Consider the following 72,089-nt stretch of genomic DNA (forward strand, 5'->3'; position numbering starts at 1 on the left):
GGAATTTAAAAGGGGAGAAAGTGTTTATAGAGGGAGTTGAGAAAACTTATCTGTACAGTTACATGTTCTTTCTTTGTAAAGTGAATATAGGCAATATCGAACGAGTATAACTGACTTGTGTATTTTTTTCATTTCCTTCTCCCTTTTCTTGATTTGAAGCTGTGAGTGATCGAACGCCATATTTCCTTATATGTGATCGAGATTAGTAGAAGAGAGAGGCATGATTTGAGAGAAAACGATAGATTAGTTTTTGGTAAAGTCATTATAATATGTGGCAATTTTTTTGCTTCACACATTACTGACATGCTAAAGCAGTAAGTAGATTTATCATCTAAATTTTGGCCAAGTAGTTTTTAGAACATCGATCTATTCTGTTATTTTATTGATAAATCAAATGTTGAATACATGGATAAATATACACGGCAAGTGAGGAAAATCCAAGTCTAGTCTCTAAATTAGCCTAAATTAGGGATAATTTACAACTCATAACATTCGCATATGGTAACATATTCCAATAAAAAAAAACTTTAGATTTTAGCATAGAGAGTATTTGTGTATTGTTCAAGTTGATGTAATATTTTCATTTATATGACTGGATGGAGTTTTTATATCAACCCCTAAACTTGCTTTACTAATTAATTATGCTTAAGTCCTCTTAATAATGTGTTTAAGCTTTTGGAAGCATGAATTTATGATCTTTATATTAGTTGAAATAATATGGAAAATATAACGAGTGTATATGTACATGTTAAGAATAAGGAAAATTTTCTAAGTGTTGAAATGTGATGCTCTCGAATACTTATAGGACGAGAAAAATATGATAAATGTGGAATGGTAAGCTCTCAGGTGAAGTAGAGATGAGTTAACACTTAGAGGAAAGTAAAGGCTTTTATGCGATGGAGTTACGACACGTCATGCGACCAGTTTTGCTTAACTATGCAGCCAAAAGTCCAAGAAGGGGAAATTTGGCTAAGTATAGCTATGTGGTATGTGGGGGGTTGTGGAAGAAGTAAGATGGCTCGTGGATGAGGAAGAATATCTTAGGCTAGTATAGGGGAAGTATGCGACCAGTCTTGTATGCAAATGGTGAAGGCTAAGTTGGCAAACCGAGGCGGCTGTGGATCAATGCGTTGAAAATAGTGTTCAGAAGATGCGATGGTGAACAGAAGTATACAATGACCAGGAAAGGACTTAAGTGACCACAAGTCCATGCGATGAAGTTGAGCAAAAGAGTTCAGCTTAATCAGTTAATAAATAAACTACATGGCACTCTTAGAAACGTTAATTGTGGATTAGCATTCGAGATGGTATTTAATTAAGTTAGATGATTTATGCAAGCTTAAATATAAATAGGCCTTATAAAGAAGGAGATTGTTTTGCCAAAAATTTTCTATACCTAAGTGGAGGTGTTGCTGCCATCTGAAGCTCAAAACTGTTGAAGAACCCTCGGGCAATCTTGGGAGGGGGAGTTGAGGGTTTCCAATCAATCCAAAGGGATTTGGCACTCAAATTCTAAGGTAAGAGAGTTAAGATATTTATGGGCAAATTCACTAAAGAAAATCTAGTTAGTTAATGGCTGGAATTAGAGTTATGGAATCTGGAAGATTGAAATCTGAAATGATATTATGGATGAATAAGTAGGCAACTGCATCTAAAGAATAAGCAAGCAGCTAGCAGCCAATGATATGCGATGATGCGCATAAGCATTGACAATATGCACAAGACGCTTTAAGTGTGATGCATAGTGGATACTCATCACATAGCCTTGAAAGTATGTTCCAATGCCTAACCGAGCATCATGAGTGAGGGATTGCCACCATTCAGCCAAGTTGTAAGGTAAAATGCTCAAGCTTAGATGATGTGATGAGATGGTTTAGGATGCGATGAACTTGGTCATGGTGCGATGAAATTACTAGTATGCGATGAAGTTAAGTTTATGTGTTAAGCTCAAAATGGAGTTAATGACTAGTATGCAATGAACTTGGTCAGTGAGTGACAAGTTTTTATAAATGTTTTCTAATTATTAGTTTTGCATATGATTTTCAACGCCTATCCAATGCAACATGATGTTTAAAGCCATAATTTCTACAGTGCATGCTTTACTCATATGTTGGTCGCATGATCCATGTGTTCAAATCAATTGGATTTCATATGTGAATTTGGCATGCGATTTTAGTAAGCTTGTGTCTATGATTTATTCCTACTGTTTACAAGGCACTATGTGATAACATGAAACTATGAGGTATGACTAACTCACATGAATATTCTATTATTATATTTGTAGCTTGTTTTAAATGTTTTGTACCTTGTATAAGCCCTTCTCCTATGTTGGTACCGAAGGTATGGTGAGGTACCCAGATTTCAGTTACACTAGGGATCCTCGACACCAGACGTATGGTAAGGTGATCAGGACCCAATCCAGTTTTACGTGCACGTATGACCCATGTTATCGACGTTGATGAAATCGAGCAAAAGGGATCTCTCTCAACTAAGGTTATTAGGGATTAAACAAAATGACTCTCCCATATGTTCTGACAGAGGAGTAGAGGTGCTTACAAATATAATAATGAGCCTCATTTCAGGGTTTAAACCTGAAGGATCTCATACCGAGAGTTTCATGAGTGGATTTAGATCGCTCCGATTTCACAGTGACCGAAACACAAATGCCATACATTCAACACATACAGTTATGCTTCTAAAACTCATTATCGGCATGCTCAGAATACAATAATTAACAAGGAAAAAGGTTCACACCAAATGAAGACTCTCTTCATATGTCTGAACCTTAAGAAATGGAAAACCTCCCACCGATCTACTAGCACCCGGCGAGTATGTCGACTGCAACAACACGATCTGAACGTACACGAACAATGCAATGGGGACGACATCACCACAAGAGAAACTCGGGTATCCTCGACATCAAAAACCCAAAGAGTGGCCTCTGGTGAGTTTAGTAGAGGACGGAGGAGAACACGTCGTGTAGACGATAAGCAAGTGACAGATGAAACTCTGCTATCGTATAGCGGAAATGCTTATCGTATAGTAGAGCTACACAATCGTGTAGGAAAAACTGAACGATCATTTAGGAAAAATGTATGTGATCGTTTAGAGAAAGCGTGAGGCAGACAAACGACGAACGAGCTTCTATCGTATAGGCTCTCGCGATCACTTTCACGAATTTTTTTAAGCGCGCGATAATACGAATGCACGATTGAATAAAAATGAAAACAATTTTCATTGTTTTAATCCGCCGGTTACCATAACAATCGCAGTCCCAATTCCCACGTCCGAACGTGGATAAATTCGTTAATTATCAAATAATTAATCAATTAATTTAATTAATAAATATAATCATATTATATTTATATCCTATAGTTTGATATCATATATCTACCATATTATTGTCTCCTATACTTGATATAAATCATATTTATATCTAATTTCCTCCAAAACAACGTATCTCATACATTTAGCCAATTATATCATATATAATTAACCAGTCCAATTATATCATATATAATTGAACTTCCTCTTGTCAATTTGAACATTTCAAATTAACCCAAACACTGGTTCTCGACTTTATTCAAGCTACCCAGATGACCTAATGGACCTGTGGCTCGAAGCTCGAATCGTACTTGAATAGCTGACTAAACTCTTTAGCCACAAGATCCACCATCCATTAACCGTCAGTGATTCCACTAAAGACCAACAGCTGAACTCTTCTTACCATAGATATATTTCTGTGTCCATCGGATATAACTAATCATGAGTACGATGACCCTTCACAGATGCTCGTAAGTACAGTTGGGTCAATTTACCATTTGCCCCTGTAGTTACATCTCACTCCTTAAGTACCTTTGATTCCTCTAATGAATCATACAACATAGTCCAACTATGTGTGAACACCTCTTGGGCCAAGAGAAGGTGTGTGGCACCACATCGTTCAAGCCCCGGAATCAGCCCTTCAGGGAGCCATCTATCTATTTACCCCTACCTTAGGGAATGAGTGAATTCCATCTTGTGTAGCTGATTCCCAACTCCCAAATCAGACGAATCCCCAAAATGGTAGGTTTGAATCGACAACCTGGCCATTCGTACCCATACAAATCAAAGGACCGCCCTCAATGGCAGGAGTTCCCAACTCACTCAGGATTGAGGTCATGTTACCTATGGTCATCTTAGTGAAGTGAAGTCTCTATCATGAACAGTGTTATATAACGAGACGTTAACACTTCGTGGTCAGGTCTTATACAAACTCTTTATATAGGATGCCCCCGCTCGCATGTTCCCAACACGAATGATCAGGACCAGACCATCTGTAACAAGTCATAACACTTGTGACCATTCCACGAAGCGGGTCGCGTCCGTAGCGTTACCAGGATAAGGTTTCCCTCCTTTATCCATTTACTACAGACTATTTTGGTTGTCACTCAAGACATGATCCGCTTGTATGTCACCACATACATGCTTAAGTCGCATACAGATAACCAGGGATTTTATATTTATTGGTTTGTAGTAAAGTAAATAAAACAAATAACCGAGCAAAACAACAAGATGTGAAGTAAATATCATATATTAACAATCACAAGTGTTCGTATATACTATTTACAAACTACAGGACACGAGACTTTAGGACATCAACCCCAACAAAACCGATGATATATTTTCATGTTCCTAGTTTTACTTCCAAACCCTGGAAGTGAACATGTAAATGTTTTATGATAAACCATGTCTATGTTATTTCTGTTAAAAGTGTGTTTTATTTTAAATAGTCACCCACTGGGCATTTTAAGCTTATTCTTTTAAACTCCAGCTGCGTCGTCCTTTGACCTCCACCAGCCGCCAGATCTGCCTTCTTTCAGATATGTTGGTGAAGCCAATCGCGCGTCGCGCATTCTCTCCCGCTTTTAGCCATCTACCCATATCTGAACCAGATCTAAAACTGCCTTAGCCACCCGGTCGTCGGTCGCACTTTGATGTCATGCCCAACCACCGTCCTTCGACGCCTCTGGTCGTCTTTGTTAACATGGGTTGGGTGTTAGGTCACGTTTCAACTTTGTGGTTTAGGTTTTTTTTTTTTTTAATGATTATGGATGACCTATTAAATTTTGGCCTAATTTTTTTATTATTCATGGTGTTCTGTTGGATATACACAAGCATGCAGTGAAAGGGAACATGATCTATAAGCATTCTAATTCATTAATTTTGGTTGAAAAGAAACATGCTAAAACAGAGTATAATGGGTTTCAATAACATACTTTGGCCGAACCAACGAAATCTCCATTTCCAGCTGCAAAATCCTCTGAATCCTTATATAGACCACCACAAGATCTTTTCTACTATCCTCTTGGTGCTCTAGATTGAGTTGTGGGACTCAAAATAAGCTGGAATCAAAGGGAATATGGAGAAAGCTCACTGAACAGAACCCATTGAAGAACACCTTCTTCATCCAAATTTTCCAGCAAAAATTCAGTCGGTTCTACCTACCTTTCTTCACTCTAATCTCTTCAATATATTGCAGACTATCATGCAAAGAGATGTGTTGCATGGGATGCAACTCATGCTTGGAGTAAACCAAAGGAGAAGGTGGGTTCTTTGTAAGCTACTTTGAATATGAACTTTGAAAAACCTATTTTCAAGTTCGTGTGATTTTTCAATTTTCAAAAATCCATTTTGATTTTAAAATCATATTTATTTCTAAAATCAAAATTTATTAATTTTACAAATTAATTTTCTAATAAAATTAATAAATAATTATTTAAACAATTTAAATAATTCTAATTAATTTAATATCCAATATTAAATTAATTTTTACACAAATTCATCTTCATATATTCAAATCATATTTAAATATATTTTCTCCCATTTCGTTTGATTCTAATTTGAACGTTTCAAATTAACTTATCACGCTACTCTAGAGCTAATCCATTTCTGAACTAGTAGGGGGACCTCATGGACCTACAGATCATGGGCTCCAATGATCCGAGATTAATTGGCTAAACTCATTAAATCGATCTAACCCTCATTCGTTAACTAATGGGTCACTCCACTAAATCCCATAGTTGAACTCCTCTAACTGTAGATATATTATGTCCACTCGATATAATCATGATTAGTAAGTTAACCCTTCACAGGTTGCTTGCAATAACGGCTGGATCAAATCTCTGTTTTACCCCCGAAATTACCTCTTGTTCTTTAAGTCCCTGCTGATCCTCTAATGAACAATTGTTTTATGATCCAATCACAAAACCAAGTCCCTCTCATACCAAATGAGAGGGCATGATCCCTTGTTCAAACCCCAGAATCAGAACTTAAAGAAACAACCTCTCTACTATCCCTAAAGCGGGTATGAGTGAATTCCCTCTTGCACCCTATGTCCCTAGCTATCTATCCATCTTACCCCTGAAATGATAATCATATTGAGCCGGGACTTTTGAGCCAACATTCACCTATGTAAATCTAAGGGCAATCCCAGATAAACAGGAGTTCATAATTAACTCAGGATTAAGGTCAAGTTACCTAGGTCATCGTTTTGAAATAGTCAGTCTTAAACAGTAAACAACGTTATAAAGTAAGAGTGACTCATTTTGTGGTCTGATCTTGTACAAACTCTTTTGCCCAAGGAAACCCCCACTCCTCATGTCCAACATGAACAAATTAGAATCACTTCGTTTGTAGCACTTTACAACTCTTGTAACAACTACAGAGCAGGTCGTATCCAATAGTATTACCAGAATAAGGTACCCAACCTTATCCATATACTATAGATCATTTTGACTATTTACTCGAACCCGGTCCACCTTTATGGCTCCACATAAAGTTCAAGTACTCATCCAATAGTCAAGGGACTTTTAGGTTTATTGGATTTCTATTCAATCAATAGATCTATTCAATAAAGCCTTTATTGAATTTTCAGAATAAGCTCCATTGTTTATATACCACGAATTTTAGGACATAAAATCCAACATGTTCTAGTGTAGATTAAAAGTTTGAGTGTATCCAAGCCACTTTTAGCAGAGTTAGAACTTGAAATTGGCAGTTATGGGTAAATATATAAGATTTTATATATTCTCAAGGATCGTTGGGTTGATTATCGATGTGTTCATTTGGGTTATAACTTTCAGATTTTGTGTTTAGTTTTTTAGTCATGTTGATTTTGAAGTTTTGAAGTAGTTTTGGGTTAAGCCATAAGTTGAATAAGTTAATCGGAAGCTTTTTGTGATAAATTGTGGATTGGAGTTTGGCCCAATATTAAATTAAATTTGATTTATAAATTGTAGGACTTTTTCAAGATTTTATTAGGCAAAGAAGAGATAGGCTTGCTAGAACATATCTAGACTTGAGTTCAAGGTAAGTAATCTTAGTACCGGAATCTTCTTTGTGTCAGCCGATAAAAATTGAGAACAATTTGAGGATTTTAAAATTGTTAGCATCGAGATGCATGACGATAAATAAGCTTATATTAATTATCTTTAAAGCATATTAGTGAATGAACTCGTATTGAGGAGATTCTTGAGTGGAAACGGGTCATTCAAATTCCATTAATTATTGAAACATAATTTACTGTATACAGACAATAGATATGCATGTACAATAAACTACAACATGCTTTTTATAAGAAAAAAGGGTTCAAGATACATTACCCTTAAAGAACCTTTCTTTGTGAAACTCCCTCGGATGGTCACGGGCCTCAAATAGAAACAACAACTCTTGAAGACCTTTTTCAAGTTCTCTCGAATAGTAATAGGGAAACTACCACAAAGAGCCTTTGGTATTCTTGGGGTGAGAACCCAGGAGTGGTAGGCTCTGACTATTTTAGTTAGTAGGGAGAGTTTGGGTGTGAAGGAAGAAGATTGAGGAAGCTTTTAAGAACAAGCACACAGAACTTTTTTGTCACTCGATCGTTCAGCAATAGCAATGTTCTATCGTAGAGGAAAAAGAAGAAAACAACTTTTCTTTTATTCCTCTTGTCACAAAATCAATAACCACCCACTAAGGTGGTTGAAGAGAAAATAGGAAAGTTATTATTCAAATAATAATAAAATATATAAATAAATATGATAACTAACTTATCATATTATATTTATATTAAATTATATGTTATATCAAATATAACATATAACCTATAGTTTTAATATTGTATCACATACAGTATAAACTATAGTTTCTTGTCTCTATTTTATGACATTTAATATGCATCATGTTTATATTAAATTTAACAACTATGAATCACATTCACAGAAAATATATTTGAATCTCATTCAAATATTTATTTCCTCCCATTAAACTATAATGTATCAAATATATTATGATAATTATATTATATATAATTGAAATAATTTTATTATATTATATATAATTAAAATCTCTCTTTATTATTCGAAACAATTCAAATTAGCCCAAAAATTGATTCTCAACTAAATCCTTTTTGAGCTAACCAAGGGACCTTATGGACCTGTAGCTTGAAGCTTCAAACGGTACATGAATAATTAATTAAACTCTTTAATTTCATTATTCACCATACGTTAAACTGTCAGGCACTCCCACAAGACCGAGCATTCTTCACACTACAGATGTATTTGTCCAATTGGATATAACTAATCAATAGTACGATGACCTTTCACAAATTGCTTATAAGTACAGTTGGGTCAAAATTAACCATTTTACCTTTGTAGTTCTTCAACTCCTTAGTACTATTTTTGAAAATTTTTTCCTCTAATGACAATATATCATAGTCCCCACTATGACTAAACCTCTCTCGGGCTAGGAAAGGTGTGACGCCCACATTGTTCAAGATCCGGGAATCATCCCTTAAGAGAGCAATTTATCTACTTACCCCTGCTTCGAGGAATGAGTGAATTCCATCTTGTGTAGTTGTGTTCCCAACTCCTCAATCAGACGAATCCTTAAAATGGTAGGCTTGTTGAGTTAGTGATCTAGTCACTCTCACCCATACAAATCGAAGGACCACCCTCATAGGCATGTTAGGATTGGTGTCCTAATTCTCCCGGTGGTCTCGTAGTTTTTAAATATATTGTACACACATTATTATTAATAAAATAAATTTTATTTTATATGCATTTACTCATATCCAATAAACTAAGATCCATGGTTATTTCATGTAACTTAAGCATGTATGTGAGACATACAAATAGATTATACCTTAAGTAATAACCTAAATGATCTGTAGTATAAAGATAAAGAAGGGATACCTTATCTTGGTAACACTACGGATACAACCTGCATTGTAGATGTTTACAAGTGTTGTAAAGTGCTACAAATGGTCTGATCCTGACTATTCATGTGGAGACACGCAAGTGGAGGTATCCTAAACAAAGAGTTAAGACCAGACCACGAGATGATTAGTCTCTTTATATAACGTCGTTGACCATAGGTGACATGACCTTAATCCCGAGTGAGTTAGAAGCTCCTACCTATGAGGGCGGTCCTTTGATTAGTATGGGTGAGAGTGGCCAGATTGCCAACTCAACAAGCCTACCTTTTTGGGGATTCGTCTGATTGGGGAGTTGGGAACTCAGCTACGCAAGATGAAATTTACTCATTCCCCAAAGCAGGGGTAAATAGGTAAATTGCTCCCTTAAGGACTGATTCTGGGTCTTGAACATAGTGGCCACACCCTCTCTTTGGAAGAGATGACTCAGTCATAGTAGGACTATTGTAACAACCCCACCTCCTAAGACTACTAAAAAAGGGATTGCTACTGCATGCATGCATAGATATTCTCATTGAGGAAAGATAAAGTAAATTAAAATAGAATAATCATGATCTTGAACTGCTTTAAGTATATAAGAAAATGTTCTGACATATCTCAAAATCTTAAATCGTTCAACCCGGGCATCCTTTTTAACAAGAAACAAATTATATATAAAAAAATAAAATAAATTATAATAAATCCATTAATGAATTAAAAAACCAAAACATGCGAAAATATAAAAGTTCAAATGTGGAAGCGAATTCTGGTTCCTTTGGCACTGTCACGGATTCCTCTTGTCAGTCGCCCAAGTGTCCTTGCCCTTACCTGGAAAAAAAAATAAAGATAAAGGTTGAGTATAAAATACTCAGTAAGTGATCCCATTACCGGGATCAGACTATGCATCCACGAGCAAAGAAAGATAGCCCGTGGCTCATACAGCTACATCGATTTTTTATGATGAAAGGAAAACCAAAAGACGTATATTTGCCTTGAAACGCGATGTCTAGCGGTCGTAATGCCATACCGTCAAAATATAATAACATAAACATGAAACCCGTCGACCCACGCAATGTCTTAGCGGCCGTAGGCCACACCGTCAAACTAATAATTAACATGAACGGTGAAAACCATCGGGACTCACGCATGTCCTAAGGGCCGTAGGCACCACTCGACATTGATAATAACATGGACGTAAACCTATATCGTTCACCGCATGTCTGCGGCCCGTAGGCACACACTCAAAACATGAAACATTGAGAAATAAAAGTAATATGAACGTAAACCTGTCGGCTCACGCATGTCTAGCGGCCCATAAGTACACCGTCAAACATGATATATACATGAAAGTAAACCTATGGGTCCACGCATGCCTAGTGGCCCGTAGGCACACTGTTCAAACATAAATAACAATGCGTCAAAGGTGAGACAATACCGCTCTACTGGTCTATTCATGCATCACATATCAGTACTTATTGGAAAATTTTAACATGCTCATAATACTTGTAATGCCATGCAACTAGAAACATAATGTAAACAAAATCATGCTCTAGAGTCCACCAAGTAACTTAATAGGTCTAATCTAGGTGCCTGGCACGAAGGCACCGGTAATGTATCACTTCCTCAACGTGGTCTCAAAAGTCTGACAAATACTTCTTAATAGCCCTTGGATAAACTCAAATCAACCCTAAGACATTAACCACAAGTTTAGTTTAGCAACTATGGCCTAGGAAGTGAGTCAAAAATTAAGTTCCTCGGGGTCCAAGTCCAAAGGATAACCAACCAACTATCAAAACTTACCCAAACTAAAGCTTCCTTGAATGAAAAGAATGGTCCTCTTATTTGATAATAACGCCCCAGAATCTTCAAAATCCAAATCCTGAAAGTCGATACAATGGATAAAAACTAAATGGTTTCAACACAAGTGACACTTCAAAAGACTCAAACACCAACCTGCCCAAAGTAATCCAATCTCTTACCCAATCTCAAAAAGGAAGTGGAGAGTGAACGGCGTCGACTTGCTGGGCACGGCGGGAGAAGCAAAACTGGACGACGGGCTGACGTCGGCGAGGCGAGCGATGGACGACTGCGGCGGCGGCAAGACAGCGACGCTGGCGCTGGCGCTGCTTCGGCTGATGTCGGCGAGGTGAGGCTAGCGCGATGGCTAGGGTTGGAAGGAACGGAAAGAAGAATGGAGAGAAAGGGGGGGGGGGGGTCGCACGCGTGGGGAAGAGAGAGGGAAAAAAAAAGAAAACTTATTTTTTTTTCTTTTCTTTAACCTTTCCATAAATATATATATAAGAACTAAACTTCCTCCTTTTCCTTTTAAAAAAACAAATTCCTTAATTATTTCACAAAATATATATACTTATATATATTTTCCTTTAAAAAATCCAATAAGCACATTTAATTATCTCCATAGATAATCAAATCTCTTAAATACAAGCCAAAATAAAACTCAATTAATTCCAAACAATTAAATCATATTTTAGCTTAGCCAAAAACATAAATCTCATATAATTTATCAAAGTAGCCAACATAAAAAAATTAATTAATTAATTAATTACAAAATAAATCAGGATGTTACAACTATGACTTATTTTTCATTAGAGAAATCAATGGTACTTAAGGTGTTAAATGTAACTATAGGGGCAAAACGGTAAATTGACCCAGCTATACTTACAAGCGATTTGTGAAGGGTCATCACACTGTTGATTGGTTATATGAGCACAAAAATATATTTACAGTGCGAAGGGTGCAGTTGTCGGTATTTAATGGAGTGTCCGGCAGTTAATGGATGGTGGATCTTGTGACTAAAGAGTTTAGTCAGTTACTCACGTACCATTGGAGCTTCAAACTACAGATCCATAAGGTCCCCTTAGTAGCTCAATGGATTAAAGTTGAGAATCAGTTTTAGGGTTAGTTTAAAGTATTCAAATTAACAAGAGGGAATATGATTATATATGATATAATTAAATTGGTTCAATTATAGGTGATATAAGTGATTTGATATATGAGATACATTAATTGGAGGAAATTAATATAAATATGATTTATATTAAATAAAGGAGAAAAGGACTACGGTTATTACATATGATGTGATATTAAAACTATAGGTTATAAATATAATATGATAAGTTAGTTATTATATTTATTTATAATTAAACAAATATGTGATAATTGTGGTTGGTTATTTTCTCCATTAACTGTACAAGTGGGAGGCTAATTTTAGTTTTTTTATAACTGAAGAATAAAATGAAAAGAGTTTTCATTTTTGCTAATCAAACGCTTCATTTAGTGAATTGTTAATCGTTTACTCACGAGAGATTACACGATGGCTCTCAGCGAGAGGCTAAACGATCGTGTAAGTGATCAAACGAGTTTTGCTAAACGATTGTGTAAGTGAGATTTGCTAAACAATCGTGTAAGTGAAATTTTAAGCGATCAAGCGAGATTTACTAAATGATCATGTAAACGATTAAGCGAGAGTCTAAACGATTGTGTAAATGATTGAGCGAGAGACTAAACGATCGACTAGACGATTCTCACGAGAGCGGGATTTACTAGACGATCAAGTACTTTCAGTCTATGCGATAGACAGATCTTTTCTCCCACTTACTTGATCGTGTAGTTTGATCCGTTCCTTCGTTCTTCCCTCTATCAAATTCACACAGAGCCTACACCTCATGGATTCTCACTCTGAGAATACCAAGGTTGTCGAGTGGTAGTGCCTAAGGGTGCTTGTTCAAGGAGCAGACTGTTCGTGATTTGCAAGCGACAACGAGAGATTGCTTGCTAGACGGTTGCAACGAGATCGAGATATTGTTGTGCAATTATTGTTGTGCAATTATAACTTTAGTAGAATTCTTCAAGGGTATGTCTCTCAATTCTTTTGTATTTAATTACTAAAACATGTTGTAATTTCCTTAAAGATGCATAACTATTCTTGTATGTTTGTGAATGCATTTATTCTTGCACAATAGGCTTGGAAAGATCTTGCTTCCGCTCATGGAGATCTCTGTTTAGATTTTCTTTAAGGTAGAAGTTCACAACTCACTCAAGATTTAGGTCATGTTACCTATGGTCATCCTAGTGAAATGAAAGTTTCTATTATGAACGGTGTTATAAAATAAGACTAAACATTTCGTGGTTCGGTCTTATACAAACTTCTTTGTATAGAATATCCTCGCTTGCATGTCTAATACATGAATGATCAGGATTAGATCATTTGTAGCACTTTACAACAATTGTAACACTACAAAGCGGGCCATACTCGTACTGTCACCAGGATAAGGTACCCAGCCTTATCCATCTACTACAGACCATTTAGGTTATCACTTAAACATGATCCATCTGTATGTCTCCACATACATGTTTAAGTTACAACGATAATCTTGGATGTTAGTTTATTAGTTTGTGGTTAATGAAACTAAAATATCACATATTTTATAGACAAAGTGAATAAAATATCATATATTATTAATCACATAAAGAGTTTGTTCATACAATGTTTACAAACTATAGAACCCTACGAGATTTAGGGCATCAACCCCAACAGTTATGAGTACGAGCATGAATTAAATTCTTATATGTTTTGCTGAGAGGTTGTATGTGTATGATTTTATTACATGTTTGTGGGACTATGTTTTATGATGCATGTTATGTTTAATAGTGATAATTACCCCTTACTCGTAGTTATGTACCTACCAAAGGTTTGTATTTCCTTTGGGATTCACCAAATGTGATGATCTCTTTTGGGATTTCACCAGAGGTTTGTGTTTCTTTTGAAATTCACCAAAGATGGTATCTCCTTTGGGATTTCATCCCAGGTTTGTATTTCCTTGGGTCACCAGAGATTAGTGATCTCCTTCGGATTTCACTAGAGGTTATGATTTCCTTTGATATTCACCAGGGGTGGTGATCTCCTTCGAAATTTCACCAGAGATTTGTGTTTCCTTCGGGATTCACCAGAGGTTAATGATCTCCTTCAGGATTTCACCAAAGGTTGTGATTTCCTTCGGGACTTCACCAAATGTTTGTGATCTCATAGGTGATTTCACCAGAGATTTATGGGTACATCTAACTTATGATTGGGCGGGTTCAATTATCCACTAGTGACCATCCCATGGAAAGTAGAGGTTTATGCATGTCCCACTAAAGAGTGGCATCTAGAGGTCATAGATGTTTAGCCTGACCCCGATAGTGGGGTTACTTATTGAGTATTTTATACTCGGGTTACTTAATGAGTATTTTATACTCATTCTTTCTCATGTTTCTTTTCAGATAAAGGGAGAAATACGCTAGCGAATGACAAGCGGAATCCGTGATCGAGCCACTAGGACCATCGATGCTTCCGCTAATGTCTTTCTTTGTTTACATGTTTTTTCTTAAAAAAATGTTTTGGATGATGTTTTTATTTTCTTCTACTTTTTTAAGGGTTGCTCACCTAAATGGAATTCATTTATTTGTTTTTAGTAAATTTATTAAAATTTATGATATTTATTTGGTTTTACTAAATCATGAAAAGAAGTCATTTTGAAAAGTATGCATGCATGTATATAGTAACGGCCTAGTTTAAGCTCTAGGGAGTTGAGTTGTTACACTTAAATTATGAAATAAATAATTAATAGATATTAAACATTAAAATATTAAAAATATCCAACAGAAAATCAAGTCTTCAAGGTCGACCCTGGTCAATAGCCGAGCTCATGAAGTTTCACAAAGAGAAATCACCGAACTGAACTTGCCACTGACACTCTGCACAACTTCGAGGGCCACACTTATTGTAATATTGTCAACATTGCACACATCCCAAATGAGAGAAAGCAATTCTGACTATATACTCCCGATACTAACCTAGTCATCATATTATATTTGGTTCGACATGACATTGATGCAAAAACTTGACCACATTTAAAACGAGTTTATTAAACAATTTTATAAATAAATAAGACAACTATATTTAATTTCATATTCACAATCACTGTTTTGAGAAACCAAAATAATAATAATAATAACAACTCAATAATTATTGTTTAATAATAATTATTTTTAAGCAACAAATTATAGATACCGTAATAATGTGACTTAAATATTCGATATTCCAAAGTCCAAAATCTCTTCACGTGACTTTATTTTATTGTTACAAAAGGATAGAAACCGTTAATTGACGGCGTTGGGGGTAGTTGGAGAAAGAAAAAAATGCAAGACTTTTCTTTTTTGTTTGACAAGGAAAAATGCATGACTTAACCACTATGCGAAAGGAATAAAAGAAAACAGAATATGCTAATTCAAACAAAGAAGATGCGATGACCGTGAAGAAACGGAAGCCACGTGTACCAATAGAAAACGAAAAGGAAATTCCGTACGCGAAATGAAAATAGGTGCGGACGGACGGAGAAGGCAATTTGCGTTGCGGATGAGACGAGTTTTGTCGCCTTTTTGGCTAGGATATAATACGACGCCGTATTAGCACACTATAAATTAGAATTAATCGTTAACGATTAGACTCAAAAGCAATTAATCGCTGTTTTCTTCTTCTTCATCATCGTCTTTCTCTCAGTGTTTCTGGTTCTTCGTTTTTCCTCCCTCTCTATCTTTAAGCCTGAATTGTATGGCCGCTAATTCGAGGAGCGCAGGAGTGATCGCCGGCTTGGGGAAACGAATCACTGACCAGATCTGGACCAGCGATCCACTTCGCAACTCTGTGATCTCTTCCTCTGCTCCGAAGATCAGGTTCTTCTTCTTTTTCTTTTTCTTCGATTTCTTTCTGCGCGAATGTTCATGAAGTTGTAGTGCTGTGCTGTTACTTCGATTTGTTCTGTTATTCTATGTTAGATAGCTTTATTGCATTCTTGTTGCGAAACTTTCTCTGAAAAGTCGTTCTGAATGTTGTTGCATTTCTTCTTCTTCACGCTGATTGTCGCTTTTGAACAACTTCACTCTGACGCACACTTCAGATGAACGTCTTCACAACGTAACTTTTAAGTCATCTCTACTTTCGCTCTATTCTCATTGATCATATACTGATACTCGGTTCCTTCTGATTTTGGTTGTTTTTCTACAAAAGAAGGTATTAGGATTCTAATTCGCTTTCAAATTTCCCGCCATATGCAATATTACGCCTAACTCTCCCAGAAAATTGGAAATTATGCTTTCCTTCACTCTAAGCCTTTCTTCCCTTCTTCCTCGTCGTTTCTGCTTCGATTTTGTGTAGTCTTATCAAATTTGTGTGGCTTTTTTTCCCGTTGTTTATTAGTTGATACTGCTAGTTCTTGCTAAGAAGACTTGAAATTAGAGAGTGCCAGTTCTTATTCCTTTAAATCTTTGATGAAATTTGGGGAAGAGGCGCAGGCAGAGTAAATCCGGTGTACGAAAATTACTCCTTAACCATTGTTTCATTGAGAACCGAAGGTCGTCAATAAGCCCAGTTAGATTGGTATACAAATGTGTTAGAAACTATGAGATCTATCGTGGAAACCGTTCTACAACCCCAATTTATTAAAAAAATAATATAAAAATTAAATATCTACTCATTTTTTAAAAGCAAATAACTAATTTATGGTATAATATAAACAACTCATTAATTATAAGTTTGTAAAATAAAAACAAAAGTAAAAGTAAAACAAAAAAACTCATTTATTGTAGGATAATTATTCTAAATGATAAAATATAATAAAATATCATATCTATCGGTGATAAATACATTTATCTATCTCTATTGATAAAATATTTTACTATAGGATAATTATTCTAAATTATAGAGAGTAATATTTTATTGTAGGATAATTATTCTAAATTATAGAGAGTAATATTTTACTGTATTTATAAATAAATTAACTAATTTTCGACTTATAAGATTTATTAATTGTTTTTTCAATGAAAAAAAGAGAAGGGTTTATATTCTTTTCAAAAGAAAGGATGTGGATATGTGAACTGTTTTATATTTTATTTGTTGGTACTATTTTCAGAATTTAACCTATTTACTAATAACACACTTGATAAATAACGTTTTTCAAAAATCTCATTTTTATTCAAATTCTTTTGATAAAAACTGTTTGAAATATATTTCAAAAACTATTTTGAATAGTTATTAAACATTTCAATTTTTTTAAAAAATAACTTGCCTTTTAAATTAATCACTTGAAAATATATTTCAAACGCATCCTAATTTGCTACAATATATCTATATTGCGATAATCCATGAAGAATTAAATATAGTAATTTTAATCTTAATTATCTCCCCTTCAAGAAATTTTCAGCCTTGTGCAAATCTTGAAATTACATAAGGCGTCAGACATAGTAAATTTGTGGTGATATGACTTTATTGGTGCTATACCTATCGTATATTTAATATTTGTAGCGTTACAATTATTTTAGTTTAATTATAGGAAAAAACTACATTATGAAGATTTTAACACTTCATTAATTATATTGTCAAAAGAAACACTTAATTAATTATAATTAAGTATGGTTTGAAATAATATCTAATCTCAAAGTTAACATAGTTTTTAAAAATTTGCATTTAATTTTAGAGTAATAAGAATTCAGCTCTTTTACTATATGAAAAAAGAAGAGTAGAAAATAGGGATTACAATAAATAAATAAATAAAAATTAAATAGTAATTAACGGATCTAAACTTTTTTAAATCTTTAATACAATATCGAAACTTATCTCCTTATGCCGAATTTATAAATTTATACTTCCAGACGATCACAAAGGACTTAATAAATATATTGATCAGGTGTAAAAAATATAAATATATAGATTAGTTGACTTCAGGCTAAAACTAGTTCTATTCCACATATCCTTAATAAATGTTTTAAAATTTCTCGTTGAGTAGAAAATTAACAAGAATTTTGAATGGAAAAATATGGCATATTTGACTCAATTTTCGTTTCAAGTTGTCCACGCTATTCTATTTTAAAAAGTTATCCCCTCTCGAGAAAAGTAAAGCAAATAATCACACCCTGAAAGGATTTCAATGCCCATAAATTAAAAGAATTTCATTTTTTTTAAAGAAATATTCTTAATTATATATAGAAGTGAAAATTACATTGATGCTATCCAGGTTGAATTTCTGTTTAGTCTCTACTTTTCAAAATGTAGTTTTGATTTCGATTTTAATTTTAAAATGTTGTAATTTTATCATTGTGATTAAAATTTTGTTTCATTTTGATCATAGATTTATACTTTTAATCTTGATTTTTACTAAATATTCATTTATGGCTTTTAATGTAGATGTATATTATTGAATTTAAGAGAATTATAATGATTAATTAAATTTCACCAATTTCATCACTATTAAAATTAAATTAAAAATTTTATTTTATAATTATTTTAAATTAGTTAATAGGCATTAACACCAATGATTAAAAGTAAGAATTTGGTGAAAAATCTAGGTTTAAAGTGAAATCTATAGATCAAGTTGACACAAAATTCAAAATTTAAGAATAATATTGTAATACTTAAAAATTTATTGACTAAATTTAAATCAAACTCAAAATTTATAGATGTGATGAAATTTAAAAATCAAACAAAAATTAGATTAAAAGCTTAAAAATTAAAAATATGTCTTCTCCCCCACAATATGGAAAGATTGAAGAGAAGTGTAGGGTGTGGTATGGTGTGGATGTAAACCAGGATGAAAATATCCGTTGATTATCATGTATTTATAATTTGGAAAGTTTGATATCGATATTAAATATTCACAAATATTTTTATATCTTTTATAAATATTTATAAAATATAAAAATATCATATATTAAATTTAATATTAATGACAATATTAATAATTTAGTTTGGGAGTAAAATAACTTAATTATGAATCTAAATAATTTTCTTAAATTTTCTGACTTATAAAAATATATATGATATCGATGATTTGTCGATATATCTATTAATCGTAAAATTTCAATTTCAATCTCGAGTGCCCCAAACAAACTCCCAACTCTATGGCCTACAGATGGTAGGGCGAGTGGCTCCACAATTAATGCTGGGCGTCTGTGATATGATTTGGCCTATGTTCATCCACTCGTTTTTTTAGCTGACATTTTTATTCACTCTTTTTTCAATTCTTTCCACACTCTGTTTCCTGTCTCAATCCCACTCTTCTTTTCAGGCCGTGGATTGGGACGGAATGACATCAATAATAAATAGAATAGAATAATTATTCAAAAAACAAAAAGAATGAAAAAAAAAAAAAGAAAGGAAAAAAAAAAGAGAATAGGGGTTCGGTAAGGAGAAGTAGGGATTTTCCACGTCCATGTCCATGGGAGGAGATGAGATTGAAAATGTCATTCACCATCCTCATCCTTGCTCTCTATTTTATTTTCCATTTCTGTAAATTTTCACGGAGATCGGAGTGAGATTCTCTGCGAAAAATTTGGGGATTAGGTTCTTTGTGGAGAATTTTTCTCCGTTACTTTTTTTTTATATAAAAAGTCAATTAATTTAAATCACTAATGCGAGCTAATTTTAATTAAATAATTAACTTTATCATTAAATTATTTATTATAATTAGTTTTACATGCAAATTTGACTTAAGATAAATTACTTAAATTTTGGTCTAAAAAATTAATTAATTTTTTTTAGTAGAAATAAATAAATATAAATCAAATCATTCACATTTATAATCTAAATTTAAATATTCAATTTAAACATATTCATTATCTTTCTCAATAATTAATCAAATTTAAAATTTAAATGTAATATTTATATAATAACATAACATTAAATAACTATACTAATAAATATGTAGAAGTTAATCAAGGTGAGGACAGGGATGGGGAATGCATTCCCTGTCCCTGTTTAGCTCACGGGAAATTTTTTTTCCCCATTCTCCTTCCCCGTTCGGAGTTGGGTCTTGTCCTGTGAGATAATAAGACATCTCTATGTCCATCTCATACCACGTGTCTCTTCAAAATCCACATTTAGTCAAATTAACGACCATTTTTATTTGCTTATTAGTTACTATATTTTATTAACGTTGAAGATTTACAAGGTCGATATTGGTTTAGATATTAAAGCCTTAATTTTACGAAATTTAAATTAAACCTTTTGTGATTTTTAATCAAGTTATTAGTTGTTTGTATATTATTTTATATAATATTTACCTTATATTTTTTATAATATTTTACAGATTTTTTTATGATATAATGACAATTTTGATTCTTGTCTCATGTGGATATTGAATTTATGAAAATGTAGAATTATCGATGTATGGACAGATTTTTCTTTCTTAAAATGATATTAATATAAAAATGTTTAAATTAATCAATTAAATATTAAAATATTTTTCAGAATAAGTTTGTAGATCTTTTTATAAAAAATTATCGACCTTGACGTGTTTCTCGAACAATTTCTCCTCCTTTGTATCTTTCTTTCAAAATATCTCTGTATTGCGTTTTGCTCCACGGATCAGACAAGCACGATTCCCTTTCACGTTAGCTTTGTTTTGATGAACTTGACTTTGAATCTTATCATCTTTTATACGACCTTGGGTCAAGTGGGAAGGGATGATGTGATGTGTCTTCAATTATATATTGCCACTCATTGTTACTATTCTTGGCTTCTTCTGCTACTTCTTTATTCTTATAGTGTCGATTGTTTTCAATCAAAAACCATTTAAAAATGTTTCAATAATACCATTTTCTTTGAGTTCTTTTCTTTTTTTTCTTTTTCTTTTTTTTTTTTTTTTTAACAAATCGCTCAAATCACTCTTCAAGTATGACGGTAATTGTAACTTGTAATTACATCCTCAAACATTCAATTTTAAAAAATAGACCCTCAAACTTCTACAAATATCAAAATTAGACTAAACTTACAATAGTCGTAGAAATTGGATATTCAAATTTATATAATTTTATAATTTCTTTAATTAAGGATTCAATTTAACACTTGTAAAAGTTTGAGAACTCAATTTTTATAATGGAATGTTTGAAAGTATAATTACAACTATCACTCTATTTTAGGGGTGTTCTTTGCAACTTGCTCTTTTTTTTTCCCTTGTTTGTACTATTCTCTTTGAGTTATTGTTCATTTGATTCTAATTGTTTATCATCCACTATTAGAATAAAGAGGTCCATTCATCCTATCGGATTCAAAAGTTCAAATGAAATTAATGTTTTCTTTTAACAAATGGGTATCAGAGCAGGTAAGATTGGATTCTTACCACTTAAATAACATTTGCTGATGAATTTCTCATCGCCATTTCTTTATTTTATCCTTGACTGAATTATTAAACAAATATTTGATCTCAACCTTTTCTTTTATAATTCAAAGTGAATATTCTTTTAAATAATGACACCTTTTAAATTTATCACTTGATCGGAGTGAGCTTAAGTGCTTAAACCTTATATCATCAATCATAAGAACATATGTTGGAATTTCCGTAGTATATAAAATTATTAGATACCAAATTCAAGAAAATTATAACCTTGGAAAATATATACTACAAATATCAGAAGTTAAATTATAAGTGGAAAGAAAAGCACCATGTGGTGGGACTGTGTTCTTATCATTTATGTTTGTTATTCTTGCACGTCAATCATAAACTTGATTGCATGCTGTTGGTGTTGGGTTCATCTTTTTATTCTTCTTAAGATAACTGTTTCCCATGATGGTAATCCATTCATGCGGTCGGTTTAAACATCATTAATTAAATAATGGCAAAAATATTTTTTTTATCTAAGTTTTGACTATAATTTTTAGTTAGCTTCTATGTTTTAGATGGTTAAGCTGTTACATCTAAATTTTAAATTTAATTTTTATTTGATTCGTAGATTTCAAACTCTTACATTTTTTTACTATTAAGTTTTGAGTCTAGACTATGTGTACTATCTTCCGAGTAATCCGTCGATGATAATTTAAAAATTGAGTTATCTACTCGTGTTTGTTGTTTACCAGTGTTCTATAATCATTATGAAATATATACCTACTATGAAATCTGTAATTAGCAAATGTAATTATATTGTGGAGGAGAGTCATCAATCTAATTACATTTGATCATTACGTGTGACTCTCACCTTACTAATTTTTTATCATTTACCATTTTTATTACGATTTTCTTTGTAGGTAAACAACACCAATGAAGTTTTTATTATGATTGAATTAGTGTGTAGTAAACATAATCAAAATAATCTCATTTCTTTTGCAATTGAGGTTCGTTCCAATTGATTCCTGAATGTAAAACATTATGCATTGTGTGAATTTTGATTTCGAATTAGCAAATGTAGGCTTAATTTTTATTTGCTTCATATGCTTAACGACTTCACACTTTGACCCTTGAAATAGGAGGGCAGCTCACACCTCAGCGTATGACAAGAACCCCGACGAGCAAGTTCGACCAAGCGTAGTCCCTGATGATGTGATTCAGTCTCAGGCTGCTGATAAGTACTGGGCTCCTCATCCGCAAACCGGCGTTTTCGGGCCGGCCTCTGACAATCCTGCTGCAGCAGCAGCCAACCGTGCAGCAGATGGTGGCAACTACTCTGCCGTGGAGGAGGAAAAGGCTTGGTTCCGACCAACAAGTCTCGAGGATTCCGAGAAGCCCCACGGGTTGTAGAGTGCTCAGACATTGGGCATCAGATACTAGACAACAAGTAGCGACTATATTACGTTACTAAATAAAGAAGATGGTTGCTTTTGTTGTACTAAATGGTTGGAGTTTTGTGTTAGACGCAATCTGCCTGAGGAATCGGGATATGCTTATTATACGGTGTTGTACAAACTCTATTACGTTGGATGTTTTTGTGCTCTCGTTTGACTATTCAAAATAGTGTGGTTTTATAGCTATATTTCTCTATCCAACAAAAGGTAATGGCTCTTTAGATTTAATTTTAAAAATGATGATAAATAATAAAATTTAATTAATTTTAATAATTTAAAATTTAGTAACCTACACTAACAATTAAGATAGAAAACGAATATTTAGTGAAAAATTGAAGTTAAAAGTTTTCATAAAATCTAAAGATCAAATTGAAACATTATTCAAACATCAAAGGTAAAATTTTAATATTTTTAAATTTAGGAACTAAATTGAAACGAAACCTAAAATTTAAAGGTTACATATCTAATATTTTAAAATTTATGGGCCAAATAAAAATTAGACTAATACCTAGGAACCAAAAAGATATTTGTACCTAATAATTTTGTACAAATTTCTGGGTTTTAGAAATAGGAGAAACCGAAAGGATCGTTCTAGTGTATGTTTTAAAGATTGTTTCTACTAATTACTTTATAAGACTTTTACATTTCATTTTTTATTTAACAAATTTTATTAGAAAGATATTAGGTTATGTTTTGAAGTAATTCTGAAATCATTAAATTCTAATATGCTTTTAATTATTTAAAGTTAATTTTGATAGTATTAAAAAAATCAAATTCTGATATATGAAAATTTCATTTAAAATTGAAAATTAAATATTAAAGTGATTTTAAATGTGATAAAAATGATTTTAATAATTTCAAAATCACTTTGAAATTTGGACTTTTTTATTAATTTTTTACATATTTAATTTGAAAACAATACATTTAGAAGTAAATTGTATAAAAAAAAAATTAAGTAACAATAATAATTGACAAGTATTAAAATATTATTAAAGTAGAAATGAGCACAGGAAATGTGTGGTACTGTTTTGTTTTTTTGTTTTTTTGTTTTTTTGTTTTTAATTATTTTCGCAAATTGTTTTACACATATCCATTGTGTGTTCGGAAGGATATTAAATCCCCAAGAGAGATTTCCAGTTTTAAACCTTCAATGAAAGCAAGAAATTCTGCAATTGGAGGGGATAAATGGATCTCCTGATTAAGAGATAAAAGCGCAATTATAAAGCCATTTGATTTTGAATCCCTTACTGCAGCAACCAACCCAGTTGAAGAAGAAGAACCCCTTTCTGCATCTACATTGAGATTAAACCCTTTCGAAGTTATTTTAAATCGCTTCATCTTTTGGAAACAAAAATAGTTATGAAAGGGAATTTAAACAAACTCCAACTACCCTTATAAAGAAAAAGGGCAAATTTCAATTTATACCTCTTGTATCAATTTAAATCTCAAATTAATAATTGTATCAATGTAACCCTTAACTTTTGGAGATGTATCAATTTAAATCCTCGATTTTGGAGTTATATAAATTTAAACCCCAAATTAATAATTGTAACAATTTAACCCTATATCAATTTAAACCTTAAACTTTCATAATTGTATCAATTTACACATTTTTCAAATTTAATTTGAAAAATATTAGACAAAATATTTAATTTTTTTTTTCAATCAAACATAATGTAAGTTTAGAGGTTTAATTGATAAAATTACAAGTCTTACACTTAGAGATGTTCATTTACCCCGCGGGATCCGGACCTCGTAGGGACTCACCCCGAAAAAGGCAGAAATCCCCGATTGGATCGAGAATGGGGGAAGGAGTAGGGAAAAATTTCTCCATGTTGACGGACGAGGACAGGAAATACATTCCCATCTCCGACCCCGTCCCGATTCCCTGCCCCCACCACGATAGGAACTTATTTTTATTTCTCATTTATAGTGTATATACATATATATTATTTTCTTATATATGTATATTTTGTTATAATGAAATATATACACACATATATAAACTCACATTATTTGAGTTCACACTCACTGAATTTTATTTTAATTAACTTTTTTTTTAATTAGTTTTAATTAGTTTATTTTAGAATGCTTCGACCATTATTTTCTAATTTTCATCTCAATGTTTTTATACTTCAATATATGTGTATATTTTCTAATAATTAAGACTTTATTACTCTTAAGGTCTAAATATTGTAATATTTAAGTAGAAAATTTCAAATTAAAATATTTGAATTTTATTTTTTTTTAATTATAGGATTAGATATTTTAATTATATTTTTGCATATAAAATGTTATTATTTTATTAAGAAATTTTATAGTGCTTATTTTTTATTAAAAAAAAAAAAAGTGTATTGAAAAGGACCGATTTAATATACAAAATTTTATAAGGCTAAGAATAAAATTTTACAAAATTAATAAATTTAAAAATACAAATGGAGATTTTTTTTTTCCGCGGGGATGAGGATTGAAATAAGGGGGCGGGGCTGGAGACGAAGAAGACTTCCCCGTCCCCGCCCTGCCACGTGGACATTTTTATTTACACTATGTTTATCCATATAAAACATAATGAATGGTTTAAATTGATACATTTATGAAAGATCATGATTGAAATTCATACAACTCTTAAAGTTCATGATTTAAATTAAAATAATTATTAACTTGGAGTTTAACTTGATACAATTATTAGTTTATGATTTAAATTGATATAATCCCTAGAGTTTATGGTATAAATTGATATTTACCCTAAAAAAGGAGAAAGATTATTTTTTTAAAAAAAATACTTTTTGGTAAGTAAAGTTTCATTTCAAAATGTCACACTTTTAGCTTTAAAACCTTTTTGTTTCAAATTTTACATTTTGGATTTGACTTTTGTTTCAATTTAATCCCCATAATTTCAAGACTTACACTTCTAAACATCGATTTTTCAATAACTCACTTCAATCTTTGATAGTAATGTCGGTCTAGTAATTAATTAAAAATAATTATGATATGAAATTCTAAAATTAATTTTAATAGTCATAAAAAATAGTAGAACATAATTAATCATAACTCATTCTTTTAAATTAATCCACATAAATTAATACTAAATATTAAAATTTAGGAACTAAATTGAAACAAAATTCAAATTTTGAAAGTAAAACTGTATCATTTTAAAGAATCCACATAAATTAATACTAAATATTAAAATTTAGGAACTAAATTGAAACAAAATTCAAATTTTGAAAGTAAAACTGTATCATTTTGAAACTTGAGAGTAAAGTTCAATCAAATACAAAATATAAGAATTAAAAATGTAATATTTTAAAATTTAAAAATAAAAAAGGTCTTTTCTTCCCATGAAAAATAATCTCATAGAGATAAGACAGGGTTTTGGTACCTTTCGTGTTATGTCACCAGCTGTCCTATAAAGTTTGTAGACACAGATTGTTATGGTTGGTAATCATTCCTCAAATGCTTACCTAATTGATATTAAATTGATGAAAGCTTGCTAATGAAAGGGTATGTTTAAGAGTGATTCTTAAATTATTAAAATTATTTTAGTTATTTTAAAAATTTATTCTAAAATATATTTTGTTTATCATTCAAAACTAATTTTAATAACATGAAAATTGAGTTTAAAAATCTAAAACAAAACATTATATTATATTTGAGTGTAGAGTGATTTTAACTACTTCAAACTTGGAGATATGGAGTGAGTTTTTTTCGATATTATACCTGAACGATTGAAGTTTGTTGTTCCCCGTTTTTACCTTTGGCAGTCAGCTTTAATACTTCTAAATACAATGCGACAGCTTCCTACTGATCTACACAAACATACTCGTATATATATTTCAAAGCAACCAGTCATAGTTCATTATATAAACATGCATATCAGATATTTTTTTTTTGAAGCGGCAAAGGTAAGAGCAATGGTATTTTCAAAAATAAAAACAAAACAAACAAATGATCGACGGCAAACGAACAAGGTTAGAGTCTTTAATGTTACATATCCCTAAAGAAGTAACCCATCTTCTTTTATGAGATTTCTAGAGCAATTGATTTTTTTCAAAAGGAAAAAACACTTTTCATCGAAGAAAATGAAAAAGATTAATTCTCAAATTATAAAGATATAACGAAAACCAGAACTAGAACTAGGATAAACAGATGCACCTAACTAAAGCAATTGAATTTCATAATAGTTCTAAGAGAAGTTCAATCCTATTGTATTTTATTTTGGAGTAGAAATGTTAACAAAGTGAACTTGGATTATTCTTCCTTTACTTTCCGTATTTTTCTTCTTTGCAAAAGCCTTGTCCGGATCTGTTGTTTATCAATAAAATATGGTTTTTATTTTTTTTTCAATTAAAAAATGATAGAAGTATAAATTTCACTTGAGATGAAAAATGGAGGAACTAACAAACTACTTCTCAATTGTTATCAGTAGCCTCTAATTTTCCCCCTGGTTTTGAGAATAAGATTCTCATCCTCAAACAACATCAAGAAAAATAAATGAATTTATGCTATCGTTATCAACTATCGTAATGGTTAACTTACAAGATCAACCTCATTGGATGTTCAAACTTATTGCTAGAAACTGTTTATTCTTGTAGTTCCCCAGGGTCCATTGAAGGTTGGCCTGTCATTGATGTCATCATAAACTGTTGAGACATATAATAGATACTGCTTCATCAGAATGTCCAGAAATACACATCAAATCTAAGGCAATAGGGTCACCTTTTACCTGGCATTGTGATCTACTTTCTTGGTGTGCATCAATTCCTTAATCAATATTTTAGAAGGCTGCTAATTTTTTATCTGTCTGTTTTTCAATGAAAAAGATCCAAACATTCAAGAATTCGACACTAGCAAGTATCAATTTCTGTCTTTCTCTAATTTAAAGAAAAAACACACACGCACACAAGGAAATGTGACCCTAGGCATAAGAAAATAATTTTTTTTAACCGATGGTTTTATTTTGAAAGCATGAGTTAATCAGAAGGCTGGCAGAGGGCATATAATATGAACTCCTAGGGTTTTGATTGGTTCTTACTGCATAATCTATATATTAGTATTCGTCATTTGCAAAATGAAGGAAGTAGAAGATTTACTCCAACTTTAGACTTAATAGTTAAGTCACTAGTAAGACCACCGATTTAGGCTAGGTTTGAAATGACCTACTAAGTGCTTGAAAAAGTATTTTTAAGTGGTAAAAAAAGGTTTTTAAGCATTTAGAAAGTCAACACAAAAAAGTCCTGGCCCCTAGGATCATATTTTTGGTGTCCATTTAGAAACAGGACTCCGATGAGCATTTACCATTTTGAATATGCCGTCCCTCCCCATACCTCCAATTGTGGCCAGAATTAAAAATACCCGTTCTTTTACTCCGTTAGTTAATCCTTCTTCATTAGTGTCATCAAGAAAAAAAATCGGATGTCTTTAGAGGTTGGCATAACTTGACTTGACGAATGACATTAATTATCTTCGGAAGTCAGATTATGGGATAGCTAGCAATATACTTGTCAGTAAAATATGTACCCTGACGACGCAATATTTTTCAAGAAGAATCCTTCTATCTGACGCATAATGCACCACTCCCCAAATATGAACTTTTCAAATTATGACTTGACATTCTAAATTTACCGTCCCCTAAAGGGTGAAGAATTATACAACAATCCAGCAAGGACTGCTCTGGCTGAGAAACTACGAAATACAAGTACAAAAAGGGTGGAACTTACAATGCCTCTGTTCAAGAACCACTGTTACGGACTTCAACATCTCTCTGGCCTTCCTATCTGGCGTGCAACCAGCACTTTCCATTTCTTTATATATTTCAGGGACCTAGCCGAATATGGTTAAACTCAGAAGGTATCAGCAGGGTTTCTCAGAGAATAATTGAATAAACTTCATACAAAAACGTTAGAAAACTCATCAGAACAGAAACAACGTTAATAAGGACGCGTGGCTAGTAAACTAAAGGTTTGGATCAAGCCCAAAAATTAACTCGGTCAACGAATAAGCACCTTAGCAAACTTCTTTGCACGAATAAATGCCTTCATAAGGGTGGTGTAGGTTATAACATCAGGACTGATACCCTTCTCAGAAAAACATGACAAAATTAAAAATAATAAAGGATGAATTATAGAATTATCTTGATAACACCAAAAAAGGAAGAAATTTGATTGCATGCAGCTTTAACTTACAACTTCAATTATATGATGATAAATGGCTAATGCCTCCGAATGCCTACCAGCAACAGCAAACGCATTGATCAGTACATTCAGCATTACAAGATTTGGTTCGATTCCATCTGCCTCCATAAGCTGAAGCACTTTTACCGTCTCTTCACTCAACCCCTGTATTGAATTACCAAAATACAATAAAAGTACTTATCATAAATTAGTAATCACGATAAACATTATTTCTTTTTCTATTTAAAACATCCAGCATCTCTCTGCACATCAAACAACTAACTGAAAACAAATCTTGGCCATAAAAAATCAGTTAACCTTTGTAGCTAGAGAACTTACATGATACAAAAAAGAAACGTAAAGATGGGCATCAAACCTGTTGAGCAAAAGCATTTGCTATAATGCAAAAATTACTAGCGGATGGTAGAAGCCCTGCAGACTTTAGAGCAGATATACACTTCTCAGCATCCTGAAATTGACCATACTGCCCATAAATATCTACTAAGATTTCATAAACTAGGCCACTATCCTTATGCCCTCTGAGCTTCATACTATCAAGATTCTGCTTTATCACATCCCACTTTCCCTGCTCGCCCAAGGAGCTTATTAGAGTAACGAAAATCTTAGGATCTGGATGCATCCCCTGTTCTTGCATGTCAGTGAATAACTCAAGGGCAGTAGCAAGGTTCCCAGCTTTACAATTCCATTGTATCAGTGAATTCCAAGTTGTTATATCAGGCATTACACCATCCTGTTGCATTCTTTTGAACACTTCTAAGGCCTCAGACAATTGACCATATTTCCCAAATGTATCTACGATGCTGTTGTAAATGCATTTGTCCACAGAAATCCCTGATTTTCTTATCTCATCAACAATTCCCACTGCTTTCTTCCACATGCCATTGTTTTGATATATAACGATGACCTTACTATACACAAATGAGTTCAGCTCAAAACCTTTTTGTTTCATCTCATTAATAATAGACCAAGTATCTTCCAACCGTCCAGCATTGGCATGATAATCCAAGAGAATTTCATAAGTTTCTTGATTTTTTTTAATATCTAAATCACTCATTAACACAAGAACCCCAGACGCAAGATCTAAAAGCCCTTTTCTTAAAAACCCTCTTAGTAGTGCATTGCAGACAATTGTTCTCGGCTTACAGCCAAAACTAAGCATTTCTTGAAATAGGATATCAGCTTCCAAAGTCCTGCCTAAGTTTCCAAGAGCTTCAATCAAATATGTGTAAGATGCTACAGAGGCATGGAGACCTACGGATTCCATATGAGCAAGAAGAGACATGGCAGAATCAACATTACCTACCTTACAATAGTCACGAATCAAACAGTTGCATAAGTCACTCGATAGTTCCGCTTCATCTCGACATCCATGCCATCTCGAGCTAATAATATGATTATCATCTAACGCTTCTTTACTGCCCTTTTTTAGGGCATTATTCCTAAACAACTTCAATGCGGCATCATCAAACATGTACCTTCCAACACATTTAATAGAACGTGGATTCAACAAAAGGTCAGAAAATACTCCACCAAATGAGGAAACGATTAATGATTTTGGCAAGAAAGTAGATTGCATCTTCATGCCGCAAACAAAAAAGATGAAGTTGAGAAGGACAAAGAACGTGGCCAGAAGTTATAATCCAAATGAAACATCAAGCACTTGACATATGCAAAGACATTGAAGCTGATTAAAGCGACTAATAGCTTCTTTTACTTCAAGCAATACTGTAACAAGAATCCAAATCATTTCAACACATACATCTCAGTCCTGCAACAAAAATACTGCGGCCCATGTAAATCAAATCCCAATTCCTCTGTCGGGGAGGGATAAGCTAGAGGCGGCGGTATTGTGTTTAGAAGGTGAAGCGTTGGACTGGTACCAGTGGGAGGAGGATGGCGCCGCCGTGGTAGCCGGAGTAGACTCCGAGAGTTGCCGTTGGGTTGTTCTCAAATTGATGAGGCTGCAATTGACGAAAATTTCACCAAATAACCCAAATCTCGGAAAATTTTGTACAAATGACCCCTACCTAAAAATTTATACCTTTTGCCAATGTGAAATACCAATTTTATCCCAATTTAAAAAAGTCTTCATGCAAACATTTCACCTCATTTATTTTTAACTAATATTCTACCAATAGATGAATAATATTGATATCAAGAATGGAAGGTCACTCTCAGTTATTCATTTTTCGTCGAACTCACCACGAAGTTCTCCCATTGTTCTCTCAGAGTTCTGGTACAACATTCTCATTGTCGATCGCTTTCATCTTTGTTCATTTCATTGTGTCTTTGGGTATAAAGTGAGATTATTTTTTCCTTTTTACTACTTTTATTAGAGTTATTTTAATATTAAAATATAAAGATTATTTTTTTGGTGCGTCCAACTAAAAATCTCTCTAGAATTTCCTTTTGTACGACTATTTTAAAATTGATTAATAAAATATTTTTAGTAATCAAAAGAATGATAATGTTTGGTTGCCACACACAATTTCAAAACGTTGCAAGTGTCTATAATTAGTAAATGAATCGATGAAGTTATGTTTTGTTTGGGAGTCATTCTCATTTTTAAAATCATCCAGAAACAAATTAACTTGATGATATAAAAATTATATTTAAAAGTATAAAATTAAATATTGAATTGATTTTGTGTGATTAAATGTATGTTTTGGAGTGCATTGATACATGACAAAAATGATTTTAACCATTTCAAAATCACTCCCAAACATGCACTACTTTGAGTTCGATAGTAGATAAAAACAAGACGTGGCCGCTAACAAAGACAATTAAAAATGGTAAAGTAGAAAACTATATTTAACATAATAACGTCGTAATAATATGACTTTCGGTCACTGAATAATTATTATGTAAACAATAAACTTATTATGTAAATGATAAAATTGTTATGAAATATAGAATTGCTTATTTTATTTTAAAAATAAGTCCAATAGATTTATGACTATTACATGAGTACTTGAATTTTATGTAAAGACATAAGAGTAGATCAGGTTCGAGTAAATAGTCAAAATAATTTATAATATATGAATAAGATTGGGTGCCTTATTCTGGTAAGGCTATTGGATGCGACCCACTCCGTAGTTGACTGACTATTTCGATAATTCAAGTAACTGACCTAACTATGAACTCCTGTTTATTCGAGAGTATCCTTATATTTGACGCCGGCGTTGTTCCTTAAGTTCGTTGGATCTCATATGAGGATCTGCAGGTCCATAAGGTCCCCCTATGAACCGTTCCTAAGGTCCCCCTATGAACTGTTCATGAGGAGATTGGAGCTGATATGAAGAAAATTCAGAGTCTACAAAAGTTGTATTCTTTTTCTAATTAACTTAATTAGAGTACTTTAGATCAGTTTTTCTTCCGACATGTGTTTGAAGAGTTGGGTTGAGTTCATTTATCAGAGATATCTCGCGCAAAAAAAAATTCACACAAATAATTTTATTTTGTGGTGATTATTTTTATTTGAAATCTTCTTTTTGGAGGTGTTTGAAATCCTTTTTATTCAAGAAGTCTACAACTTATTTTTAACAACGATGGATTTTACACTTTAATTTATTGTTTTTATTAAAGTACACATATTACTGCGACTTTTGAGAAACTGAGTTAATTTTGCATCATTCATTTCATTAAAAAATAATAATAATAATAAATTTTAAAAAAAATAGCATCATTTTACAATTGGTGCATGTAACATCTTGATTCATGATTGGCATAAAATTATATTAGATTCATTGGACAAAACAAATTTAAATTTACATCGTAAGTAGAATATCATGAAAATATCATGTTACATGATTGCTACGAATATCATGAAAATATCATGTTACATGATTGCCACAAAAACTATGTAACAAAAGCCATATTCTCGAGGCAATTACATGATACCAAAATTATATACAATAGATAGGTACACAAGAAGTTATTGTTTCCACTGTATAGAGTTGTTATAGAGTTGTTATATGCTAAAAGTATTTTTATTAATGTCAAATTATAATAAAATACTGTGAAGCAATTAATTTAAAAATAAACATTGATGGAGTTGGTGAAAGCGGTCACTGTTAGAGATTGCCAAATTTAACCATTGACAATGATGATTATAGATACAGTCAAAGTTAGCTAACAATGATCGTCAGAGTTGGTCGATGACCGAAGTGAGCAAAAACATTAATAGTGATGACTTAGAGCATAGTACTTGTATATCTCAACACTACAAACACCCCTAAAAGACGAGAAGACTTTCTAGTCCACCGTTATCAATTAAGCACAATTTGGAAGTGATTTTAAATTCAGATTTAAAAGTAAACAACTCTTTCTTCACTCTAGTGTTTGATTTTAAACTTCTAAATTTGATTTTCATCCCACCAAAATATAATATTTATTTGAAAACCGGCCCTTGTCCAACACCCAAAACTGTGTTCAAACTTAGAGCTAATACCAGTTATATAGTACAGGTTTCGACCCACTGCCCAAGAATACAGGACTTAGAATCAACCATCAAACCAGATGCAAAGATCGCAAACAGCTATTTTCGATGCAATAAACCACAACGAAGTGACGATACTACAACACCAAAAGTAAAGGTCAATAACCCTTGAATCCATGAACTCATAACTTTCATCTACCAAATTAAGTCCAGAAGATATGTAAAATCCAAAATGTTGTAAAAATAAATACCAAAATTCGGAAAATAAAACCACCTCTAAGCAGTTGTTCTGGCAATCTACTTCTTATCTTCCTTCTCGGCCTCTGCAGCCTTCTTCAATCTAGCTCCGACATGTCGTGCATTCATCCTCTCAACACGTAGCTTGTCATATGCCTTAAACGATTTCATGTCCTCGGTGACCTTCACAAGCTCAACTGATGCCTTCTCACGCCCAATAGGTAGGTATTGTCCTTGGACTTGGGTGGCATTTGCGAGCTCCTCCGGGGTAGAGTCACCAGCCTACATCATTCATACAGCCAAAACGTTGAAATGAATCCTCAAGTACACAAAAAGTAGTTGATAACATTCAACCAAGTCCTATTATTTTCAACAAACTGACCTTAAATTTGCGAGCACGTCTTGGGAAGACGACCACCTTGGCCTTGTATGTCTTCAGCCTTTGCACATTAGCTTGTAGACTTTCAAGAGAGCGATTCCTGCGGCGATGGTCAACTGCTATTCCAATTGTCCGTGCTAGTTTCTTGGGAATACCTGCAGCCTGTGCAGCAGATACTAGATAATTAAGATGCTGTATAGATGATCATAACCTAAAGTTCTTAAATACAATGAAACTTCCCAACTGACCAATAACAGAATCTAGATGCATAAAATATTCAGCTATGTAGAAGATTAAGTTTCATTTCATGTAGGCTGAGAGCCAAACTGAACAAACTGATGTGAGTGATCTTACTAAAATATGAATCAAGAAACTAATTGATATTTATACACAACTATAAAACTCCGACCCTAAATGGACCAGGAAGACAGCCAAAATAGCACGAAACTAAAAATAGAGAAAACTGGATACCTTCAACTCCTCAAGAGAAAAGCCCCTACCAGCCCTCACTTTCATGTTGTACTTCAATGTCTGCCCATGAACAATGGGACGGAGTGGTCCAGCAGTTGGGCGGGGAAAGTTCTTAACAGCTTTCTCCTGACGAGCTGATTGTAGAATCATCAAGTCCATAGTTAGAGTTCCATATCTCAAACAAAATCTAAGTTACAGTGATGAACAGACACCAACTAGAGCACAAGAAAGATATAAAATACAAAACAAAGACAGCACGAACCATTTCTTCTTCGAGTTTTCCGGGCAGGTTGGTTGAACCAGGTCCTGACATAGTTCTGCCAGTGCTTCCTGAAGTGACCGCTAGGGATAACATTGTTGTGCTTCATTTTTTACCTCTAACAAACAAGAAGTAAACAGACTCAATTAGAAGGAAACAAAGAGAAGAACAAGAAATATAAGCGATCCCATCCCACCAACTATGTTGACTCAATAAATTCAGAAGAAAAAAAAATACCATAATATAAGGTCATCTTCTCTAGGTAGTAGTCCAACCCAATTCTTCAATAGACAAAATTATTAAGAGATATGAGAATTAACATATTAAATTCCTATCAATAATTACCAGCAACTCAACTTAAACTTCGATTAACCTTATTGTAAGTAACTTAAAAATGAGTTTTTCTTCAACTTCGTAATGTTTGGAGTAAACATATCAATTAAAACAGCCACTAAAGAGGAAACCCAACAGCTAAATAAGGATGCATGATAAGTCTTTTTCTTTAAAAAATAACAGAACAAAAAAAATTAAAGACAAACAAATGGAGGCTTGCAGCTTTGAATATACATGCAGATCAAGTATAAAACCCATAATAGTCACTATAAATGCATTTTCAAACCAAAATCGTTAGGCCACAACAATCAAATATCCTTAATCCGATCAACTGCGACACAAAAACCAACCATTTGCCCGTTAGGAAGGGAGAGGACAAAAGAATCGCAATTATATCAAACGTATTATTATAAGAAAGAACCGGCCGCCTTATCTACTCCAGCCAATCAAAGATAAAACCGATTGAGAAACAGTGGTAGAGAGAAGTAAGAAACTTCGGAAAAGTAGACAAGTAGTAATCCAAAAGCTCAAACAGAAACCCAGAAAAAAGAATTAAGAAGAAAAACAAAGGCAGAATCGATTCAATTACTGAAGCAAAAATACTCAAAAAGAACATTACAGAAACCATCCACTAGTATAAAACATTTCGATAAACACAACCGAATATAGAATAAAACTTTCAGATTGTAAATTGTAACCAAAATACAATGATGAGAAGCCATTGGTATCACAACCTTCAATCAAAAAGAGATGAGTACAAACTGATTCGAGATCGGAAGATATGAAATACGGTGAAAACTTACAACGCGGCGGAGTGACCTTTCTCTCTCAGACTTCCAGCCACTGGATCCTCGTTAGCCGGAACCCTAATTTATTTGTAGAAAAACCCTAGGTTAATATCTAATTTGGGCTGGCCCAACAGTTATCTGTTTGGGCTGGGCTGATGATATTTTTATCTCTTTTATTTATAATATTTTTTTCTTTTTTAAGAGAATAATATATTTTAGGAAAATTTCCACTCATAGAAAAAATATCAAACTATTTATAGAAATAATAAAAAATATATATATATTAATAGATATAGATTTTTATCCACGTCTATCACATAGTATCAACGATACAGTTTCTATCATCTGATAGACATTGATAACTTCTATCGACCTTTATCAAAATAAGATTAAATTTTGTTATTTTGAGTAACTAGTTTTACTTATTTTTTATTTTTAAAAATCCCCCTCTATTTAACTATTTGTGACATGACGGCTTTTTAGAGAAATTGTAAAAATATTGGTTAAAAAACAACTTTCGGCCTTGAAGTTTTATAGAACTACCACCTTTGACATTTAAACATGTTTTTAGTACGTAGATTATAAGTATACAACATATATGTGAAATTGAGCTTAATTCATTAATAATTGATATCAGTTGAAAATTTGATATTTCATCTTTGTAATTCTTATACGCAAAAAAGAAAAAAGTATAAAACGTTTTGGGTTTGTTTTATAAACAATTTGGTTCCGACTTATCCCAACGATTTATACAACAATTGTGCATGTGTGTTTTTAATTAAAATATGTGTTTTTTAGTACAACAAGTAGAGATATGAAGATGACCTTAGAGAAAAATGTCAATGCTACATTTGAGTTTAAATTGTATTAGGGTCATGTGGCATCAGCTCACCCATATTGTAAGTAGGGGTGATCATCGGCTGGTCGGAGTCGGTTTTCCGACCAGACCGACCCCGAACCGACCAGAATCGGTTTGGAATATGTTCAAACCAGTCCTGATTGATCGGTCGGTCGGTCGGTTTTTTCGGATTAGGGTTTTTTTTTTTTTTGACTTTTTTTCTTCCTTTAAAAGAAATTATTTATTTATTAAAATTCTAAGAAAATTTGCTATTAGGTAGAAGTTATATTTAATTATAAATCATTATCGTTATAAGTAGCAATTTTTAATTTAAAAAAATCAACTATTTATTAACTTCCTTATCAATCATGTTTAGTTTTTTCTTTTAATTTGTGATTGTGAATCAGAATTCAATATATTATTTCACATTTTATTATTTTAATACTTATGGAAAAGAGTTAGCCTAGAGGTATTAAAAATAAGATATTAATATGATTTGATTTGACAACCCTTAATATTTAAGGATTAACATGTCAATTATTTGAGATTGTGTTACTGCTCACTTCGCTTAATTGTTTAAAGAACCTTTAATACATATTACATATATATTTGAAAACAAAACTAATATGAGAATCGAGAGTGTAGGCCACAAATAGAAATGTCACATGACACATAGTCACACTCACATACAATCAATCAAACTAGAAATTACAACATAAAGTCGATTGTCAAATACAACCAATTACAATAAAACATAAAGTCAATTGTTAAATACAACCCAATTACAATAAAACATAAAGTCAATTGCTAAATACAACTAAATTATAATAAAATCAAATGATAAATGCTTAATCGTTAACGGACAACTTTGCAAAATCTGGAAGGTCTTAAATGTCTTTTTCATTGTCCATAACCGCTCTGAATCCTATATAGTTAAAATTAAGAATAGAAAGACAACCTCAATAAGATTTTAATCTAACAAGTTACAACTACAAAATACAAATGATGAATAAATACCTTCTTCAAATAATGAAGTTTCTTCCATGTCAAGGTAAACTTCAAGATCTGTTGGACCAGAATTTAGCCAATTTTGAGTACAAATCAGAGCCTCAACTGTTTTTGGAGCCAATGAACAACGTGATGAATCAATAACACGTCCTCCTGTACTAAAAGCCGACTCAGACGCTACAGTAGATACTGTAATTGTCAAAATATCTCTAGCCATACGACTAAGAACTTCAAACCGATGACTGTTCCTCTTCCACCATCGAAGTATGTCAAAATTACCTTCATTCTTAACATTCGCTTCCAACAAATAAATATCAATCTCTGACCCCTGTTCGAAAGGTGTAGTCTCATCGCCTTCAAAATCAAGATCAATTGTATCATAGACAAAGTTTTCACCCACCTTTTTCAGTTGGATCATAATCAATCATGGTCTCCGAGGCTGAGACAATTGGTGTATTAGTAGTAGTACTCTCACTCCCACTTTCATTCCCACTCTGAGTATGAGTAATATTGTACTCGTGAAAGAGACGTCTACAACATTGTTCTACTACATTTCCCATAGATTTGGCAACCTTTGGCCCAACAAATTTTTTAAGGCAAAAAGATACAAACCTTAGCTTTTTTTTCCAGGATCTAGCACGATAGCAATATACAACAACAGGTTATTTTTTTCATTATTCCCCCAGTATTTCTCAAACTTTGCTTTCATGCTATTGACCATTCCAACTAGCATTGCATTTACACTACCAGCATTCAAACGTATACAATTATAAACCATGAAATGGACAGTTAGTACCATGTAATTTATATTTTGTCCCGATGTCCAACAATCCGTAGTGAGAGAAACTCTATACTTTTTGTTCACAAACATTTCTTTCAAATGCTTTTTCTCATTAACATACAACTTAAGCACATCTTTAGCCACAATAAACCAAGACGGAACAACAATTCTAGGTTGATTTGCACATGTTAAACTATCGACAAATTTCTTAAATCCTTTACCCTCTACAAACTTAAATGGCAATTCATCAACAATTACCATTTCAACCAACACTTCCCGACAGCTCTCTAAACTATATGACTCACATACAAGTTGTGACGTATTATCCCTAATATTGTCTTTGGTTTTAGTTTTGAAATATAATGTCATTTGGGTTGGATCTCTCTTTTTCTGGTAAGGGTATTTTTTACAATTTTCCAAATGATTCTTTATAGTCCTAGTACCATTACGTTTGGAATGACATGCATAGATAACTCCACGATACTTACATTGAGCACGAGAGTATTTAGGATCACCTTTTAGCCTCTCAAAATAATCCTAAACCATGGATTTTTTCACTGCATTCCTTCTTTTTTGTGGATTTAGAACATTTGATGTCTCATTTGTTGAATCAACGTCAACATATTGGCATCCATTTCTTCTACATCTCGTTCATTTTTTGAAGCATCAGTTGCAGTTCTATCAAACTCCATATCCGTTGAATCCATGTAGCTGAACCACAACATGACAGACGTCGTCAGTATCACATAATTCACAAAAACTCAAAGGATTTTAGCTTTACATAAACTCAGTAAGATTGTTAAGTCAATCACTAACCACACATCCATAAATCAAAGTCAAACTAATTTCCATTGTTTTCAAACTAATTTCCATTTAGAATACATTACAATCAGTCAATCACTACCCACCACATCCATAAATCAAACTAATTTCCATTGAAACGGCTAGAATCTACACTCTACAATGCATTAACAGTTGGAATAGAAGATATACGGACCTGCGGCTGAAAATCGAAAGGAACAGCAGAACGAACTACGAAGACGAATGAAGCGGAAGGAACGGTTGAGACTGAGAATCAAAAGGAAGGAAGGAAACAGAAGGAAGCGGCATGCGGTTGAGAATCAAAAGGAACGACGGAACGGCGACGAATTGAAAGGAACGACTAAAAATTGAAAACGAACAATGTAATGTAACAAAAAGAACGACTGAAAATTGAAAGGAACCAACGAAGACGAACGAAGGAACAAAACCCTAACAAGTCGTGCGGGTGCGGCGTGCGGATCGAAAGAAGGAAAATCGAAGACTGAAGAGTATTATATTATATTTTATATAATTTTTTAAATATTTTGGTCAGACCCGACTCCTTGTGCGCTCGACCGACAACTTATTTGATGGGTGATTTTGAAACCGACCCTCGACCGAAATATTTAAATTTTCGACCAGCCAACCCTATTTCGGCCGGTTTAGGTCGGTCGTATCGGTTTTTCGGTCTAACATACTCACTCCTAATTGTAAGCATACTTTATGATTTTTTTAAAATCAAATTTTAATAATAATAATAATAAATTGATGTCAAAAGCGAGCATTGCTCAACGATAAAACAAAATGGATAGTCAATTCTATGACTTACATTTAAATATAAATAACATCCAATAACCATTGTTATTATTTCAATTCTTGACATTCATCGATTATCTGACTTACTTTTTAGGAAAAAAAATATTTTTGATATTAGGTTTTAGGCTTAGTTTCCATTTGATCCTTATTTTTCAAAACGTTACCACATTTAATCCCTAAATTTTGAGATTTGTTTCATTTTATTCCACATGTTTTAAAAATGTTACAATTTTACATATGAGATTCGTGTTTCGATCTCAATCTTTGGTAACTATTTCACTTTTAAAAATTAAGTTTATAGACACTACTTCCACCTCCAAATTTCTTCATTTGTTATCTATTTTCACTAATAGTTTAAAAACAAAGTCAAATTTTGAGAACTAAAAAAAGTAGCATTCGAAAAGTTCTTTTTGTTTTTTGGATTTGGCTAAAAATTGAATAATTGTACTAAAAAAAATACAAATCATTGTAAGAAATGTAAATGATATAAACTCTATTTTAAAAAACAAAAACAAAAAAAGTAAAATGATTACAAAATGGAGCCTAAGTTTCAAAATTTATATTTTTTACTTCAATTTTTCGTTAAATACTTACATTAATGAATTCTGAATAATCATGAAATTAAATTTTAAATTGAAATAGTGAATTTATTAATTATATTTTTAATTTTTTAAAAAAAATTAATTAATAGACATTAACACTACAAATAAAAAACGAGTACGTACTAAAAAATTGAGATTAAAGGTGTGAATCTTGAAATTCAACGAACAAATTAAAACCAATTTCAAATTTCAAAAGTAAAATTGTAACATTTTGAATCTCTCAATAAACGGACTAAATGTGTAACCTCTTTTGGGTAAAAAATAACATCTCTCGAGGAAAGTTATAACGAGAATGGCTTGCTATATACATCGAATGTTGAATGGGCAGTTAGCTGGGGTTCCTGCAGGAAAATAAATAAATAAAATCAGTAATTTACGTTTCTGCACTATAATCTACTAAATTTAATTGTAAAAAAAACTAAATTTAAATTAAGAATTACATAATTACATAAAACGTTACATTTATTTTAAAAAGAAATCAACTTATATCTTGTATAACTTTTACGACAGTTGAAATATGTTCATCATATCTGAATCAATTTTGATCCTCTATTATAATTTTATTTTGAAAATCTTACTGCATTTTTACGTGTGTATAAGACTTATCTAAAAGCAATCATTAATGTGGATGAGAGGTAAATGCGAGAATAAACTATATAATATCGACTTTTCATAAAATTTGAGCAATTTTTTTCATTTGCTTGTCACTCCAGATTTTTCTCCATCTTTTTTAGAAGGAAAAAAGAAAACCCATGTTATAATTTGTTTTCATATTTTGATAGATTTATTGGAGAATAAATATGCTTGATCAAGTAAAAATAGCTACAAATCACTAACGAATGGCATCAATAATAAAAGTCTAAGATTTTAATTGATACAATAATCCATTTGAAGTTTAATTGATATAATCTCCAAAGTTTAAGAGTAAAAATTGATATTTGATGCTAGCATGACCACTACTCAGATCAAAGGTTTGAATTCTCAATCCCTCACGTTATTCGAGTAATTACTAATTAATTTTAAGAAGAGCACCAAAGTGAGCACACCAAGGATAAAAATAATTGATTTAATAACAAAATTGATAACGAAAGAACTTCTCGAATAAGTTTTAGATCTTGTCATTTGTATTAATATTCATATTGAAATTATAGAGAGATTTTTTTATTCGTATTTTTAAAACATATTAGAGACATTGACCCGTTCTTACTATCAATGTTAAACCTGATCTTCCACGTAACTCGACAGTAATTAATATGTTTTACATTTTTGAGATCGGAAGTCTAAATTTCTAAAAATTAGGGGGGGAAAAGAAAGAAAAAGAAAATGTATTACCTGTTGAAGTCGGGTAGAAAAGCTTCCTCCGGATAAAAGCATGGTGATTAGGTTTGTAACGATATCACCTCCGGGATTAAGGTCAGTGTTTCGAATGGTTGATCTCATTGAACTTAACATATTACCATAAGTAGTTGCTTGCCCACTCTCAATGGCCTTAATGAAAGAAAAAGTCATGGCTCCTGTGGCTGTAACCTTTGACATAGCCTGTTTGTTCATATCAACACTTCATCTTTTAGTTTATAGATAACGTCACGTTTACCAACTCATAATCAAAATTGGTTTAATCGTAATGAGTTTTCATACGTGTCAATCGTAATGAGTCTTAATCCCAAATGAAATTAGATTGTTTTGGATCTGTTTACATAGACAGTTTGTAATAGTAATTTGATTTTTATTGAGGTCATTTATATTGGTTCTCGTAATGGAATGGAACAAGTGTGATTACTATAATGCCTTCGAGATTGAGAAGAAAAAAAAATGTATCTCAACACATATTGACCATATCAAAACAATACTTCTATGCAAAATAATAGAATGTACATGAATATCACAAATTTAACGTATATAGATTGATTTCGGTAGAATAAAGGAACATAACATAATGGACAAAAAAAGAGGGGGAAAAGAAGGGAAAAAAATGAATAGTTATGCTCATATGTATCAGTATCATCGGTATCGATACTCGATATCATCTTACTGATAAAGGTACATGATAATTTATATACCTATGTACCTATACCAATGTAAATGAAACCAAAACCGTATAAACGATATTTGATGACGTGTGGGGACAAAATCTGAAAATTCCACAAAGGTTTACATATTAAAAAAAAAAGTAATGGGTCTTATGTAATAATCAATTGTAATTGGATTGATAAACGTTTCCTTTTCAATTCGATTACGTATCAGGATTACGAATTTCGTTCTGGGACATTTCAAAGCTTGGGGACTAAATTAAGACAAGTCCTAGAGTGTGAGGAACCAAAATAGTACCTTAACCTAAAATATATTTTTATTGAATCTATTTTCATCAATTGAATCGATGTCGTGATAGATTTCATCTAATTTCCATTGGATTGGAAGGTAGAATTTAGTCAAAAACCGATTTATGGTTTTTTTTTTTTTTTTTTTTTTTTAATTTTATAACCGTAAGTGTTCGGACCAGCTTACGCACACCTCGACTAATCTCACAGAACAATCCGCTTGATCCTACAACATTTGGATGTAAGAAAACCCGTAGGATATTAAATCCTAGTACCTATGACCCCGGGGCCCTTTGACCTTTTTTTTATGTTTTCACTACCACTAGACCAATCCAAGATGAATAAACCAATTTAGGGTTTGATTTTACACTTTTAAATACGATTTTCATACCATCAAAATTGATTTTTAAATTATTAAAAACATGATTCAAGGTACTTTTGAATATAACAAAACTGATTTTGACCTCTACAAAATCACTTCCAAAACATGCCTTAATATCTTTTCAACTTATAAACCATATGGCCACAAAAAAAGAGAGAAAGCATTTGGATTAATGAAGAGATAAACAAAGAGCAAAAGAGTTTTGAGAGTTTTTACCTGAGTGTCTGCAGCAGTTTGATCATCATCACAACCACTGAAAGAGATCACTTCTCCACCATTTGTTCCTTTATATATACCTGATGGAGGCCTATGGTCCTCCCACATGTAGCTTCCATTCCTGCCCAAAAGTTTTTCAAAATAGATTCAATATACGTTGGAGATGATTTTAAAATAGTTAAAATCATTTTTTTTTTCATGTTTAAAACACTCGAAAACATGTCTCTCATCACTCAGAATCAATTCAATATTTATTTTCACACATTTAAACTCATTTTTTATAGTATTCAAATGGATTTGGAAAGAATAAAAGCATTTTTTTTAGTAGTTTTGCTTGCCCTTAAAATGAAATCAACTTCAAGTAAAACACAGTGAATCATCAAACATTTTCAAATCACTATTCACAAGCTTATGATTTCGAGTAGGGAATGGCAAGTTGATATGTTATAGAAAACTGATCACGTGTGATATATAACTTTTAAGAAACAATCGATCACATATGTTTTTACAGAATATAATAAGTTTCTTTGAATAACGAAGTATTAAATCACCGATTGACTCAAAAACTTACGATGATGGGTTGTTGTAAATTTAATTATATCAATATTTTAACACTCATTTTGTATAAGAGTCGATCCTAGAATATCTCAACAAATGGAAATCAATATTAGTTAGGGAGGAAATGACATTAGAGGCATTTGAGCGTAGAATTTCGTGCTCTCCCACCATATTAAATTGACCTAAAAGCTTAAATTGATGGGTTATGATAAATTTAATTATATCAACACTTTAACATGAAGAAAAAAGAAACCTAAAGAGTTCTAATGTGAGTACGAGAAAGGTGAAAACATACCAAAAATTGTGTAAAGAAGACAACATGACTAAAAAAGAAAAATGAAATCGTAATCAAATGGAGTCCTACCTGTTCATCCGACATAGGAATGGCAAGTCCAACATAGTTCCACTGTGGCATGAATCTATGATGGCATGGAGCTTAGCACCATAAGGGAGAGGCCTAACTATGGTTGCATTGATCTCGTCGTCGATGATCGTTCCCGCCGTCTCGTAGTCCAGTGGGCAGAGCGTTTCGTCATAGCCATCGATCTCGTCACCGGTATAGTTCTGCTGCTGCAAACCATGGCCAGAGAAATGGAACACCAAAGAGTCCCCTGCTTGAACACCCTGCACAAGCCAATGCAGTGCCATTCTGATGTTTTGCTTTGTTGGACGCTTGTAAATATCAGTTTCTTCATCTACAATAGGATCAATTCAAGTGTCAAAAGTTTTGAACTTCTAAGCCAAAAGGTCTGGTTTGATTTGATTTGATTCACTTTATGAGCGTTTAAAAAAATATTTTTAAGCATTTAAAAAGTCAATTCAAAAAGCATAATGCTCTAATTCCTTAAAAAAACCAAACCAAACCAAACCACAAAACATTATTTTTTTTTAATTAAAACTTAGCAGTTTTTAATTGGAGAGCTGTCTTGTTTTCCATTTTCCACTTTTAAACCTTTCTTCTATCAATTTCATCTATGAACCAATCATAAACTCCATTAATGGTCATTTAGAAAATATCACAAACTATATTTGATTATTTGAATTGATTAAAGAAAAAAATATTTTTTTATTAAATTTTTTTTATAAAAAAAAAAGTTTAAAATATACTTTAAAATGTATCAAAAGCTATTTTGAAAGATTACCAAATACTTCAATTTTTTATTTATTTTTAAAATTAAATACTTAAAAAGTTAAATCAAATATAAGCTTAGGCCAAAAAAAGAAATACTAATTCAAGTATCTAAAAAAAGCAAGAAATCTTTTTTTTTTTTTTTTTTAAAAAAAAGACTAAATTTTATCGTGAAATCAAGCTAAATAAATAAAAAAATCGTTATCTATTATAAAGCTAATTTTAAAATTAAGATCCAACTTGATAAGTATTTGATTTAATTTAATTTAAACTAAGCTTACAATCCAACGGATAAGCTCAGCTCATGAATTCAGACCATTTCAATACCTAAAACGAAAAAGAAAGATGTTAATTTGATGGAGGAAATATGAAGAAAGAAATTACCAGTGAGCATAAGAATGGAGGAATCAGGGAAGTAAAAACGGTTGACCAGCAAATACTTCATACACTTGGCATCATTAATACACCCCTCCAGCTCGTGCAGGGTATTTTTATACGATATACCGCAAATCACCGCCCGTTTAGGGCTGCGGACGCCACCGGCAGGGTACATCGGCGGCGTCGGAGAGGGGTACTGATACTGATGGTAGCCGGGAAAGTAACTCTGCTGCTGCTGCGGCGGCGGAGGAAAGCCTCGGGGGTCGGCGACGAATGTGACGGCGCGGCAGATGGCGCATCGGACGGAGGCGGCGCCTGTGGGGAGCTGTAGCGGCGTCCGGCAGTGGGAGCAGTTGATGAGAATCATCTTGGGCGTTGAAACGGGGCTTGGGCTGCCTGAAAATTGCCGGAAGTGAAAAAGTTAAAAATGGGGGATTCGTTTATTAACAAATAAAGACGTAAAGAGAAGAGAGAAGGAGGAGGGAAAGAGGAAGAGAGAGTTGACCTTGACTTAGTTACATTTTTAGAAGCGTGTAGGCTCCTTCCTTTAGTTTGCCAAATATACGATTTTTTTTAAAAAATTAAAACTAAAATTAATATGTTGGAGTTAGTAAATTTATGTTTAGAATGTAGAGTTATAAGATGACGTTTTTATGATAATTGTGAAAAAGTAGAGATCGAGAGAAACATGAAATTTCTCGATAAAGATAAAAAATAGAAAAATACAGGAAGACAAATTGAGTTATTCGATAAATGTACGAATTTCAATAATATTTACCATTGAAGTTGAGTTGTTTCAAATAACCCTTAAGATTACATTTGAAAATTACTCATTCATTCAATTCTTACACTATGTGTTAATTTTTTCAAATGTTGAATTAATAGAATTGATGCACTAGCAATTTTCAAATATAAGATTGAGTGTATAAACTAATTTGGTCATGAAGGTTCATGGGTTCAATTAATAAAACTATAAGTCTCTTTTGATGTTTATCTAAACAAAACGTAATTGAGGGTGTAAGTTGATGCATTTATGAATGTTCAATTTAAAGTGATACACTTAACTAATTCATGATTTAAATTGATATAACTCCAATGTATTAGAGATGTAAATTGATATAATAATAATAATGGCCTCATATTTTTGTTAATATTCAACGGGGGGAATTACATAAAAACTTTTGAATTTTGTCATTTATTTAAAAAAATATATTGATTCTTTTCAAAGTTGTAATATTATCGACCTTTTATAAATGTTTCAACATTATCATTTGTGTAGAAAATCCATCGAAATTTGAATGGAAATTGGGTCATGGTTGAGTGTGACGATGTTCGAATTCTGATTTTTATTTCAGATAATTATCACACTATTTCAAGTCTCAATTTTTGTCTAACGATCTAATAGATTTCTACTCTAATGGTAGTTTTAAAACATTTATGAAGAGTCAAAAATATTATTCTAACTTTTGAAGGAATATGGGTGACCCCAAATAGATGAGATGTACTTGAATGAGCTATGTTTGAATGAGACAATTACCGAAGATATGAGAGTAATATAAAAAATGATTAAAATAATTGATAATTTTTTACCTATAGAAAAAGATATATCTTCTATTCAATTATAGAATTTTCAAAGTTAATCATGACTTTAGTCAATCTTATAATCCCGCTATATTATTGGAAGTAAATGTTTTTTTTTTTTTTACTAGAAAGACACTATAAAAATATTTATATTCAACTCAGCCAGTGGCCTTTCTTTTCTTGGTGACGCCATTAGTTGGGTTAGGTTCCGGATTTAATTGGAAATGTTTTTCGCATGACCAATTATTAAAAAAAAAAAAAAAAAAAAAAAAACGAGTCCAATAATGTATACTTTATTATTTGGAACTATTCAATGTCTCATTTGGTAAATTTCTTGCCCCTTTCCCTTTAGAATCGAACTTTGAAATATAGGTAATATTAGACACTTTTTTATACATAAATTGTTTGTACTTTATGATTAAACCAATATAATTGTCTATATTTATTGACTATATACTCATCATTTTAGTTCCCATCATTCATTATCACAAATTATTTAACAAAACCTTCTTATAGATCAAGGGTGCACATTAAAAAAAAAAAATGTTTGAAACCATATAGGAATGTTTGGGGCAAGATCTATCATAAGATAATACTATTTCAAAATCCACTAACCTTACAGTATTTACTATTTGCTATATATATATATATATATATATACTGTCTCTTATACACATCTAGATGTGTATAAGACCTCAAACATATACTATTATAACTCAAACTAAAATAATCTACGTCTCAAACACAAACTATTATAACTCAATTATAATAACTTAGGACTATAATAATCAACTCCTTGCCCCAAACGTTCCTATATAGATCAAGAGTTTCGTTAAATGATTAATGGAAAATATAACTAGATTATAGAACATAGCTCATATATTGTTAAAATACTCTTTCTTTTTTCAAAAAGTACGATACTACCCTTGATATTTTATAATTATTTCAAAACTAGAGTAGAATTCCTTAAAAAATGTGGACAAAATTTGAGACGTAGACCAATATGACGGTAACCTAAAACAAGTATGGTGATCCAAATTTTCATTTTATGTCACCATCACACCATTCCAAGTCTTGAATTTCATTAGAAATTCTATGACAACATTTAAAAGGAGTGATTTGTACTTTAAATTTTTTTTTTTTTTAAAAAAAAACTATAAATAGGAAAATAAGTAAAGCTGAAGATTTGAATGCTAAAGGCCAAAACATAATACATGAAAATCTAAACACTAAAATAGAATATATTTATTAAACACTTTTCCCAAAAGGACCATAACATTATACATGCAGAAAGGTGGAAGTAAAAGTCCCTACTCCCTATGTTCTAGTAACAGTTCTATTACAATGCATTCTCTCAAAGCTACAAAATTACACACTCCATCCTCACTTTACAGCCAATGACTCAAAGTCTACAAACTGATCACAGCAACAAACCACATGATTTAGAGTACAGAAATAAAATATGGTGTGCACCCTTATGAGTTATGTAAACCAAAGAAGCAATTTTTAGTCAGAATCTGAATCCGACTCGCTTGAACTGCTGTCAACGTAGACATCTTCGTCGCTTCCTTCCGCCTTTTTCTTCTCCTTTTTCTTTTCTTTTTCCTTTGCTCTTTCAGCAGCTTCAACCTTGGCTTTCTGCAGCCTCAAGTCTGCTGCTTCCCATGATATTAGGTTTGAAACAAAGGTTGATATATAATCAGGTCGCCGATTCTACAAGAAAAACGGTTTTACCGAGTAACGACGTTATAAGAACAGACGAGTCGAGAATTGAGAAACGAAGAACAAAATAATTCAAGTCATAAGACATGAGGCCAAGTCTAACCTGGAAGTCTAGGTAATAAGCATGCTGTTGAGATCAAATCAAAAAAAGAAAAGCACAACATTAGCAATGACGAAAAGTCATTCCTCTTTTTTCTTGAAAGAAAACATAACCCTACATCCCACCCCAGAAACCCGACAGGGAAAAAAATTAAGGAAACAAAATCGATTACCTCCCAGACGTCGATAGTAAGAAGTGGCTGCAAAAAAAGGAAAAGTAAAAATAAGGTTCAATTACTATTCCACCATCAGAAGTTCTTTGGACTCCATTAAATAACAATTTTGTTTTTAGTTTTCTATTTTTATGCTTGTTTTCTCCCTATTTTCTTACCAAGGTTTTCAAATTTCTTAAATAAACATTTGAATTTTAGTCAAATTTGGAAAATAAAGACTGACTTGGCTTGGTTTTTTTAAAACGTTGGTGGAAAATGATACCAAAACAACAATCATCTTCGGCCTGGAGGGTCTCTTTCTCTTCGTGGCTTCTCGTGTAGGAAGAAAAGTTGTACATACTAATGGCTCCTGTATATTTTTGCTACTTTGAGTTGACCTACAACGTAAATGCTATAAAAAAAAAAAAAAAAAAAGAAAGAAAACGGAGACCTTTCGCTCTCTAATGTACCCACATCTTTAATCATTCTTTTCCCGAGACAGTGAGACTCATCAAAACAATTAGACAAACTAACTAAAAGGAAATCCACGCTCCGCGTGTAACAAGATATGGGACACTTCTCAGCTCCATTACGGTATGGCCAATGCAACCAGCCTGCCAGAGTGGTGGCAAACATGCTGTGTTGTAAGCTAAGTTGTTCGCCTTGTAGGCGAAGGAGATATAGAAAGTGTGTCGTGCTCGATTCATAAGATTCTATAGTAGCACTAGTATATTATTTTATTTCACTTAGCCTGCCTCTTTCATGACTTTCTGGACCAATAAACTCGGATGGCCGGATCTGCCCACAAAAGCCTCTCTATATTTTGGGAGCCGAGCATGCAGAGCAATAGATCTTCGGTGAATTCGATTTTGAATGGCATTACTCTTTCAATACTTATAGGTGGGAGCAGTAACATAAAGCTTAATTGTTTAAAACAAAAAAAAAATAATAATAATAAATAAATAGACAAACAAATAGTTATCAAACTGGATATGTCACCACTTGCCCTGCTAGCTGTTAAAAATTTTCTTATGTTCACACAATGGAATAGTGAGCTAATATTTTGTGCGCGTATATATATATATATAGTATCAGCTAATTTAACTTTCAAATAACATTAGAAGTTGACTCATTTTTCCTTTGAGATGTAAGAACGATGTTTTTTAAAACTCAAGAGCAATAATGCGCAATAGTCTTTTAGGGCTTAAGCACGAGGCGCAAAAAAAAAATGCGGGCTTCTTTTTGTGAGGTGCCTTAAACACAAGAAGTTTTGCATTTAGGCTAAGTAAAGTTGATTTTCTTTAGTTAATAAAGAAGAAAAAAACCTTAATTATTGCTGTATTTTAAAAATAATGGTAAAGCCCCAAGGCCGGCTTAAAGCCTTGGGGTTTCATAAAAAGCACACCTTATTTTGTGAGCTTTGCCTTTTCAAGGTGAGGTGCCAAACCTGCACCTTGAGCTTAAGCGCATGCTCGAGAGGGCTTTTTAAAACACTGTGTAAGAACACTGTTAGCATCTAGTAATAACAAGGCTTTTTTGGTAGTAGATTTAATAAAACCATAGGGAAAATTATAATGAAACTTTTGAATTATAGAGGACAAATTAAAACCAAACTAAAATTATGCTTCCTCTGTTTATACTTTATTGTGCTATTAATTATCTTATTCCTTTTTTCTCTACGTTAATGTGATAAAAGATGATACAGTACTCACAGCATAGTCCCAAACGAGTGGGTTAACGGCATTGGGACTCTTTAGAATAACAAGCTTTTTGTCCTTCTCTGATGGACGTGGATGGTCAACCGTGTTATCCTTATCTAAAGAAGAGAAAATGAGACTAACTTAGCATAATTCAAACCAAAATTGATTGACATAAATACAAGTATGAGAGAATTAAAACCAATGACCCGTTTGAATTGACTTTTTAAGTGTTTAAAAATACTTTATTTTGGCACTAAAAAAATACTTAGAAAGTCAATCTAAATAACCATAAGTAATATGAGTATATGACTTACATGCAAGCCAAGCCCAACCAGAACCAAACTGCGTTGCAGCAGCGGACTTGAATTCTTCCAAAAACTTTTCAAAAGAACCAAAGTCCCTTTCAATCAGTTCTAGGAGTTCCCCTGTTGGCTTCCCTCCTCCCCCAGGTTTGATGGACTCCCAGAGAAAATCGTGGTTCCAGATCTATAAATTTGCAGTTATAATAGCATGTTATAGGACTTCTTTGTGGATATTTCTTGGATTGGTTTTTTCTGTTTTTTTGAGGAATTTATGATAGGCTCAAATCCTATTTTGGTCAACTGTGAGAAAACTATATGTCCTTTAACAGAAATTTTTCAATAATCATTTGACAAGAACATATAAATACATTTGAAAACTCAACGTCAAACCGACTTCAAATAGCTTTAAACACTTGTTTATGCAAATACCTACTCATTAACTAAATAAATAAAACGCATGTCTATGGCAAGGAGCCAAAATCAAAATAGTCTTTGCAATGTTCAAGACCCAAAACATAACGCTTGATAGTTTAGGGACAAAATAAAATAACTTTCTTGAACTAAAATATGATTTTAACCATAAAAGAACATCGATCACCATACCACAATTCATTCTTTACTCATAAGATTACTATCTCGTGAAAAACTGATTAGGCAGATTTTAGTAATTATGTGATGGGTGTGTGTACCTGTGCTGCATTGTTGAATTGTGGAAGGATATCGCCTTTGTTGTATGTTTTAGTTATGATATCTTCTAGTGACAATTCCTCCAGCTCAGTTCCTTCTATCTGTCTATTTAGGTTGTCCACATAAGCTCTGTGGTGTTTTCCCCAATGATACTCGAGGGTTGAACGGCTCATATGTGGTTCCAAAGCATCCTATGAAGTACACTTAGTAGAAGTAAGAGGCAGTCCTATTTACAAGTGCATATAATGCAAACATGTAAAGTAATGAATGTTCAAAGCAACTATTTTTGCTACATTTCTATTTAAAAAGCTGTATTAGAAATTTTGACTGTGAGTTTGTAGCATAGGGTTTGTTATTATATGTTAATTTGTGCTCCTAAAAGCTAAAGCTATTGGGTTATGGTGAATTTTCAATCATATACTTATTATGAACAGAACATGTGATACATCAAGAGAAGATAGCAGACAAGAGAGCTAATTCATTTGACCAATGGCAGTTGCTTTTATTTATAGTAGCTGTTCTCAAATAAATGATGAGTTACATTGGATCCCAAATCTTGTAGTGTTCACTGATACTAATAACAAATTCATAATCATATGCATCGATGCATCATTTTTTATATTTAACTACAGAGTCCCTGAGAAGCGATCCCATAGGTAAGGACTGAGATATATAGAATCTAGGAACACCTGAATCTTGAGTTCAAGCTTAGGGAAATAAACTCTTCTGCTCTTTGAAATCTCTTGGAGTTGGCCTTAGGATGGACGAGTTACTCTCAGGATTAGATTGGGTTAGGGAAAACAATATTTAACAAGAGAGAAATCCTTCATTTTATTTATTTTGCCAAACTTTACTACAAGACGGGCTTAATCCATTCACCAGCTCATCCAGCAATGATATATAGTCCAAGATCCGTTTATTATCCAAAAATGATTAATAACAATATCCCGTTTTTCCCTAAACTCGAGACCAGCTACTAAATGTTCTAAACATTAGAGAGCATTAAAAGTTGAACTAAGTAATATTATATGACGACATACCAGAGGATATGGAGGAGGCTTCAGGTCAAACTTCGCAGTGATTTTGGTGAGACAAGTCTTTGAAACATGTTGTTTCTGTTCCACACAAAAAAAAATAAATAATTAATCAATTAATAAAATAAAAATTGAGCTTAATTCAGCTACGCTTTCATTTATACCGTCAAAAAGTTCGCTGGTGCACTTAAATTTCAGGTAGTTTCAGAACTTCTCGAGACTAGATCCAAAATCTTAAACCATATCGCAATATAAGATGGTAAATTTAACCTCTATAATATATTCATAACACTGCCAATAGCACAAGAAGTCACATGTAAACTACTGAATCAATTAAAGAGTAAATTAACTGTAAGAGTTTCGACTCTCTCTGATACTATACTCATTATTATTGATCTAAATTTAATATGCCACTTCCGTTTGGATAACGTGTCCGAGTCATTAGAAACATGTTGAACATTTGGACACTCTAATATCATTGCATATGTATCCGACACTTGTAACTAAAATTACGCCAGTAGACATATGTTAGACAATAATTGTACACGATGTGTCCAACATTGCTAAGCAGAAGCAGTGAAGCACGTATCAAAAATCTGTTCAACATAATAGAGAACTATATCAAACACGTTGAAAATTGAAATTGAATATCCTTCAAGTATAAAATTGATATATATTTTAATAGACGTGTTTTTATTGTGTTTGTGCTGATATGTTGCCGTGTTTGAGTCCTTTCATATCACTGTCTCGTCCATTCCCATGCTTCTTACAATCCAATTTAATCATGTTTTAACACGATACTAAATAAGGAGGATCCCTTGTATTCAAACTGTTGCAACTTCATCTTCTCCCTAATCAATTTTCATGATCAATTGTTGGGTCGCGATCATACGAAAACGAGTAAGAGATAAGTGTTCTAGCACTTGTCGTATATACGTACATACACACACATATATAGATATATATAGACACAAACGCTCGGAGCTTTCAAGCTATCAACGTGGTCGAACAATTTTCATATAAATGCTCGTCAAACAAATGAGATCCATCAGAGATTAAGCAAATAAGAGCAACAGCAATTGAACCTGTTTGTTTGAGCTACAAGAAATGGCGGACTGTGGCAGTGGGCTTCCGCGGAAGCTTGAATGGCGAAGTTGATTTTGCTGTAGTTTAGTGGAAAGTGGCAAAGCGATAGATGCCATATCCGTTTGGCTCCTGTCTCTATGATTTTGTTCCTGATTAATGGACAATGATTCTGATAGAGGAAGCCGACGGATGCACACTTATCTGGGTACGTTGTGGGCTGGGCTTCAGCTCTTGGCCCAATTCGTTTTAACCTTTTTTTAAAAAAAAAAAAAAAAAAAAAGTTGGAAAAAATAACAAAATTATCCATAAAGAATTAGATTTTTTACCAAGACGTGTGCCACTCACATGAGATTGACTTTTCTAATATCGAATTTGACCCTAATATGGTCGACCAGCGGCAATATTGAATTTCAAATTGACAGTTTTATATTTATTTGATTGTATACCATTTTTCAAATTCATTCAAAATGTATCGATCTCTAATTTTTATATCTCCATTCAAGTTTTAATTTGTAGTAAATTTTTGAATTTTACATTATCTTTTTATTATTATTATTATTATTCTAAATTTTTATTAACATATGTATGCATATTTCATTCAAATTTCCCGAATTTTCAATCTCATGTCCGAGATTGTTGGTTCAACAACCCTTTCTTGAATTCCATTGTCTTGACTAGTTTTTTACGATCGCCCTCACCAAGTCGCCGACCTTGATCGTTCACACACATGTTTCTACTTTGAACATCGTTTTCAACAATAACGTTCTGAGATTGATAGTGTTTAAAGTTGGCTTTCAAGATCCTATGGGCAAACTGGTCACATGAAACGAAGGCAATTAAACTCCCTACAGCTGGTTTTGTGTCAAATGTAATCCTATTTCCAATAATCATATCGTCCTGAGGTTGCAATTCCTTTAAATACTCACTTGCCAACAACAACTTCACTAGTACAATCAACTATGCTCTCTCACCTTGAAGGAATTCCATCGATGTGGACATCCACAAGTTTCCAACGATCCCACCGCCTAGTCGTCAGCTTCACTCGCATACACATATTCTATAGGCAGCCGGAAGCGTTAAGGACCATATTAGGTGATTTTTAATTTATACTTTTGGGATGTATAGTGTACTTGTGGTTTTATAATGTTTAGATATAATTTATTTATGGTATTTGAGTCGTCACTACTACACAAATTGGATTACTTGACGTTTTTTCAATGTCAAGTAGAAGGTATACTTGACGCTAATAAAAGCGTCGTGTATTCGTCTATCAAGTATAATGTCATAACTTGATACTGTAAAAACGTCGAGAGAAATAATTCTTGACACAATTTTCGTGTCAATAAATATAATACACTTGACATTGATGACATGTCAAGTGTATTCATTTTTGACACTTATAATGATTATTCTTGATATTTTTTATTTGTCAAATATATTTTTATCTTGACACGAAATAATGGTCAAGTAATCTAATTCTTGACACGTTTCCAATGTCATGTATGTTTTTTTTTCCAAATTAAACATTCGAATTTAATTTCTATTTTTCATTTCCTGCACTACATTTGTTCCAATAAGACAATTTTATCAACTAAACAATTGCACATATTTCAGGTCTACATATTGACTTCAACATAACAATTTAGAATACTAAAATAAACAATTTCATTCTTCTATTACTCATGTCTATATGAACGATTCCAAAATTTACAAGACCAATCGTACAACATTATACTCTATCAACCTACCCAAAATATGATAATTTCAAAATTGTAAGACCAATTTATATGTGTTATGTATTCCAAAAATCACAAGACTAACATTTTATCCTCTACCATACATTTCTTTGAAAGTATATAACCCATAATAGATGAACAAAATATTTACACAAAAAAGTTTTGGACATTCCCATGTAGCCACATACACAAAATTTATAGGAAGTCCATTAGATATGGCGACCTAAATATTCAACCCATTCCACGCGTACTCCATTCAATTCAAGTTGCGAGTACGAGTTCCCTGTATCAATCTACAAAACATAAAAAGTGAAATATACATGTTTATTTACTATTTATACTATCTACAATGTTATAGTATATATAAGTTGTAACGACCCGAGTTCAGGATGGGTACATGAATGAACCGATATCACATCCGAATAAGAGGGATCCTGAGGACATGAAAGTATGGTTAATAAAGGCTGAAAATAATTGAAAGTTACTACCTATACCAACAAGGTTTGAAGTTTTTTCCTAGCACGATGAAGATAAAATGTTCATTCCTAAATAAGATAGAAGAACATGGGACTTACCATCTCCTTCACCTCCTTCAATTAAACAAGTTAAAAATTATCATAACTAATGGTTGTAACCTTAATGCATCTCATTCACCTTCTTCCCTTCTGCTCAGATCTTGGTGTGTTTTGAATTTGATCTTCCAACTCCTCGATGCACTTACGAAGTGCTTCATTTTTATCAACAATTTTTTTGTGTGTATCATCTCTTTTCACTGTATGGAAGGAACGGTATGTGTAATGAAACCACCCACCCCACGTACGCATCCACCATTTTTCGAAGTACCCAAGGCTTGAGTCAAAACATCATTCGGTGAATCACTTTTTTTGGAAAGTGGATCTTCATTCTTTATGATCTCATCCTAAATGAAAATTATATATATTCAATAACATATATAAAATATTATAATGATTTCATGCAAACGTAACATTGGATCTTACTATTCGGTTGGCGACTTGTTGGACATCCCCATTGTCATACTCTCCTTTTTTGTTTGTCCGAGCTTTTTTCTACATATTAGCTCGTCCAAAACCAAATCTTATAATTTTCATCAATCCCATTAAAATATAAATAATCTTTAATATCATTGCTATTATGTCTTTGACAATTTCCACATTTCAAACAAGGACAACGTATAGTATTATTTGTATTGGAAAATCCAAATTTGATGAAGTTTTCCACACCCAACTCAAACTCTTTAGATAATCTACTATTTGTCATCCATGATTTATCCATACTTATAATAAGCTAATACTGGGACTAAAAAAAATATTACAATAATTTAAATTAAATAACTCATACAACTTATAAAATTTGTATGGAATTGATATTTATAGATAACTTAAGAATCTTTATTCGCGGAAAGTGATTGAAGACATTGTTTTCTTTTAACCTCACAAATTATATAAAATAAAACAACGATTTAATATAAAATCCTCTTTTGTTAACTAAACACTTGAAAATTTATTAATCAGAAATAAAAATCCATAAAACCAAGCAGATCAGGAAAACTAACATCTAAAACATAAACAACTCACCAAAATTTGGTCCAAATAATCAAACATTATATTCTAACAGAATCACAAAAACCCATAAAACCAAGCAGATCAACAAAATATCAGCAATAATAATAATAAACGACCAATCTAATTTAATCACAACACTCCAACAAAACTCAAACTCAAAAGTCCAAACTGCATCCTCAAACTAAAAAAGAAAAAGAAACATACACATGACAAATATATACACATTTCAATTAAAAAAACATGCACATGACAAAAACTAAAGTTCTAAACTCAGTTTTTTAATTTAAAAAATATAAAAAAATACTTACTCACGGCAGCGAGCGATCCCAACGGAGACAACACAACCAACGACAGTGGTAGATCTTAGCGGCAGTGGACGATGAAGAACCCTAAACGGCAGCGGACAACCTACTGGATAACAAGAACCCCAGTGGCACCACGGACCGACGACACCACTGATGGATGATGACCATAGACGGATGACACCACCGGTAGATCTCAGCGGTAGCGGACGATCCACCCGATAACAAGAACCCTAGCATCACCACAGACGTATGACACTACGGATGGACGACCACGGACGGACGACACTACGGACGGACGACACCACGGATGGACAACCACGGACGGACGACATCGGATTCTCATGGCCAAGCTTGGACGACGGACAACCTTTCGCACGACCAAGGTTTGGGGTAGGAGAGAAATGCGGTGACTAGAGAAAATGAAATAATAAATTTAGGGTTTTTCATTAAAGTAAGAAAAAAAATATATCATTAGGCAATTTTTTTAATATTTTACTTGACACGTGAAACATGTCAAGTAAAACCTTATATTACTTGACACGAAAATTGTGTCAAGTAAAGGTTCGCGTGAAAACATCCGAAATATTTCGTCAATCTCCGCCTTTTTAACCCTTTTACTTGACATTTTTTTGTCCAAAATCATATTACTTGACTTTTTTTTCCACGTCAAGTAATTAAAAACTACAAGTGGCAAGTAATGTAGATTTATTAGTAGTGTGTTTTTGAAGCAATGTATATTTGCATTATCGTTTGTACTTAATTTGATTGTTTTTAGGGTAGTTTTGTAATTTACTAATTAGTATTTTCTATTATATAAATTCGTTTTGCCATTTTTACAGTTTTGAAATATTTTTGCCATTTTTCAAATGAAATATTAAAATTTTATTAGCCCTTTTTAAAAAGCTAAAAAATGGATAGTTACTATAGGTATTTGGCTTATCAATTTCATAAGTCGGTGTTAAATAACTAAACTTCCTCGACTTCAACAGTGATTGCTATTAAAATGTACATATTTATTGAATAGCTTCATTTTCACAACTCTACACCATAAACACATATTTTTTTAACTCCAATTTAATAACCTCATACTTCATAATCTAACTCACTATTCCAAACACCCTCGAATGTCAATATAAAAAAGTTTTGATCACACGGGTAATTGGAAGAGAGGAGAAATTTATCTCAGTTGGTTCTTTGTCCCATCTTGATTCCACACCCCATCCCGTTTGAGATAATATAATATTTGAATTGGAAAACTTATAATGGTGTAATATTTAAATTATAGAGATTTAACATTTTAATAATGTCTTTGCACATGAAATTTATTGTTTTTTATTTAGAAATTTTGTAATATGGTATTTAAATGGAAATTATTGTTTTTTATTTAGAAATTTTGTAATATGTTATTTAAATGGAAATTGTATTGGAAATGCTTCCTTTAAATAATTGAAATTTTAAGTTTATTTGAATAAAGGCTTAAAATGTTAAACTCTCAATTTACATAAATATTGACGGAAATATCAATAAAAAAAAAAATTATGTGGATAAATGTTTCTGAAAAAATTATAAAACAACAGACAATATTTAAATTAAGTAGGCTACCTTTTTGAGAAAATTGCAAAAATCACCTTTAAAGAATAGTAGTAGTTGTAATTACATTCGATTGTAAAAATTAGGCCCTCAAACTTTCTAAACATGTTAAAATTGAACCCTTAAACTTGTAATAGTTGTAAAAATCAGACGCCCAAATGCTAAAAATTAAAATCTTAAACTTATACAATTGTTACAATTCTCTACAAGTATGTAAATTTGAGGATTCAATTTTAACACTCGGATAAGTTTGAGGACTCAATTTTTACAACTGAAAATTTGATGGTATAATTACAACTACTACCATATTTTAGGAATGGATTTTGTAATTTTTCCTACATATTTTTAAAATAAAATGTATACTTTTAAAAAATATATATTTACCACTATATTATTATCACATTAGTGACATTTGGTCCATATTTTTATGATTCAGTATTAGTACTATTGTTGGTATTATTATGAGTATTATTATTCCATAACCTCAAAACCCATTATCATTCAAAAGTAGTTTCAATTCTTTCATGTGTCCCTCGTGGATTCGGGTATTACATTCAAATTCTCATACAACACATTTTTGTACTCTACAAATAAAAAAAACAAAAAATACATTTTTGGTTTTTAGTATACTTTTAATTTACTAGTTTTTCTTATCCCCAAATTTACTATAACAATAATTTTAATTGGGTGCATTTTCATATATAAGCTACTCTCTTTTAATTTTAATGCCAGGTTAAAAATGATAGATTTTATATCTTTCTAACTGTTAAATATAAGTGTCAATTTTATCGACAATATTGGAGGCAACAAAAAAAAAAAAAAAAAAAAAAAAAAAAAAAAAACAGAGATAGTAAATATTGTTTATGAGGATGTTTGATTAGAGGTGTACTGTACATCGATTGGTCGGTATTAGTTTTGGAGAAAAATCGGTACCAAAACTAACTACTTGTTTTTATTTGCATGCTCTTTTATATATATATATATATATACTTTTATCCATAGGTAATTTTTTATTTAATTAAAAAAGTTATAGTAAAATGGAAGCCCAACCTACCATTCAAGCCCAAAAGCCCAAACCTAAACCTAATCTGACAATCTCTCATCTTCTATCATAATCTCAAGTTCTCCTTATCTCTTTCTTTCCCAAATGCAAGTCTCATGGCCAACTATTATTATAATTATAATAATAATAATTATTATTATTATTTTATCCATAGGTAATTATTTTATTTAATTAAAAAATTATAGTAGAATGGAAGCCCAACCAACCATTCAAGTCCAAAAGTCCAAAAGTCCAAACCTAAACCTAATCTGACAATCTCTCATCTTCTATCACAATCTCAAGTTCTCCTTATCTCTCTCTCCTAAATGCAAGTTTCATGGCCGACTATTATTATTATTTTATCTATAGGTAATTATTTTATTTAATTAAAAAATTATAGTAGAATGGAAGCCCAACCAACCATTCAAGCCCAAAAGCCTAAACCTAAACCTAATCTGACAATCTCTTATCTTTTATCACAATCTCAAGTTCTCCTTATCTCTTTCTCTCCTAAATACAAGTCTCATGGCCGACTACTCACTCTCATCTCTTTCCTCTTCTTTTCCTTTATTACTCCATTCAACTTGATTCATTTTGAGGTTCTACAGTACATACTGCAACATATATTTTGAATTGTGTTCCGTCCAAGTGTGTTACTAGAATACCTAGTTATGGAATGGTCGTAAAGCTAGTTTACGTCATTTTAGAATTTGGGGTTGCCCAGCACATGTGCTTGAGGGAAATCCCAAGAAATTGAAATCTCGTTCAAAACTTTGCCTATTTGTAGGCTACTCCAAAGGAACGAGAGGTGGTTATTTCTCTAGAAGAAGATCACATAAGGGAGCATAATCCCCGCAATAAGATTGTGTTGCATGAACTTTCCAAGGAATCTACTAAACCTTCAACGAGAATTTTTTAAGAACCTCATACCTCAACAAGAGTTGTTGAAGTTGGATCATCTAGTAGGTCAAATCCACCTCAAGGGTTAAGGGAGCCTCGACGTAGTGGGAGGGTTGCGAATCCGCTTATTCGTTATATGGGTTTAACGAAAATCCTAGCTATGGTAGCTGACGGAGATGTTGAGGATCCATTGTCTTACAAGAAAGAAATGGAGGATGTTGACAAATATGAGTGAATCAAAGCTATTGATCTCGAAACGGAGTCGATGTATTTCAATTCAGTTTGAGATCTTGTAGATCAACCTAATGGGGTTAAACCTATAGGTTGCAAATGGATCTACAAGAGAAAACAAAGTGCTGATGGGAAGGTGCAAATCTTCAAGGCTAGACTAGCGGCAAAGGGTTATACCCAAGTTGAGGGAGTCGATTATGAGGTTCTCACCTGTTGCCACGCTAGAGTCTATCCGGATCCTCCTATCTATTGCCTCATATTATGACTGTGAGATTTGACAAATGGATGTCGAGACTGCCTTTCTGAATGACAGTTTTGAGAATACCATTTATATAGAGCAGCCCAAAGGATTCATAACCCAAGGTTAAGAGCAAAAGGTTTGCAGGGTTAATCGATCCATTTATGGATTGAAGCAGACTTCTCGACCTTGGAACATAAGGTTTGATATTGAGATCAAATCTTATGGCTTTGATCAGAATGTTGATGGGCCCTGTGTATACAGAAAAACCATCAATAGTTCAATAGCTTTCCTAGTGTTGTATGTAGACGATATCCTACTCATTGAGAATGACGTAGGTCTAATAACTGAAGTTAAAAACTGGCTAGCGACCCAATTCCAAATGAAAGATTTGTGAGAGGCTCAATTTGTTCTGAGAATTCAGATCTCTAGAGATCGAAAGAACAAAACGCTAGCTCTATCTCAAGCATCGTACATTGGCAAAATGCTTGTCAAGTATTCAATGCAGAACTCCAAAAGAGACTTACTACCTTTTAGGCATAAAGTTATACTGTCTAAGAAATAGTGTCCTAAGACACCTCAAGAGGTTGAGGAAGTGAAACGGATCCCCTATGCATCGATTGTTGGCAGCCTGATATATGTGATGTTGTATACTAGACCTAACATTTGCTATGTGGTGGGAATAGTCAATAGATATCAGTCTAATCTAGGATATGATCACTGGACCGCCGTTAAGAATATCCTTAAGTATCTAAGGAGAACGAGAGACTACATGCTCATGTATGGTTCTGAGGATGATCCTTACAGGATAAATGGACTATGATTTCTAAACTGATAAAGATTTTAGGAAATCCACATTGGATTAGTGTTCACTCTTAATGGAAGGAAAATAGCCTGGAAGAGCGCCAAGCAAGGATGCATTGCTAACTCCACCATGAAGGCTAAGTATATAGCGGCTTGTGAAATTGCTAAGGAAGTTGTTTGGCTCAGGAAATTCCCGACTGATCCGAAAGTGGTTCTAGACATGTCAAAGCCCATCAATCTTTATTGTGGTAATAGTGATGTTGTAGCTAATTTCAGATAGCCTAGAGTAACAAGCACGCGAAGCACAATAGTGAAAGTATCATCTCATCTGAGAGATTGTGCATCGAGGAGACGTGATCGTCACGCAGATAGCTTCAGAGCAAAACGTTGCTGACCCTTTACAAAGGCCCTCACGGCTAAAGTATTTGAGAATCACCTATAGAGTATTGGTCTGTGGGACATGATACGTTTAGATTGGGGCAAGTGGAAGATTTGTACTGGGCGTGTTATGCCCTAGTTTATTGTTTGTGTACTTTTTATATCAATTTGACTTTTATATTATACACCCCACTAGCTTTAGGTCAAGTAGGAGATTGTTAAGGTTAGTGCCCTAAATTCCATAGGGTTTTATAGTTTGTAATTGTAATGTACAAACATCTTATTTATTTAATGAAATATATGATGTTTTGTTTCATTTTTAGTTGTACTAACCATAAACCAATAAACTAAGATTCAAGGTTATCTTGTAGCTTAAACATGTATGCAGAGATATATGAGAGGATCATGTTTAAATGATAACCTAAATGATCTGTAGTAGATGGATAAGGCTGAAGAAACTCTATTTACAGAGAACATTTGAGCAGAAGCGGGTCGTCCGAATTCCATTTCAATTAAACCCATACATTTACAGTCAACAAGAACAGATTATGCATAAGATATAAATTACAACATGCTTTCAAATTAAAAACAAAGTTTAGAGATTATACCTTTGAAGAATCGTTCTTCAAGTTAATCCCTCGAACGTACTCGTTCACGAACGCGTCAAACAAGTCACGAACTTTCCTCGAACAGCATCAGCAACAACGTGAAACTCGAACCAAACAAGGACACTACCACTTAGTGACCTTGGTATTATCGGTATGAGAATCCATGAGTGGTGGGCTCTGGCTAATTTTGGTTAGAGGGGAGTTTTGAGTTAGAGGAGGAAGATCGATAAGGGAACAAGGTTGTCGTGTAGATGATCAAGTCTATCACATAGACTATATTACTAGATCGTTTAGCCTCTCAAGGAATCGTGTATAAGACTTTCTTTTACTTGATCGTGAAAGGTTGTCACTTTTTGGAATTATGAAACAAATTTCATTTATCCCAATTTTTGCCAGAAAACTAAATAACTACCCACTAAGGGTGGTTATAAAGAAAAATGGTTAATTATCAAATAATTAATAAATATAAATAAATATAATAACTAACTTATTATATTATATTTATAACCTATAGTAATAATATTGCATCATATACAATATATAAACTATAATTCTTTTTCTCTATTTTATGACATTTAATATAAATTATATTTATATTAAATTTAATAACTATGGATCTTATTCATAGAAATTATATTTGAATTATATTCAAATATTTACTCCTCCAATTAAACAATAATGTATCAAATACATTATATCAATTATATCATATATAATTGAATTAATTGAATTATATCATATATAATCTAATTCCCTATTATGAATTTGAACATTTCAAATTAACCCAAAAACTGATTCTCAACTTAAATTCATTGAGCAACAAAGGGAACCTTATGGACCTGTAGCTTGAAGCTTCAACGGTACGTGAATAATTGATTAAACTCTTTAATCATATTATCCACCATCCGTTAGCTGCCGGGTACTCCACTAAAGACCGACAGCTGCACTCTTCGCATTACAGATATATTTCTGTGTCCATTGGATATAACCGATCAACAGTACGATGACCCTTCACAAATCGCTCGTAAGTACAGTTGGGTCAAATTATCGTTTTGCCCCTATAGTTACATCTAACTCCTTAAGTACCACTGATCCCTCTAATGAGCAATAGATCATAGTTCCACTATGACTAAACCCCTCTCAGGCCAAGAGAGGGTGTGGCGCCACATTATTCAAGGCCCGAAATCAGCAGTTAAGGGAGCAATTTATCTACTTACCCCTGCTTCAGGAAATGAGTGAATTCCATCTTGTGTAGTTGAGTTCCCAGCTCCTCAATCAGACGAATCCCTAAAGTGGTAGGCTTGTTGAGTTGGCGATCTGGTCACTCTCACCCATGCAAATCAAATGATTGTCTTCATAGGCAGAAGTTCACAACTCACTCAGGATTAAGGTCATATGGTCATCCTAGTGAAATGAAAGTCTCAATTATGAACGGTGTTATATAACGCGACTAAACATTTTGTGATCCGGTCTTATAAAACTCCTTTGTATAGAATATCCCCACTCACATGTCTAATACATGAATGATTAGGATCAGATCATTTGTAGCACTTTACAACAATTGTATACACCTACAAAGTGGGCCATACTCATAGTGTCACCAAGATAAGGTACCCAATCTTATCTATATACTACAAACTATTTAGGTTATCACTTAAACACGATCCACTTGTATGTCTCCACATATATGTTTAAGTTACAACGATAATTATGGATCTTGGTTTATTGGTTTGTGGTTAATGCAACTAGAATATTATATATTGCATAGACAAAGTGAATAAAATATCATATATTATTAATCACTGAGATGTTCGTTCATATAAGTGTTTACAAACTACAGAACCCTATGAGATTTAGGGCATCAACCCCAATAATCTCTCACTTGTCCTAAAGCTAGTGGGGTGTACAAGATCATCAAATTACAAGTACACAAAACAATAGACTAAGTAACAATACGCCCAGTACAAGATCTCCCACTTGTCCAAGTCCAGCCGTGATCTATCCCATAGACCCATACTCTGCAGGTGACCTTCAAACACTGTAGCCACAAGGGCCTTCGTAAACGGATCAGCAACGTTGTGCTCCAAAACTATCTTCGTGACAATCACGTCCCCTCGATGCACAATCTCTCGGATGAGATGGTATTTCCACTCAATGTGCTTGCCGCGCTTATGACTCCTAGGCTCACGAGAATTAGCCACAACACTACTATTATCATAATAAGGGGTGAGGACTCTTACATGTTTGGAACAACTTCCAGATCAGGCAGAAATTTTCTGAGCCAAACGTCCTCCTTAGCAGCTTCACAAGACGCTACATATTCGGCCTCCATGGTGGAGTCTGCGATACACCCTTGCTTGGTGCTTCACCATACTACAACTCCTCCGTTAAGAGTGAACACTGATCCTAAAGTGGATTTCCTATAATCCTTATCAATCTGAAATTAGAGTCTGTGTATCCAATAAGAATTAAATCCTTAGAACCATACATATGCATATAGTCCCTCGTTCTCCGAAGATACTTGAGGATGTTCTTGGCGGATGTCCAGTGATCCTATCCTGGATTAGATTGATATCTACTGACTATCCCTACTGCACGGCAGATGTCAGGTCTAATATATAACATCGCATACATCAAACTGCCCACGGTAGATACATAGGGGACCCATCTCATTTCCTCAACCTCTTGAGGTATCTTAGGACATTGTTCCTTAGACAAAGTAACTCCGTGCCTGAAAGGTAATATGCCCCACTTGAAGTTTTGCATCGAATACTTGATCAATATATTGTCAATATAAGATATCTGAGACAATGCTAGTATTTTGTTCTTAAGATCCCGAAAGATCTAAATACCAAGAACAAATTGAACCTCTCCTAAATTTTTCATTTGAAATTAGGCTTGGCTAGGCGGCCACACTAGTATCAACGCTTGCCATTCTTTCGGACTTCATTGTCTTAGGCGTCTATTTGCTGTACTATAATGCCTAGGCCTTACCTTGAGCATCCATGACACTTATGGTCGCCTACACGGCCCAACGCACAGCCCAAAGAACGTCAAAGCTTGCTTCAGCCCGCTTGCATGCGTTCGACCTTGAGCTCCTACTTTGTTCAACCCAAATAGTTGCCTGGCTGTTCATAGAATTCCATATTCAATTTACTCGTTTAATAATTTATTTTCCAAAGCCTTTTGAAGGAAATCAGACATGAGGATTTCTATGAGCAATGGAAGGATCGTTCCAAATTTCAATCGTATATGAACATTAACAATTACAATACACAAACGGAAACAACAGGCTATGCATAAATCGAAATTACAACATGCTCTACTAAACGATCAAGGGATATAATTAACATACCTTTGAAGACTCATCTTCAACACCATTGATCACGAACGCTTGTTCACAGCAAGACGACAACCACGAACACTCGAACACTTCGACTGCTTGCACGATCCACAACAAAACTCAAATAGAGCGATCTCTAATATCACGAACACCCCGAACGACCTCCATAGAACCTCGACTAGTGTCGAGTTGAGTATGACACTGCCGCTATGGCTACCTTGGTATTCTCAGCGTGAGAATATATAAGTGTGGGCTCTGTGTGGACTTGGTTAGAGGACGAGACCGGAGGAACAGTCGTGTAAACAATTGAGCAAGTGGGAGATGTCAAAGTCTATCGTATAGACGATGCCCAATTGTTTAACAAACGCTATGCGATTGTTTAGCAAAAGCCGCACGATCGTTTAGCTAATTGGCCAGCTGAGTGTTTATCGTATAGAAATACTCCACGATCGTCTAGTCTCTCCAAGTTGTCGTTTAGTAGATCATATTTACTAGACAACTTTTTCGTGAGTAATTTCTGAGAATGGGAACTCTTTCAATTCAACAACTTCAAAAATTATGAAAACATTTTTCCCTTTTATCTCACGGTTACCATGAAACCACCAATAATCTCCCACTCAATTGGTTATTAGAGAAAAATAGATAATTATCCAATAATTAATATTATTATAAATACATATGATAACCAACTCACCATAATATATTTATAACCTATAGTTTTAATATTTCATCTCATGAAACATATAAACTATAGCTCTTTTTCTATTCCATGATCCTTAATGTAAATTTCTTTTACATTAACCCTCCACTTGATATATCTCATACATCACGCCGATCATATCATGTATAATCGAATTACTTCTTGTCAATTTGAACATTTTAAATTAACACCAAGAACTAATTCTCAACTTGAATCCATTGAGCTACCAAGGGGGCCTTATGGACCTGTAGCTCGAAGCTCCAACGGTACGTGAATAACTGACTGAACTCTTTAGTCACGGGATCCACCATCCGTTAACTCCCAGACACTTCACTAGAGACCGATAGTTGAACTTTTCTTATAATAGATATATTACGTGTCCATCTTAACCAATCAATAGTGCGATAAACCTTCACAGATCGCTCGCAAGTACAACTTGGTCAATAACCGTTATGCCCCTGTAGTTACATCTAACTCCTTAAGTACCACTGATCCCTATAATGAACATAAGTCATAGTCTTACTATGACTGAGTCCTTTATTCCAAAGAGAAGTTGTGACCACTATGTTCAAACCCCAGAATCAGCCCTTAAGGGAGCAATCTATCTACTTATCCTGCTTCGGGGAATGAGTGAATTCCATTTAGTGGAATTGAGTTCCTATCTCCCAAATCAGACAAGTCCCAAAAAAAGTAGGTATGTTGAATTGGCAATCTGACCATTCTTACCCATACTAATCAAAGGATCGCTTTCAAAGATAGAAGTTCCCAAAACACTAAAGATTGAGGTCGTGTCACCTATGATCGTTTAGGTGAGATGTAAGTCTCTAGTATCAATAGTGTTATATATAGAGACGAATCATCTCGTAGTTTGGTCTTATACAAACTCTTTGTATAGGACACCCCCGCTCGCATGTCTCTATGTGAATGGTTAGGATCTACCATCTGTAGTAGTTCACAACACTTGCAAACCTCTACAAAGTAGGTCGTATCCGTAATGTCATCAGGATCAGGTATCCCACCTTAATCCTTATACTACAGTCCTATTTAGGTTATCACTTAAGGCATGATCCAATTGTATATCTCATATACATGCTTAAGTTTACATACAATAACCATGGAACTTTGTTTATTGGATATGAGTAAATGCTAGAGAGAAATAACTCTTATTTTATTCATAACATTGTGTATATATTACAAACAACGAGACTTCGAAAGAATTAGGACACCAATCCCACACTTTTCTCAAGAAACTTCCTTCTACAAACTTGCTAAAAAATGTCTTAAGATGCTTACCTCAAAATTTGAGTTCATAATTCTTCGTAATTTGGCTGAAATATTCAAAATTCTAGCACTGGCCCTGATTTACTCAAGAGTTTGACCTTCTTATACTTTCTTCAAATTTTCAGTAAGTTCCTGATGGTTTATTCTTCCAGCAGCCCTCCACCATCAACTAGACTTCTTTAGATTTCAGATGGCTTTGAAATCTCTTCAAATGCTCGAGTGGTTTGTTTAAAATAGCCTTTTGAAGTCGACTTTCTCCTTTTGTACTCACGACAACCATTCATCCTTAATAGGTTGCCACAACAACCACTTAGTGGGTTGACTCCACTAAACCGACCCAACTGGCCTTCTTAAAGGGTGTTTAAAATTGATTGCTCATGCAAAACTTGATGCTCGATGGCATACTCGATGCTCAATGACATTTTACTCAATGCACGATGGCATTTACTCGATGCACGATGGCATTTACTCGATGCACGATGGCATTTACTCGACGCACGATGGCATTTACTCGACGCACGATGGCATTTACTCGACGCACAATGGCATTTACTCGATGAACGATGGCAAACTCGATGCCTGATCCCTTCCTCGCTCACACATACTTGGTGCACGATCGCTTCCTCGCTCATGCATGGCCTAAACTCGATGCTCGATCTCTTCTTCGTTCATGCATACTCGATGCACGATCCTTTCTTCACTCATGCTTAATCGATGCACGATCTCTCGCTCATGCATACTCGATGCACAATCTTTTCCTCGCTCTGTTGGGATTGGTGTTCTAATTCTCCCGGAGTCTCGTAGTTTGCAAACTGTACACATTGTTATGAAGAAAATAATAGCTATTTTATTTGGCATTTACTCATATCCAATAAACAAGGCTCTATGGTTATTGTATGTAAACTTAAGCATGTATATGAGATATATAAGGGAATCATACCTTAAGTGATAACCTAAAAAAGTCTGTAGTATAAGGATTAAGGAGGGATACCTAATCCTGGTGACACTACGGAGTAGGCCCACTTTTACTCGATGCTCGCCCACCATATTTACGACCAACACTTAGCCAAAATTTTCTTCTTGCTAGGCTAACTTAAAAACACCCGAGAGCCAAGTCTTTAATACTCAAGCATTTCCTTCTTCATTTCCTTATCCTTTACCCATTTCCCTACAGTTCCACATTAACTCAAATATTAAACCCTTCATTTTACTAATTTCAATAATAAATATATTTAAATAGGGAAAGTAGGGTTTGGGTTTCACACTATGCACCCATCATTAGGTTTTTCTAGGGTTTCTTTATTTTTTGTGTCCTATGTTACCCAACACTTGCCAATTTCTCCCGCTTGAATACCTTATACGCCCATCATCCTCCCTCTATACGTCCAACCCTATTTTCCCCTCTTGGTGGTGTATAGTTTAACACGCGATTCACTCATATTTAACTAATTATTTCTTTAAGTATTCACTTGTCTCCAAACATCCCCTAGTGACTATTCCGTGCATCCATCCTTGTCTAGATATACGCCCAAGTGGGTCTCACCCAAGTATGCACCCACCTTGTCCTAGTATGTACCCAAGTCTTCATTTCCTTCCTCCAGATCATCTAAGAGTTCTTCATAGCATAACTTCTTGTGTTTAACGCATAATCTCCTCCATTTATAGCATAGTCCCTAAGATAACCTTTATGCATTCAAAGTGACTTTTTTCCTTTGGAACCCAATAAAGATGTCTTGAAAACCCTCTTATGCGTCCAGCATTACTCATCATGCCCCCATATAGTGTCTCCAATGCATGGATCTCAAGATTTGGACATATGGTTTCCTAGCTATGCTCTCAACCTGTCTCCCTTTCATAACATAGCTTCCTTTTTTGGTTCATAGAAAAGGTATGCGCTCAACCTACACTTCCTTCTTAGGTATGCGCCCAACCTATGCTTTCCTTCCTAGGTATGCATCCAACGAGGGCAATTGAGCTTCCTTGGTGTAATTCTTTCCTCAAGAGGTTGTCTTATTCTTCCATTTTATTCCCCATAGACTTAAAATGGAATCCACAAGGTCTCATTATGCGTCCCATCTTAATCCTATGCGTCCACCCATCCCTTGCTTCTTTCTTCCTTAACTTCCATCTTCTTTTCAAGCATAACTCTATCCTTCTAAGCTCAAGGCATAGCCGTGTGTCCTCTTTGTCTCATTTCACCTCCAAGCATGCATACACATGGCCTTCTATGCGTCCACATGACCTTCTATGCGTCCATTATTTTAACCTTTATAATTTCCCCCACCTGTCTTAGGTTATGAATTAAATTACTTAGCCAACTTTTACCCTTTAGACTTCATATATGAATTTGTTCTTAAGCTTCAAGATCTTACCAAAGTCGGGATGTCACAATATTCCTCCAAAAGGAGGATATTGGAGTGGAGTTAAGCATATGATACGTTTTATGCAAGAATTAGTTTACATTGATTTATTTTATTATAATAAATTTAATTATGATCTAGTTGGTTGTGAAGATGCAGATTAGTTATCTAACCCATATAAGCTAGATCTTAAATAGGTTACTTGGTACGTGGAGAAATTTTTGTATATCATGACGATCAATGAAACAAACCACGACGGCTACTTCTTCAAATCATGCTGAAATTCTTGTTCATGAGGCTAGTCGAGAATGTGTATGGCGAAGATCAATGACTCAACATATTCGTGGAATATGTGGTTTATCATCTAGTAAAAATCTTCCAACGATATCATACGAAGGCGACACAACATGCATATCCCAAATCAAATAAGGATATATTAAAAAAGATAGAACAAAACATATTTCACCAAAACTTTTCTACACTCATGGTCTTGAAGAAAATGACGACATCAATGTACAACAAATTTGTTCTAATGATACTTGACAGACTTATTTACAAAGATATTACCAACTGTAATCTTTGAAAAACTGGTGCACAATATTGGAATGCGACGACTCAAAGATCTCAAGTGATGTTTCCACGAGGGGGAGTAAATATACTTTGTAGAAGTATAATTATATGAAATAGTACTATTTTCCCTTCACTAGGATTTTTTTTCCATTGGGTCTTTTCCCAGTGAGGTTTTAACGAGACATATTTCATATACATATAATGGGCATCTAAGAGGGATTATTATAAATATTATGATAATAGATGTCCATTAGATGCTCATGCTTAGTATCCACTGACCATGTGTCATGCCCTAATTTCTCAAAATGTTGTTC

The 72,089-nt window shown here is 33.2% G+C and overlaps 5 protein-coding genes across 18 annotated transcripts; 1 reads left to right on the forward strand and 4 right to left on the reverse strand.

Annotated features, from left to right (window-relative positions):
- The first annotated feature begins 15,705 nt into the window (after positions 1-15,705).
- On the forward strand, positions 15,706-23,008 carry LOC120088310 (late embryogenesis abundant protein At5g17165-like). The gene is made up of 2 exons (XM_039045522.1): positions 15,706-15,946; positions 22,506-23,008. Exons 1-2 carry the CDS (start codon positions 15,825-15,827, stop codon positions 22,774-22,776), a joined length of 393 nt encoding a protein of 130 aa, XP_038901450.1. The 5' UTR covers positions 15,706-15,824; the 3' UTR covers positions 22,777-23,008.
- An 826-nt stretch (positions 23,009-23,834) lies between these two features.
- Positions 23,835-31,003, reverse strand: LOC120088458 (pentatricopeptide repeat-containing protein At5g42310, chloroplastic-like). 12 transcript variants are annotated; one of them, XM_039045874.1, is made up of 9 exons: positions 29,367-31,003; positions 29,003-29,155; positions 28,823-28,894; positions 28,538-28,640; positions 27,544-27,621; positions 27,357-27,438; positions 26,538-26,626; positions 26,200-26,281; positions 23,835-24,112 (listed from the first exon to the last, which is right to left on the reverse strand). In XM_039045874.1, the coding sequence occupies exons 1-5, from the start codon at positions 30,591-30,593 to the stop codon at positions 27,614-27,616; spliced, it is 1,563 nt and encodes a 520-aa protein (XP_038901802.1). In that variant the 5' UTR covers positions 30,594-31,003; the 3' UTR covers positions 23,835-24,112; positions 26,200-26,281; positions 26,538-26,626; positions 27,357-27,438; positions 27,544-27,613. The 12 variants fall into 12 exon arrangements, with proteins under 12 accessions (XP_038901802.1, XP_038901793.1, XP_038901721.1 ...); XM_039045865.1 differs by having other exon boundaries at positions 27,357-27,460; XM_039045793.1 differs by lacking the exon at positions 27,544-27,621 and having other exon boundaries at positions 26,538-26,621.
- A 2,531-nt stretch (positions 31,004-33,534) lies between these two features.
- Positions 33,535-36,059, reverse strand: LOC120070235 (60S ribosomal protein L13-3). Of its 2 annotated transcripts, none has more exons than XM_039022120.1 (5): positions 35,932-36,059; positions 34,799-34,913; positions 34,537-34,670; positions 34,069-34,227; positions 33,535-33,968 (listed from the first exon to the last, which is right to left on the reverse strand). In XM_039022120.1, exons 2-5 carry the CDS (start codon positions 34,902-34,904, stop codon positions 33,747-33,749), a joined length of 621 nt encoding a protein of 206 aa, XP_038878048.1. In that variant the 5' UTR covers positions 34,905-34,913; positions 35,932-36,059; the 3' UTR covers positions 33,535-33,746. The 2 variants fall into 2 exon arrangements, with proteins under 2 accessions (XP_038878048.1, XP_038878049.1); XM_039022121.1 differs by lacking the exon at positions 35,932-36,059 and adding an exon at positions 35,863-35,881.
- A 3,176-nt stretch (positions 36,060-39,235) lies between these two features.
- On the reverse strand, positions 39,236-46,232 carry LOC120081362 (metacaspase-1-like). 2 transcript variants are annotated; one of them, XM_039036282.1, is made up of 6 exons: positions 45,750-46,232; positions 44,601-44,931; positions 43,679-43,799; positions 42,095-42,301; positions 41,008-41,103; positions 39,236-39,254 (listed from the first exon to the last, which is right to left on the reverse strand). In XM_039036282.1, the coding sequence occupies exons 1-5, from the start codon at positions 46,108-46,110 to the stop codon at positions 41,044-41,046; spliced, it is 1,080 nt and encodes a 359-aa protein (XP_038892210.1). In that variant the 5' UTR covers positions 46,111-46,232; the 3' UTR covers positions 39,236-39,254; positions 41,008-41,043. The 2 variants fall into 2 exon arrangements, with proteins under 2 accessions (XP_038892210.1, XP_038892134.1); XM_039036206.1 differs by lacking the exon at positions 39,236-39,254 and having other exon boundaries at positions 40,920-41,103.
- A 2,323-nt stretch (positions 46,233-48,555) lies between these two features.
- On the reverse strand, positions 48,556-55,160 carry LOC120078496 (superoxide dismutase [Fe], chloroplastic-like). The gene is made up of 10 exons (XM_039032770.1): positions 55,078-55,160; positions 54,805-54,980; positions 54,106-54,302; positions 53,027-53,101; positions 51,989-52,177; positions 51,312-51,483; positions 51,010-51,113; positions 49,319-49,345; positions 49,150-49,173; positions 48,556-49,037 (listed from the first exon to the last, which is right to left on the reverse strand). The coding sequence occupies exons 1-10, from the start codon at positions 55,158-55,160 to the stop codon at positions 48,831-48,833; spliced, it is 1,254 nt and encodes a 417-aa protein (XP_038888698.1). The 3' UTR covers positions 48,556-48,830.
- Between the last annotated feature and the right edge of the window lie 16,929 nt (positions 55,161-72,089).

Source organism: Benincasa hispida, chromosome 1, assembly GCF_009727055.1.
Source record: "Benincasa hispida cultivar B227 chromosome 1, ASM972705v1, whole genome shotgun sequence".
NCBI lineage: Eukaryota > Viridiplantae > Streptophyta > Magnoliopsida > Cucurbitales > Cucurbitaceae > Benincasa > Benincasa hispida.

Excerpts from the sequence above, each read along its gene's own strand:
- LOC120070235 (XM_039022120.1), bottom strand. The coding sequence starts at position 34,904 with ATGAAGCACAACAATGTTATCCCTAGCGGTCACTTCAGGAAGCACTGG. Across the intron at positions 34,228-34,536 it reads TTTCTCTTGAGGAGTTGAAG|GCTGCAGGTATTCCCAAGAA; the intron begins GTATCCAGTTTT and ends TCTGCTGCACAG. Across the intron at positions 33,969-34,068 it reads GACGTGCTCGCAAATTTAAG|GCTGGTGACTCTACCCCGGA; the intron begins GTCAGTTTGTTG and ends TGAATGATGTAG.
- LOC120088458 (XM_039045809.1), bottom strand. The coding sequence starts at position 30,593 with ATGAAGATGCAATCTACTTTCTTGCCAAAATCATTAATCGTTTCCTCA. Across the intron at positions 28,895-29,002 it reads ATCATCATATAATTGAAGTT|GGTATCAGTCCTGATGTTAT; the intron begins GTAAGTTAAAGC and ends TTTTCTGAGAAG. Across the intron at positions 28,641-28,822 it reads GTGCAAAGAAGTTTGCTAAG|GTCCCTGAAATATATAAAGA; the intron begins GTGCTTATTCGT and ends ATATTCGGCTAG.
- LOC120088310 (XM_039045522.1), top strand. The coding sequence starts at position 15,825 with ATGGCCGCTAATTCGAGGAGCGCAGGAGTGATCGCCGGCTTGGGGAAA. Across the intron at positions 15,947-22,505 it reads TCCTCTGCTCCGAAGATCAG|GAGGGCAGCTCACACCTCAG; the intron begins GTTCTTCTTCTT and ends CCCTTGAAATAG.
- LOC120081362 (XM_039036282.1), bottom strand. The coding sequence starts at position 46,110 with ATGATTCTCATCAACTGCTCCCACTGCCGGACGCCGCTACAGCTCCCC. Across the intron at positions 43,800-44,600 it reads TTCCTATGTCGGATGAACAG|GAATGGAAGCTACATGTGGG; the intron begins GTAGGACTCCAT and ends ACTTTTGGGCAG. Across the intron at positions 41,104-42,094 it reads TTTCTACCCGACTTCAACAG|GAACCCCAGCTAACTGCCCA; the intron begins GTAATACATTTT and ends ATTTTCCTGCAG.
- LOC120078496 (XM_039032770.1), bottom strand. The coding sequence starts at position 55,160 with ATGTGTATGCGAGTGAAGCTGACGACTAGGCGGTGGGATCGTTGGAAA. Across the intron at positions 53,102-54,105 it reads CTTGTAGCTCAAACAAACAG|AAACAACATGTTTCAAAGAC; the intron begins GTTCAATTGCTG and ends TGTGTGGAACAG. Across the intron at positions 49,346-51,009 it reads CACTCGTTTGGGACTATGCT|CCACTTCTTACTATCGACGT; the intron begins GTGAGTACTGTA and ends CTTTTTTTGCAG.